Here is a 72,089-nt window from a genome sequence, read left to right on the forward strand (position 1 = left end):
TATGTTAAATTCTCATCATGTATTAGGCTTACCTAGTCTTAGAGACTAGGTACCATCACGATCCTAAAGGTGAGATTTTTGGGTCGTGACAAGTTGGTATTAGAGCTCTAGGTTCGTAGGTGCTACGAGTCATAAGCAAGTTTAGTAAAGTCTTACGGATCGGTACGAAAAGGTCTGTACTTATCTTCGAATGGCTACAGAACTATTAGGAAATTCCACTTCTTTAATTCCTTTTCGTGTGGATTTAGTTATTTCGGAATCTAAGCCTTTGTCTTTCTATTCTCTCACAGATGGTAAGGACACATACTACTGGATTAGCTGAGCAGACACCTGCGCCCCCTGCTAGAGCCACGAGAGGTCGGGGCCGAGGTAGAGGCCAATGAGGGGCACGTGCCACAGCTAGATCACCTACCAGAGCATCGACTGAGGAGCCACTAGTAGCTCTGGTTGGGGGGCAGGCACCTAAGGCACCTATTTCTACCTTGGACCCCATGAGACCTTGGCATATTTTATGAGCATGTTTGATACTTTAGCTCAGGCGAGATTGATCCCAGTTGCACCAGATACTTCTCAGGCCGGGGGAGGAGCTCAAACTCCCGTCGCCAGTACTCCAGAGCAGCGGGTCCATGTTGATTAGGTTCTGGGTGTTATGCCAGTACAACCTGTTATCCTGATTCAGCCTGAGGTTAGGCCAATGGCATTAGAGGAGGAGTAGAGGAGTCTTGAGAGGTTCAAGAAGTATGATCCTCCTACTTTTAGTGGCGTAGTTTCTGAGGCTGCACAGGGTTTTCTAGACCAGTGCCATTGTATTATCCGTACCATGGGCATTGTGGAGGTTAGCAGAGTCGACTTTACTACCTTTTAGCTTACGAGGTCAGCATATAGATGGTGACAGGCTTTTGAGGAGGGTAGGCCAGCCGATGTACCGCCACTTACTTAGACTCAGTTTGGGAGTTTGTTTCACAGACTCTCAAGGATGTGTGGCGCTCCGATTTCGAGCAGTTATGTCAAGGGACTATGACGGTATCATAGTATGCCATGAGGTTTAGTGATTTATCCCGCCATACACCTGCTTTGGTTTCTACAGTCAGAGAGCGAGTCTTCAAATTTATAGAGGGGCTCAGTTATGGTATTAGATTCGGTATGGCACTGGAGTTAGATGTTGATAATCCATTCCAGCAGGTTGTGGAGAACGCTCGGAGGTGGGAGCGTATGCGTGGTCAGGAGAGGGGGGATAGGGAGGCTGAGAGGCCTCGAGATTTTGGAGGATTTAGTGGTTCCCGCTCTACAGTTTCAGCTGTCATGGCAGCGGTTATATCATTTAATCAGTTCATTCGGCGCTTCAGGCTACTCGCAGTGCTCCAGTTATTCAGAGGCCTCAGAGCGCCCATTTTGCACAGTCACTTTCTAGTGTACCTTCTACACGGGGTGCCTACAACAGTCATTCTAGACGACCAAGTTAGACTCAGTTCTAGCGGCCACACCCGTAGAGAGGTTGTTTTGAGTGTGGTGATACTAGGCGTATGGTGAGAGACTATCCCAGACTTAGGAAGGGTGCACCTCAACAGGATCCATATGCTATGGTTAACTCTCCAGTTGCTACTCCATCTACACAACCAGCTAGGGGTGGAGGTCAGGCGGGTAGAGGTCGTCCTAAAGGGGAGGCGAAGCCCGTCGTTATGCTTTTCTGGGTAAGACTGAGGTTGTTGCATCAGATGTTGTCATCACATGTATATTTTCGGTCTATCATAGGGATGCATCAGTTTTATTTGATCCGGGTTCCACTTACTCGCATGTGTCATCTTAATTTGCTTCAAATTTGGATATATCTCATGATTCTTTGAGTGCCCTTGTTTATGTGTCTACGCCTGTTAGGGATTCTACTATGGTAGACCATGTTTATCGATCGTGTTTGATCACTATGGAGGTTTTTGAGACTAGGTGTGACCTTCTGCTACTCAGTATGATGGACTTTAATGTGATTTTGGGCATGAACTAGTTATTGCCATATCACATTATTCTGGATTATTACGCTAAGACTGTGACATTAACTATGCCAGGGTTGCCGCAATTGGAGTGGAGAGGTACTTTGGATCATGTTCGTAGTAGGGTGGTGTCCTTTCTGAAGGCACATCGGATGGTTGATAAAAAGTGCTTGACATATTTAGCCTTTGTGAGGGATGTCAATGCTGATACTTCTACCATTGAGTTTTTCGGTAGTGAGAGATTTTCCATATGTGTTTCTAGCAGACCTACTAGGCATTCCACCCGATAGGGGTATCAATTTTGGTATTGAATTGGTGTCGGGAACTCAGCCCATCTCTAATCCATCATATCGCATGGCACCAGTGGCGTTGAAGGAATTAAAGGAACAACTTCAGGAATTGCTTGATAAGGGTTTCATCAGGCCGAGTGTTTCACCTTGGGGTGCTCCAGTTCTATTTGTGAAGAAAAAAGACAGCTCTCTGAGGATGTGTATTAATTACCGGCAGCTAAATAAAGTTAAAGTCAAGAACAAGCACCAACTACCGCGTATTGATGATTTGTTTGATCAGCTTTAGGGTGCTCGAGTATTCTCAAAGTTTATTTGTGATTGGGGTACCATCAGTAGAAGATCCGAGATTCAGATATTCTAAAAACGTCTTTCAGGTCCCGCTATAGTCTCTATGAGTTTCTGGTGATGTTATTTGGGCTGACCAATGCCCCAACAACATTTATACACTTGATGAACAGTATATTATATAGGTATCTTGATTCATTCGTCATCGTGTTCATTGACGACATATTGATATATTCTTGCAGCCGGGAGGATCATAAGCAACATTTGAGGATCGTGCTCTAAACTTTAAGGAGAAGAAACTATATTCTAAATTTTCCAAGTGTAAGTTTTGACTTGATTCGATGGCATATTTGGGCCATGTAGTGTCTTGTGAGGGGATTAAGGTAGATATGAAGAAGGTGGAGGCAGTTTAGAGTTAGCCTAGACCATCTTCTACTACCGAGATTCAAAGTTTTCTAGGCTTGACTGGGTATTATCACCGTTTTGTGGAGGGTTATCATCCATCACAACTCCTTTGACTAGATTGGCTCAGAAGGGTGCCCCATTCAGGTGGTCTAATGAGTGTGAGGAGAGCTTTCAGAAGCTCAAGACTTCCTTGACTACAACTCTAGTTCTGGTTTTACCTTCAACATCGGGTTCTTATACCATTTATTGTGATGCTTCGTGGATTGGTATTGGGTGTGTATTGATGCAGAAGGGTAGAGTGATTGCTTATTATTCGCGTCAGTTGAAGCCCCATGAGAAGAACTTCCCAGTACATGATTTAGAGTTGGTAGCCATTGTACACACACTGAAGATTTAGAGGCACTATCTCTACGGCGTATATTGTGAGGTATTCACATATCATAGGAGTCTACAACACTTATTTAAGAAAATAGATCTGAACTTGAGGTAACGAAGGTGGTTAGAGCTACTAAAGGACTATGATATCACCATTCTTTATCATCCCGGGAAGGCCAATGTGGTGGCCGATGCTTTGAGTATGAAGGACGAGAGAATGGTTAGTCTCTCTTTTATTCCAGTTAGGGAGAGGCCGTTAGCTTTGGATGTTCAGGCTTTGGCCAATAGATTTGTGAAATTAGATATTTCATATCCTAGCCGGGTTCTTGCTTGTATTATTTCACGGTCTTCTTTGTTTGAGCGCATCAAGGCGCACCAGTATGATGACCCTCACTTGCTTGTCCTTAAGGACACGGTGCAACACTATGATGATGGGGTGTTGAAGATGCATGTCCAGATTTGTGTGGCCATTAATGATGGATTACGTGAGTTGATACTCGTGGAGGCCCATAGTTTGCAGTATTCCATTCATCCGGGTGTCGGGAAGATGCACCATAATTTGAGGCAGCACTACTAGTGGAGAATAATGAAGTAAGATATTGTTGGGTATGTTGCTTGGTGTTTAAACTATCAGCAGGTGAAGTATGAGCATCAGAGACCGGGTGATTTGCTTCAGAGGCTTGATATTCTGGAGTAGAAGTGGGAGCATATCACCATGGATTTTGTAGTTGGACTTCCACGGACCTTGAAAAGGTTCGACGCTGTGTGGATTATTATGGACAGGCTAACCAAGTATGCACTCTTCATTCCTGTCATGACTCCCTATTCTTCAGAGTAGCTGGCTCGGATTTACATTCATGGGATTGTTCTCCTTCATGGTGTGCTAGTGTCTATTATCTTGGATCGAGGCACGCAGTTCACATCGCATTTTTGGAGATCCGTGAAATGAGAGTTGGGCACACAGGTCGAGCTGAGTACGATATTTCATCCCAAGACGGACGGACAGTCCGAACACACTATTCAGATATTGGGGGACATGCTACGTGCATGTGTTATTGATTTCGGCGGTTTATGGGATCAATTTCTACCACTCATAGAGTTCACCTACAACAACAACTATCATTCGAGAATCCAGATGGCATCTTATGAGGCCTTATATGGGAGGAGATGTCGCTCTCTGGTTGGTTGGTTTAAGATTGAGGAGGCTAGGTTGTTGGGCACTGATCTGGTTTGAGATGCTTTCGAGAAGGTGAAGTTGATTTAGGAGCGGCTTCATACACCACAGTCCAGGCAAAAGAGTTATGCTGATAGGAGGGCTCGTGATGTGGCATTCATGATGGGTGAGAGGGTTCTACTCAGCGTTTCGCCCATGTAGGGTGTGATAAGGTTCGGGAAGAAGGGATCTTTGAGAGAGTAGGTGAGGTGGCCTACAGACTTGCATTGCCACCAAGCTTATCGGTAATTCACATGGTGTTCCATGTTTCCATGCTTCAAAAGTATTATGGAGATCCATCATATGTAATAGATTTTAGCTCAGTCCAGTTAGATAAGGATTTGACTTATGTTGAGGAGACGGTGGCTATCATGGACAGGCAGGTCCGAAAACTAAGGTCGAAGAATATTGCATCAGTGAAGGTTCAGTGGAGAGGTCAACCGACCAAGGAGGCGACTTGGGAGGGCGAGCATGATATGCGGAGCCGATATCCTCACCTTTTTGGCACTTTAGGTATGTCTCTTGTAACGACCCAACCGATTGTTTTGAGTATTTACACTTCGCTCGGTAGTTTGAGGGCAAGAGTAGCTCCGTATGATATATTATGACTTGTGTGAATCGTCGGTTTTGGTTTTCAGGTTATTCAGAATCGATTTGGAAGAATGAATTTCATGATTAAAGCTTTAAGTTAGAAGAGTTGACCAAGTGTGACTTTTCTAGTATTTAACCTTCGATTCGAGTTTTGATGGTCCAGTTAGGTCCGGATTGTAATTTTGGACTCGGGTGTATGCTCAGATTTGCATTTGGATGTTTCTTGCAGGTTTCGGCGCAAATTGGCGAAAGTTGGAAATTTGAAGGTTTGGAAAGTTCATAAGTTTGACCAAGAGTTGACTTTGATGATATCGGATTCGAATTGTGGTTCTGAGAATTGGAATAGCTTCGTTATGTCATTTGGGACTTTTATGAAAAATTTGGGTTCATTTCGGGTTGATTTGATATGTTTTGGTGCGAGTTTTGGAAGTTCAAAGTCCAAAGTTCAGTTAAGTTCGAATTCAGGTACGATTCGTCGTTTCGGTATTGTTATGTGTGATTTGAGACATCGAGTAAGTCCGTGTTATATTATGGGACTTATTGGTATGTTCGGACAGGGTCTTGAGGGGCTCGAGTGAGTTTAGGATAGGTTTGGGTTGGGTTGTGTTTCGCTCGTTTTTTATGTTTCGGCGTCGTTTCTTCAGCATAAATGATACCACATTAAGCAAATGAGCTCCAATTTTTATTTTGATTGAAACATTAGATCTGTATCATAATTTTAGAACTATAACAATTGGAATCATCAAGTTTCAACATCATATAAGGAGTTTATGGTCATTTTACTAAGAATTTGGTTGTCAGATTTTCAGATTAATTACTAAATTGCCACTGAATTCATATTTAAAAATCTGCACTATTTGCAAATATTGAAAACTAACATACCTCCTTCATTATAAGGTCAAATGGAGTGATTCAAACGCTTAACTTGACTGGAAATTCACAAGGAATCCATTGGAGCCATCAAAAGTGAGTTTCAGTATCGATTGGCATGAGAAACGAGATAGAACAGCTGGGCAGAAGCATATAAATCAAGAGTTTGTTCATTTGGTCATATTTGGAGTTAGGGAGCTCGGATTTGGATGATATTTGAAGTGATTTTCACCACATGGATTGGGATAAGTATTATATACTCAATCTGTATTATATTTCATGAGTCATCTTCGTTTTTGACAATTGGTTGACGATTTCAAAAGTACAATTTGGGGGGTTTTATCTAAAATTTCATAAAGTGATTTTTTGAGTTTTGAACATCGATTTGGAGTCGGATTTGAGTGAAACTAGTAAGGTTGGACTCGTAATTGAATGAGGTGTCGAATTTTATAAGTTTCGTCGAGTTCCGAGGTGCAGGCCCGAGTTGGAATTTTTAGTTGATTTTGGACTTTTGAGTAAAGATTCGACCTTTATCAATTGGAATTGTTTCCTTAGGCTTTATTTGACGTATTTGAGTTGATTTTGGCTAGTTTCGAGCCGTTCGGAAGTCGGTACATGCGGGATGGCATTTTTGGAGCATCGTTTGGCTTGCTCGGTATTGGATTTGACTTGTTCGAGGTAAGTAACACTTTTAAACTTGATACTGAGGGTATGAACCCCGAATATACGTGATATGTATTTGGTGTTGAGATGATGCACATGCTAGGTGACGGGCGTGTGGGCGTGCACCGTGTGAATTGTGACTCGGTTATTTCTTTGGTACTATGTAGTTACCTAATCTTATTTGTATCCATGAAATCTCTATGTGCTAGAGTAATTGAGTTGTGATCCATGTTAAAAATTATGTCTAGGCTATATGCTTATCCTGTTGGGACCCACTGGGGGTCATTTCTACTGTTGAGTTACCTGTTTTTATTGAAATTACATACTCAGTCATACGCATTCATCTACATATCATATCTCAGTCTCTGTTACCATTTATTGATACATAACATCATTATTTTTGGGCTGATCTTTCATGACATTGTGAGCCCGAGATATTGGAGAAATTGATGACTGAGTGAGGCCTAGGACCTGTTTGTGAGTGGCATTTATGGGAGCGGACTGCACACCGCAACATGTTATTTTGATTTATTCCATGATTGGCTTAGTATAGCGCTTGGGCTGAAGGAGCCCCTCCGGAGTCTGTACACACTCCCAGTGAGCGCAGGTACCTACTGAGTGCGAGTGTCAAGTGCGAGTGCCGAGTGATTGGGAGGACTGAGTGGTTGTGAGGACTGATTGACTATGAGGACTGAGTGACTGGGAGGACTGATTGACTGTGAGGACTGAGTGACTGGGAGGACTGAGTGAATTGATACTCTAAGAGTATGCATATGGTTTTATCACTAAGTTGCATCGCATTCGACATGCACACTTGACATACAGGCATAAAGATGCATCTTCCTCATGTTGTACGGTATCACGTCATTCATGACTTGTCATATATATTGACATGTAGGCATAGAGATGTATTTTTCTCATGCCATTTGAAAATGAAATATTTACCTATTGAAAGCTTTGAGAAAAATTACAGTTTTCAAACTTACTCATACTTTTGGTGTTTTCGGTGAAAGATTTGAGATTTACTGTTATACTTGAAAAGCATGCCTATTTTTTCATGATTGTGAATGAGTTGAGCATCATATCTCTGAGTTACTTCGTGTATCATATTTTACTATATTGTTATGCACTGTTGCTGGTTATTAGAGTTGGACTCTGACCCTTGTCCCAGCTCGTCACTACTTTCAACCTAAGGTTAGGTTTGTTACTTATTGAGTACATGGGGTCGGTTGTACTCATACTACACTTCTTCACCTTTCGTGCAGACTGGATGCTGACGTTGATGTGTATGACGGGAGCTAGCATTAAAGACGTACCTTCATTCCGGTAATAGCTGCCTCTTGTTCAAGGTAGCTCTTGTGAGCACCTAATTTTTGATCATATTTAGATTTTTTACCACTTTTTAGAATGTAAATAATTTAAAGTTTAATTTACATGTTTTAGCTTTTGTTTTACCCTTTTATAGGTTTTTCTGAAGAAAATTAAAAACTACAAAAAGAGTTACATGTTTTTTAGAGTATTAGTTTTATTTTTATTTACAAAGAAAGAATAGTTTCCAAAACAAATATAGTTTTATCTAGTTTAGTACAATTCTTTAAGTTAGAGGCTTTAAGAATTAAATATTGAGTATAGTAATTTTACCTTGCTTTTTATTTACTTATTTTAGTAGGAGTAGATTATTTTTCTTATTTATTATCAAGAAAAGAAAATATTACAAAAAAAAAAAGAACCAATCACAATTGGCCACTTGCAAAAGATTCTTCCTAACAAATTCCCTCTTTTCTTGGTAGCTTCTCACCTGCATACACTTTTGATGGCCTAACAATTCACTGATTTTTAACCAACTCTCACGTGGCCCTCTCCCTCATCTCTCTTACTTATAAACACACAAGGACATAAAAAAAAAGAGGATAGAAAAAAGGGGGATCGGGGAAACAAAAAACAGAGGAAAATACATAAAGAAAATTTGAGGAAAAACGCAGAGGAGGACCAGCTGAAAATTTGCCATTCTCTCTAGTCGGCCTCTCTTCCTCATAACAGCAGCTCAAAACCCTTCTTCCCCCCCGTAAAAACCAGCTCTAAAAGCTTCAGAACCCACCTGAAATCCAGCCTTAAAGCTTCAACGAAATAACCTTGAACCACCGAAAATATCACCCCAAACCAATGCGAAAAATTAGCTCGAAATCACCATCCAAATTTGGTCGGGTTGAGTCGTTCGGGGTTGCAATTCCGGTTCGAGTTTATGGTCCGTAGCTCACTTGAGGACTGCTGCTTTTGGATATTCCTTTGCACTGTACATGTTGGAAAATTTTCACAAATTAAGGTCCATTCTTTTCTCTATATACTATTTCTTTCCTCTTTTTTTTTGGAATTTTTCTTCCATGAACGTGATTATGAATATGATGCCATGGTTTTCTTGCGTAGCAGTGAACGTTTCATTTTCCATTTCTATTTTCAAATATTGAATCATGCTTTAAATGTTCATATGTGAATTCTTCCTGGTTGTCATGTTTTGGATAATATCTAGTAAGATAATTTTGGTATTGCTGCATCGATAATTTACTTGGGGGAAATCCAGCAGTTCAAAGTAGAAAAAATAATTCTTGGCCTTACAATAATCTCAAAGTAGGAAAAATAATTCATGAATACGTTAGTATGCTTTTAGACATGCTCTTAATTAATTAAATTATCGTGATTATGTATACGTTCGCGTAACATAATTACGATATTCAAAATTAAAATCAAGGTATGCGTCCGCGCAACTTTGGGCGCAACAATCTTAATAATAAAGTGTTACTAATTGTGTACACGTACGCGTGACATGATTTTTAGCACACTAAATAAAGACAGACTCACACACACTTGGTTCGTTTCAAGATAATTCCATAACACCATATATTAAAAGCGGTAAAAAAGGTAAATGTACATAGGTTCTAAAATGAGTAATTAAGCAATTTAATTAAGCCAAGTATGATTAAAGCAACCATGCTAAAATCACGAAATCCGGAAATGCCTAACACCTTCTCCCGGGTTAATAGAATTCCTAACCCGGTCTTATAGTTTCGCAGACTTTAAGACAGCGTCAAAATTTTTCTCGATTTGGGATTTAAAATAAACCGGTGACTTGGGACACCATAACAAATATTCCAAGTGGCGACTCTGAGATTAAATAAATAATTCCATTTAGAATAATGTCACTTTAATTGGAAAAACTCCCCTATCCTTATTGTGAAAAAGGAGGTGTAACAGCTCTGGCGACTCTGCTGGGGAACGAACCCAGAATCTCTGATTCAGGATTCAGAATTTGAGATTGTTAATGTGATTTATACTTGGCTTTATTGTTTGTTGATATTAATGTGTTTGTGGGCCTAATGTGCTAATTGCCGCTCATTTACTGCTTTGATATTATTTGAATTGTATTAAACTGTCTTCCTACGCCTCTCTTCTGAGTCTTCTCAAAATATGGTGCACACGTATGCGTGGCCCACTTTTCTATTAGAGGTCGTACCAAATAGAACGAGGCTGGATCAGCAACTAGGCCGGGTAGACTTTCGTGCTCCCAGTACATTGCCCCCACCTCGGCTCGAGCTGTCCGCTTGGGTAAGCCATATCTAAAATACACCCCCAGGTTTAAACCTAGAATAACATAGCCTCATGCCATATTCCTAGTAGGAAAGTTTGTTTGCATCATGTGCATTTGACTTTGGGGACTCAACACAAGGGTTGGGTCCGTCTAGGATAGGTGTACCCAGAAATAAAAGACTATCCTGATGCATTCTACGTGCTATTTGTGCATTTTATTTAATCTGGTTTGTATGTTGATTGACTTTTAGAATATGGAAACAAAATTAAAACACAAATAAGAAAAAGAAAATAAGAGAGTGAAATTCACCAAGTTCTCATCAAATCCCTATGTTCAAAAATCGAACTGTGTTTGATTTCACTCAAAAGGTGTTGAAAAATAGGCTAAGATTTTGAGATATTCCCCGTTTTTGCTGAACTACGCGGGTCTGATTCTCACCGGATGTGAGATACGTAGGAAACCCTCGTCGGTTCCGGCCCACAATTTAAAAAAAAATCAAAAATATTTTCCTTTACTTCCTTCTTTAGAAAGTCTTTCTTTTAGACCCCAATTTTTAAAGAAATATAAAAACATTTTCTTTTTAATTTCTTCTCAAAATTCAAAAATATTTTCATTCTTCTTTCAAAAATTGAAAAGAAATTCAAGATTCAAAAATATTTTCTTTTTTCTTTAGAAGTATTTCTTTCATAAATTCAAAATAAAAGTCCAAAAATCTAAAATATTTCCTTTCTTCTTTAGAAGTTTTTCTTTTGAAATTCCAAAAAAATACATTTTCTTTCTTCTTTAGAAGCCTTTATTTTCAAAATTCTTAAAAAAAAAAAAACAAATCAAAGTCCAAAAATATTTTCTTTCTTCTTTATAAGTCTTTCTTTCAGAAAGTTTAAAAAAAAAATCAAAATCCAAAAAAACAAAAAAAGAGTTAGTTTATTTTCTTTATTCCTGATCTTCTCGAACTACGCAAGATCTGATTCATGTTCCCACATGATACGTAGGCAATCCACATCAGGTTCGATTGAATGGTTTTAAAAAAGAAAAAAAAAGAGAAAAGAAAGAAAGGAAAGAAAAAAACAGAAAAAAGGAAAGAAAGAGAGTTGTTCGTTCTAAACATGTTTATTGTTTTAAAATTAAACCTGGTTAAAAGTGGTTGGTTTTTTGGTTTGCAATGGCGAGTGCTAGATCCCTCAGAAATAAAAGTATCTTCTCGACCGAAGGAACAAGAACCATTATTTTTAATCTAACTAAGGTCACAAAAAGGCAAGTAGACAAGGTGGTGATAAAAATGGAGGTAAATGTTGGCCGACTTCTACTTATTTTGAGCAACAGGACATGCTCTGCTTGGATGATCTTTCTTCCAAGTCCTTTGGAAAATCTGTTGCTTTGAAATTTCCCATGCCGTCAGTACTGAAATCCGACAGCCAATATTGGGAACGGTTTAGTCAAAAACTCAAAATTTGAGTGCTGAATCAAAAGCAATTAAAAGGATTGAATGTCGTAGTAGTTTTGATATGCAAATTTGTGGCTAAAATATCACTTAGCAACTGGAAAGTCACTCCTCTTTTAGACAGGGATGTCGCGACCCGAACTTTCCACCTTCGGACCGTGATGGCGCCTAACATTTCGCTTGTTATGCAAGCCAACGTTAGAATAATATTAGCCATTTCTAAATAAGCCAACGTTAGAATAATATTACCTATTTTAAAATAATTTTTAAATTTATTAATAACAAAGAATTAAATGCAGAAGTAAAGTCTGAAATGTAGTGAATAATCCATAAAAATAACGGTGTCTAAATACCATCCCAGAATTGGTGTCACAAGTGCACGAACTTCTAGAATAATACAAATAAAGGTCTGAATAAAATAAAGCTGTCTTGGAACAAACACACAGCTAAAGTAAAGTAGATGATGACTTTAGAACTGCGGACGTTATGCAGTTATACCTCAAGTCTCCTCTGAGTAACTGAAATTCGAGCAAGTCTATGGTACGCCGCTGGGATCAACTCTGAAATCTGCACAAGATGTACAGAGTGTAGTATCAGTACAACCGACCCCATGTACTGGTAAGTGCTGAGCCTAACCTCGACAAAGTAGTGACGAAGCTAAGGCAGGTCACTTACATTAACCTGTACGCAATATTAGTAAAAACAACAATAATAGAAATAAATCAGGTAACTCCTTTTTAATATTTCAGGCCAACTCAGCAGTCATAATCAATTATCATTTCATTCCAATTCCCCAATATAGACTTTTAAATAAGTCTGTTGCGGCGTGCAATCCGATCCCCCAATTTAGACTTTTAAATAAGTCTGTTGCGACGTGCAATCCGATCCCCCAATATAGACTTTTAAATAAGTCTGTTGCGGCGTACAATCCGATCCCCCAATATATATTTACTTTTATTTTCGTTGCGGCGTGCAACCTGCTCCTCCAATAATATGATTTACTAATTCTTATAAAAGAAATTATATATATACTTTTATTTCCGTTGCGGCGTGCAACCCGTTCTCCCCAATATATTTTAACAACTCATAAATGTAATAGAAATTACTCCAATAAATACCACGTCTAATGAGAAACTATTAAGCATCAAGGAAAAAAATAATTATAATTTATTTATGAACCAAATAATGACAAATAGCAATTTATTATGAAAATCAGAGAGAAAATAGACAGTTTAATATTTAATATGCTAAATGTCAAGTAGCATTTAATGTACATAAATAAAATAAATATGTAGCAATTATTGCAGGAATTCAAGATTTAATATTTGACAAAGATTAGGAGAGAAACAATTATTATAATAATTAATTCGTATATTAAAACAAATTTAGGATTTTCAAATAAATATGCACACAATTAATTTGACATCGTATAGATACTCGTCACCTCGCCTATACATCGTTCACTTGCATTTCACATAACAAATAATTTAAGGGTTCTATTCCCTCAAGTCAAGGTTAATCACGATACTTACCTTGCATTGCAAATTTCAATCAATTACTCGACCACAACTTTTTCTTTTAAATTTGTCTCCAAAATCTTCAAATCTATTCACAAACAATTCGATATACTCAATACGAATCATAGGAATTAATTCCATATGAATTTACTAATTTTCTGGATAAAAATCCGAAATTCATTTAAATATTCGACAATGGGACCCACGTCTTAAATCATGGAAAAACCTCACGAAATACGAACACCCATTCCACTACGAGTTCAACCATACAAAATTATCCTATTCCGATGTCAAATGGACCTTCAAATCTTAAATTGTTCATTTTTTTGGAAAGTTTACAAAAATTCCAATTTCTTGCATGTAAATCAGAAATAAGTGATGAATATAGACATGAATTTATGAAATATAAACACTTTTGGTTATAGAACACTTACCCAATTCAAAATCGTGAAGAACCCCTTTGGAAGCGCCAAAATCCAAGACTTAAAACTCAAAAATGAGTAAAAATGGCTAAGACCCGATTTTATGTATTCTGCCCAGCATTTTCGCTTCTGCGGGCTATATTTTCGCACCTGCGGCCTCGTATTTGCGAGAAAAATCTGGCATTTGCGAAGTGGGGCTGCCAGGCGAGGCCTCGTATCTGCGGAGGAAAATTGCGCACCTGCGCTGCCTTCCGCTCCTGCGATCGAAGAGTCCGCTTTTGCGGACGCGCGGGTGCGTGCAAGTTTCCACACCTGCGGAATTTTGCCGTGCTTTCTCAGCCCGCTTCTGCGATGGAATACTCGCTTCTGCGAGCTCGCACCTGTGGTCAAATATCCGCAGGTGCGATTACACCAGAAGGCCAAATTTCAATTTTTTCCTTAAGTCTAATTCTTGATCCGATTTTAATCCGTATCACTCTCAGGGTACTCGGGACCCATATGAATATACCAACAAGTCCCATAATATAATAAAGACTTACTCGGGGTCTCATATCATGTCAAACAACGCTGAAATCATAATTCACACCTCGATTCGAACTTCGAGTTTAAAACTTTTCAATTTGCAAATCTCATGCCAAAACATATTAAATGAATCCGGAATGACTTCAAACTTGGCATTAAATTCCTAAATGACATAATGGAGCTATTCAAATTTACAGAATCAGATTCCGGCTCCGACATCAAAAAGTCAACCCTGTGGTCAAACTTGGAAATCTTTAGCCTTTAAATTACTAATTTCTGTTAAATGGTCATAACTTGAGTTAGGGACCTCAAAATTAAATTTCGGGTATACGCCCAAGTCCCAAATCATGATACGGTCTTACTGTCAAAATACTGATCTGGGTCTGTTTGCTCAAAATGTTGACCAAAGTCAACTCAGTTGAGTTTTAAGGCTCTATTTCACATTTTAATTTATTTTTCACATAAAAACTTTTCGAAAACTTTTACGGATTGTGCGCGCAAGTTGAGGAGTGATAAATAGTGCTTTTCAAGGTCTTAGAACATAGAATTAATTACTCCCTCCATTTCAATTTATGTGAACCTATTTCCTTTTTAGTCCGTGCCAAAAAAATGACTTTTTTCCCTATTTGGAAATAATTTACCTTTATGCAATGATTTATAGCCACACAAAATATATGTGACTCATTTTTACACTACAAGTTTAAAAGTCTTCTCTCTTTTCTTAATATCTTTGCCCAGTCAAATGGGTTCACATAAATTGAAACGGAGGGAGTATTAAATTTAAAGATGACATTTTGGGTCATCACATTCTCCACCTCTAAAACAAACGTTCGTCCTCGAACGAAGTTAGAAAAAGTACCTAAGCTGGTGAATAAGTGTGGATGTTTACTCCGCATGTCTGACTCGGACTCCCAGGTAGATGCCTCTACCGGCTAACCTTCCATTGCACTCGAACTGAAGGATAACTCTTAGACCTCAACTGTCGGACCTGCCGGGCAAGAATAGCCACCGACTCCTCCTTGTAAGTCAAATCTTTGTCCAATTGAACTGAGCTGAAATCTAACACATGGGACGGATCACCATGATATTTTCGGAGCATAGACACATGGAACACCGGATGAACCGTTGATAAACTAGATGGTAATGCAAGCATGTAGGCTACTTCACCCACTCTTTCAAGAATTTCAAAAGGTCCAATATACCTAGGGTTCAAGTTGCCCTTCCTTCCGAACCTCATTACACCTTTCATAGGTGAAACTCGGAGTAATATTCTTTCTTCAACCATGAATGCAATATCACAAACTTTACTGTCGGCATAACTCTTTTGCCTAGACTGATCTGTGCGAAGTCGATCCTGAATAATCTTGACCTTATCCAAGGCATCCTGTACCAAATCGGTACCAAACAACCGAGCCTCTCCTGGTTCAAACCAACCAATTGGCGATCGGCATCGCCTTTCATATAATGCCTCATATGGAGCTATCTGAATGCTCGATTGGTAGCTATTATTATAAGTAAACTCCGCAAGTGGCAAGAACTGATCCCAAGAACCTCCAAAGTCTATAACACAAGCGCGAAGCATATCTTCCAATATTTGAATAATGCGCTCTGACTATCCGTCTGTCTGTGGATGAAATGTTGTACTAAACTCAACCCGCGTGCCTAATTCACGTTGTACAGCCCTCCAGAAGTGTGAGGTAAATTGCGTACCTCGATCTGAAATAATAGACACGGGCACACCGTGTAGGCGGACAATCTCACGAATGTAAATTTCAGCTAACATCTCTGAAGAATAGGTAACTGCCACTGGAATGAAATGTGCTGACTTGGTCAACCTGTCCACAATGACCCAAACTGCGTCAAATTTTCTCTGAGTCCGTGGGAGTCCAACAACAAAATCCATAGTGATATGCTCCCATTTCCACTTAGGAATTTCTAACTTCTGAAGCAAACCACCAGGTCTCTGATGCTCGTACTTAACTTGCTGACAATTCAGACACCGAGCTATATATGCAACTATATTCTTTTTCATTCTCCTCCACCAATAATGTTGCCACAAATCTTGATATATTTTGGCGGTACCTGGATGAATAGAATACCTGGAACTGTGTGCCTCTTCAAGAATTAATTCACGAAGCCCATCCATATTAGGCACACAAATACGACCCTGCATTCGCAGAACTCCATCTTCCCCAACAACAACTGTTTGGCATCACCGTACCGCACCGTGTCCTTAAGGATAAGTAAATGAGGATCATCATACTACCTCTCTCTGATGCGCTCATATAAAGAAGACCGAGCGACTGTGCAAGCTAGAACCCGACTAGTTTCTAAAACATCTAACCTCACGAACTGATTAGCCAAAGTCTGAACATCTGCAGCTAATGGCCTCTCACCAACCGAAATATACGCAAGTCTGCCCATACTCACAACCTTTTTACTCAAAGCATCGGCCACCACATTGGCCTTTCTGGGGTGATACAAAATGGTGATATCATAGTCTTTCAATAACTCCAACCATCTTCTCTACCTCAAATTAAGATCTTTTTATTTGAACAAATATTGAAGGCTATGATGATCAGTAAATACCTTACACGAGACACCGTAGAGGTAATGCCTCCAAATCTTCAGCGCATGAACAATGGCTGCCAGTTCTAAGTCATGATCAGGATAATTTTTCTCGTGAACTTTCAACTACCGTGATGCATAAGCAATCATCCTGCCATCTTGCATTAATACTGCACCAAGCCTAATGTGAGATACGTCACAATATACCGTATACGATCCTAAACCTGTGGGTAATACCAACACTGGCGCCGTAGTCAAAGAAGTTTTGAGCTTCTGAAAGCTCAACTCACACTCGTCTGACCATCTGAATGGGACACATTTATGGGTCAGTCTGGTCAATGGGCTTGCTATAGATGAAAACCCTTCCACGAACCGACGATAATAACCTACTAAACCCAGGAAACTCCGGATCACTGTAACTGAAGTAGGTCTAGGCCAATTCTGAACACCCTCAATCTTCTTAGGATCCACCTTTGTGCCTTCTACCGATACAACATGCCCCAAAAAGGCAACTGAGTCTAACCAAAATTCACATTTTGAAAATTTAGCATATAACTGATTATTCTTCAAAGTCTGAAGCACCCTCCAAATATGTTGCTCATGCTCCTCTTGACTGTTGGAGTAAATCAAGATATCATCAATGAATACAACCACAAAAAAATCTAAATAAGGATTGAATACCCGATTCATCAAATCCATAAATGTTGCTGGGGCATTTGTCAACCCAAATGGCATCACTAGGAATTCGTAATGCCCATACCGAGTCCGAAAAGCCATTTTAGGGACATCATATTCCCTAATCTTCAACTGATGGTAACCAGACCTCAAATTGATCTTCGAAAATACCTTGGCACCATGAAGCTGATCAAATAGGTCATCAATTCTTGGCAGCGGATATTTGTTTTTGATAGTGTCCTTATTCAACTGCCGATAATCTATACACATCCGCATAGAACCATCTTTATTCTTTACAAAAAATACTGGTGCATCCCAGGGCGAGATACTGGTTCTAATGAATCCCTGATCAAGCAAGTCTTGTAACTTCTCCTTTAATTCTTTCAACTCCGACGGGGCCATACGGTATGGTGGAATAGAAATGGGATAAGTGCCCGATACCAAATCAATACAGAAGTCAATATCCCTATCGAGTGGCATCCCCAGCAAATCTGCAGGAAATACTTCTAAAAATTCACAAACAACTGGTACTGAGTCCATAGAAGGAACATCCACACTGGGATCGCGAATATAAGCCAAATAGGCTAGACACTCTTTCTCTACCATACACCAAGCTTTCATATAAGAAATAACCATGTTGGCAGAATGACCAGGAGTTCCCTTCCACTCTAACTGAGGTAACCCCGGCATGGCTAGGGTCACTGTCTTGGCATAACAATCCAATATAGCATGATAGGGTGACAACAAATCCATACCCAAGATGACATCAAAATCTACCATATCAAGAAGTAGAAGATCCACACTAGTCTCAAGACTACCAATAGTAACCACACACGAACGATAGACATGATCTACTATAACAGAGTCTCCCACCGGTGTAGATACACACACAGAAGCACTTAGAGAATCACAAAGCACAACCAAATATGAAGCAAAATAGGAGGACACATAGGAATAAGTAGATCCTGGATCAAATAGATCTGAAGCATCTCTATGGCAAACTGGAATAATACCTGTGATCACAGCATCAGATGACTCGGCCTCAGGCAATGGCTGCTGAAGCTGATGTGACCAATGTTCCCACACTCATAACACCCATCCTGATGCAGTGGCTGCTGAAGCTGAAGCTGACCCAAATGGGCCGGATAACCGCTGTAGTAACTCTAGAGTGGTGGTGCACTGATAGGAGCTGAATGTGCACTAAATGCTGGCTGCCCAGAGTAATGCATAATAGGACCGTGACTCCCTGAAGCACCGGGAGATGCATGAAGTGCTGAATGAAACGGTCTGGGATGATGACCCCTACCAAAATTACCCCTGCCTCCAGATGAGGAACCGCCGAACTGACGAGGCCTCTTATTAGACCTCTGCCCTCTCTCCTGTGCAAGAACCATCTCGATCCTCCTCGCGACATTAGCAGCCGCTGAAAGGAATCTCACTTCCGGTCTCCTTGGCCATCTGCAGCCTGATAGGGTGAGTGAGTCCCTCAATAAACCTCCTCACTCTCTCTCCCTCAGAAGGTAGTAAAAGGATAGCATGACGGGCCAAATCCACAAAACGGGACTCATACTAAGTAACATTTATACTGCTCTGCTGTAGATGCTCAAATTACTTTCAGTAATCCTCCCTCAGTGTAATAGGAAGGAACTTCTCCAAAAATAGTTGAGAGAACTACTCCCAAGTAAGTGCAGGTAATCCAACTGGTCTAGTCAATGTATAATCTCTCTACCACCTCCTGGCAGAACCCGTCATCTGAAATATAGCAAAATTAATCCCATTGGTCTCAACTATACCCATGATCCGCAGTACCTCATGACAGCGTTCAAGATAATCCTGTGGGTCCTCAATCAGAAGGTGTACCACTGAAGTGAACTGGAAAGAGCTTGGTAAACTTATCCAGTCTCAATAAGGCCTCAAAGGACATGGCGAGCCTATCACTAGTTTGTGCCGTAACAACTAGCCGAACTACCCCAACTGGCGGGGCTACTGGAGCCTGATTCTGGGGAGCTATCTGCTCCGGAGCGGGAGTAGTTGGAGTTTGTGCTCCTCCCCCAGCCTGTGAGACGGCTGGCACCACTGAAAATATACCATTCTAGGCCACGCCCTCTATAAGACTCACCAACCAGACTAGAGCGTCCTGAAGCACTAGAGTGGATATGAATCCTTCCGGGACCTGAACTGGTTCAACTGTACATTATGAACTGGAACTTCCTCTTGAAGATCCACCTGAGGTTCTACAATAGGTGCAGCTGCTCGAGCTCTAGACGGAGCTCTACCTCTGCCTCTGTCTTGGCCTCTAGCATGACCTCGGCCTCGACCTCTACCCCTGGCCATAGTTGCCACCGGGGGGTTTGGTCCCTGTCCATCGGTAGAGGTATTACGTGTTCTCACCACCTGCGAGAGAATACGAGTAGAATGTTTTAATCTTCGATGATAGAATAAAACCGCATGACAGAATAAGAAAGAAGTGATATTGTTCCTAAACTTCATAGCCTCTGAGAGATAAGTACAGACGTCTCCGTACCGATCCTTCAGACTTTACTAAGCTTGCTCGTGACTCGTGAGACCTATGTAACCCAGCGCTCTGATACCAACTGCCACGACCCGAAATTCCTACCTTCGGACTGTGATGGCGCCTAACATTTCGCTTGCTAGGCAAGCCAACGTTAGAATAATATTAGCCATTTTTAAATAATTTTTAAATTTATTAATAACAGAGAAACAAATGTGGAAGTAAAGTCTGAAATGTAGTGAATAATCCATATATATATAAAAATAAAACGGAGTCTAAATACCATTCCAGAATTGGTGTCACAAGTGCACGAGCTTCTAGAATAATACAAATAAAGGTCTGAATAAAATAAAGCTGTCTGGAAACAAACACATAACTAAAGTAAAGTAGACGGGGACTTTAGAACTGCGGACGTTGTGCAGTTATACCTCAAGTCCCCTTTGAGTAACTGAAATCCGAGAAAGTCTATGGTACGCCGCTGTGATCAACTCTGAAATATGCACAAGAAGTGTAGAGTGTAGTATCAGTACAACCGACCCCATATACTGGTAAGTGCTGAGCCTAACCTCGACAAAGTAGTGACGAGGCTAAGGCAGGTCACTTACATTAACCTGTACGCAATATTAGTAAAAATAACAATAATAGAAATAAATCAGGTAACTCCTTTTTAATATTTGAGGCCAACTCAGCAGTCATAATCAATTATCATTTCAATCAATTTCCATTGCAGCGTGCAACCCGTTTTCACAATATATTCATTTTTTAACCCTCCAATATATTTAGTTTAATCAAGTATATATATAGACATTTAAATAAGTCTGTTGCGGCGTGCAATCTGATCCCCCAATATAGACTTTTAAATAAGTCTGTTGCGGCGTGCAATCCGATCCCACAATATAGACTTTTAAATAAATCTGTTGCGGCATGCAATCTGATCCCCCAATATATATATATTTACTTTTATTTCTGTAGCGGCGTGCAACCCGTTCCCCCAATATAGCTTTAAACAACTCACAAATGTAATAAAAATTACTCCAATAAATACCATGTCCAATGAGAAACTATTAAGCATCAAGGCACACAATAATTATAATTTATTTATGAACCAAACAATGACAAATAGCAATTTATTATGAAAATCAGAGAGAAAATAGGCAGTTTCATATTTGATATGCTAAATGTCAAGTAGCATTTAATGCACATAAATCAAATAAACATGTAGCAATTATTACAGGAAGAATAAGAGAGAAATAATTATTATAATAATTAATTCGTATATTAAAACAAATTTAGGATTTTCAACTAAATATGCACACAATTAATTTGACGATGTATAGACACTCGTCACCTCGCCTATACGTCGTCCACATGCATTTCACATAACAAATAATTTAAGGGTTCTATTCCCTCAAGTCAAGGTTAACCACGACACTTACCTTGCTTTTCAAATTCCAATCAATTACTCGACCAAAACTTTTACTTTTAAATTTGTCTCCAAAAGCTTCAAATCTATTCACAAACAATGCGATATACTCAATACGAATCATAGGAATTAATTTCATATGAATTTATTAATTTTTCGGATAAAAATTCAAAATTCATTTAAATATTCGACATTGGGACCCACGTCTCAAATTCTAGAAAAACTCGCAAAATCCGAACACCCGTTCCGCTGCGAGTTCAACCATACAAAAATTATCCAATTCCAATGTCAAATGGACCTTCAAATCTTAAAGTTTTTATTTTTTTGGAAAATTTACAAAAATTTCAATTTCTTGCATCTAAATCTAGAATAAGTGATGAATATAGACATGGATTTATGAAATATAAACACTTTTGGTTATAGAACACTTACCCAATTCAAAATCATGAAAAACTCCTTTGGAATCGCCAAAATCTGAGACTTAAAACTCAAAAATGAGTAAAAATGGCTAAGACGGATTTTATGTATTATGCCCAGCATTTTCGCATCTGCGGGCTATATTTTCACACTTGTGGCCTCGCATTTGAGAGAAAAATCTCGCATTTGCGAAGTGGGGATGCCAGGCGAGGCCTCGCATCTGCAGAGGAAAAATGCGCACCTGCGCTGCCTCCCGCTCCTGCGATCGAAGAGTCCGCTTCTGCGGACGCGCGGGTGCGTGCAAGTTTCCGCACCTGCGGAATTTTGCCCAGCTTGCCCAAGCCGCTTCTGCTATGGAATGTTCGCTTCAGCAAGCTTGCACCTGCAGTCAAAAATCCGCAGGTGCGATAACACACCAGGCGACCAAATTTCAGAATTTTCCTTAAGTCCAATTCTTGATCCGATTTCAATCCATATCACTCTCGGGGTACTCGAACTCCGTACGAATATACCAACACGTCCCACAACATAATACGGACTTACTCGGGGTATCATATCACGTCAAACAACGCTGGACTTACTCGGGGTCTCATATCACATCAAACAATGCTGAAATTACAATTCACACCTCGCTTCGAACTTTGAGTTTTACATTTTTCAATTAGCAAATCTCATGCCAAAACATATTAAATGAATCCAGAATGACTTCAAATTTGGCACACAATTCCTAAATGACATAATGGAGCTATTTAAATTTTCATAATCAGATTCTGGCTCCGATATCAAAAAGTCAACCCCCTGGTCAAACTTGGAAATCTTTAGCCTTTAAATTACTAATTTTCGTTAAATGGTCATAACTTGAGTTAGGGACCTCCAAATTAAATTTCGGGCATACGCCCAAGTCCCAAATCATTATACGGTCCTACCAAAACTGTCAAAATACTGATTCGGGTCTGTTTGCTCAAAATATTGACCAAAGTCAACTTAGTTGAGTTTTAAGGCTCTATTTCATATTTTAATCCATTTTTCACATAAAGACTTTTCGGAAATTTTTACGGACTGTGCACGCAAGTCGAGGAGTGATAAATAGTACTTTTTGAGGTCTTAGAATATAAAATTAATTATTAAATTTGATGATGATATTTTGGGTCATCATAAGAGAGGAGTCTTGGTAGCTTGTTTTGTCATCTTTTCTGTTATCTCGGTTATCCAGGGTTGTAACCCTGATTTTAGTTTGTGTTTCTTGTTGTTAAATCCTTCTATCCGTTATTCAATGAAATATAGTGTGTCCGTTTGTGTCATTTTGTGCTTAATTCTTTTTCCGTTAGTTCTAGTGACATGACATGCATGCAGACTTTTTGGCCAGTGCCTGATTTAATTTTGAACTGGATAACTGAGAACAAGACACTTTTGAGGATGAATAAAGAATCTAAACACTTTGGAATTAATCTCGAGCAAAATTCATGTGGAACTAGAATAGTCATACCCATGGAGGTTAATGATCTTTGCCTTCAAATCATTGTGAAGGTCGGGTTTGAGGAAGAATCAATTGAAGTTTGTCGGAAAGTATGACATTAATGGATGGAAAGTATCTTTCGACCACACACCAAGAAGATAGACATGTTCATCAATGCTATGATCGCTAAAAGATAATATGTTTGGCGTTCTCGAGGCTTGGAGGCTTTTTCTGCTATCCAAAAACTTTATATCATTCGCTACCCCTTTTGAGCCTGTGTTATTTTCTTTGACCACCTTCTTTTGGAATTAAGTTTAGAGTAAAAGTCAAAAAAATAAAATAAAATAAAAAGTCCATGCCCCAAGAGTAAAAACTGGGGTAACTCTTAGAAAGTTCAAGTGAAAAAAAAAAAAGAACAGTCAAAGTCCATGCCCCCAGAAAATAAAAGGTGGGGCAACTTGTTTTGAAAACAAAAATAAAATAAAAAAGAAGAAAGAAAGAAAAAAATAAAAAAAAGAGAAAAAAAAGAAAGACAGAGAAACAGAAAGAAAGATGAATAAAAATATTAGTTAGATCAGATGTTTGAACTACGTTTGACCTGATTCCTTTAAAAAACGATACGTAGGCAGCCTTACACGGTTCGGTCCAACCAAATAAGAAGAAGAAAAAGAAAAAAAATTCAAAAAAAATCCCGAGTATCTGAAACTAGGGCAAATATTTTATTTCACTTTTGAAAGAGTCGATTCCAAGAGTTGTAAGTATACAACCCTCTCATTTTGAGTATTTTGAGCTTTCATGTTGTCCTTTCTTTCTAACCATATCCAAAAGCCTTCCAAACAAGACCTCCTGATTAGTTTTGAGAATGCTAAGGAAAATCCGTAATAAACAATGGTTGTCATATGAGGGACATGATCATGGGTTCTCACTCAAGATATCAAGAAAAGGAAAAAAATATAAAAAAAATGAGAGAGTCTTACTAGTGAAAATTCTTACGGGCACTGTAAGGCGACAGTAAATATAGATAAATAAATAAGAGAGACTTGTTGATGAAAACCCCTTGGGGCACCACTAGTCGAAGGTGAGTTGTGAGCTGATGCAAAGAATTGGCACAAACAAGCCCGACTTCAAAGGTCATAAAAATGGTAAAGGGAAGATTGGATTAGTTTGATAGATCAGGCCGTTAAGTCCAAAATGCATATCATGATCATTAAGGCTAGTTACCGCAAAATAAAAAAAAACAAAAAAAAAAAATCTCTTCCTTCTTTCTTTCTTGACTAGGGCATCTCTTGTTAATATTGTTTCTTCGCATCATGATGTCCTTTGCTTTGAGTCAGTCCTTGTCAAAACAAGCAAGAAAAAATTTCAAAATATGCTACCAGCTTTTCAGTTGCACAAAATAAATTTGGTTAGCACACTCAGTTGTTACAGTCAACATGCCTTGAGAATTCATGCAAAGGTTCCCCCTCAAAAGATTCTTGCCAGCTTACTTGGCCAAAGCAAGCAAAGATAACTTCAAGGTTAATCAGGGATTCTCTGTAGTATCGAACAAGGACTATGAAGTGTGCACATCGTGCAAAAGGCACTTACTAGTTGTGATTCTCTCTGACAGACAAATTGCTCCAAAAGCAAAAGCCATTCAAGATATTAGAAAAGGTTATCTAAGAAAAGAAATCTCTTTTTGAGACAAAGCTGATTGAGCCACAAAACACCAATGGCATTGGGAGCGAAACAATCAGGGTTGATACAGAAAGTAAAAGTCTCTTGAAAGCAATAACAGAGTCTTCCAGCAGTGCAACCAACTACCAATGCAGTCGGTCTTCCAAAGGCTGGATGATCATAAAGCCAAGCTGCCCAAGACTCATGGCCACAAATCGACCATCACTTTTAAAACTGACAAAATTTCTTTGTTTGAAACAGGAACACAGCAACGTAAGGAAAATGGTTCCCAAAACAAAAGCCTAATCTGATAAATTTTCTCTTAGGATAGACGTCTTAGTCTAATGAATCTTTCTCCTAAGATAACCAAAACAAAAAGAGACCTAGTCTGATGAACTTTCTCCTAGGATCGAAGTCTTAGTCTGATGAATTTTCTCCTAAGATAAGAAAACCTAATCTGATGAATTTTCTCCTATGATAGAAATCTTAGTATGATGAATCTTTCTCCCAAGATAACAAAAAAAAAATCTAGTCTGATGAATCTTTCTCTTAGGATAAAAAACTTAGTCTGATGAATCTTTTTCCTAAAATAACAAAAAAAAAGACCTAGTCTGATGAACTTTCTCCTAGGATCGAAGTCTTAGTCTGATGAATTTTTCTCCTAAGATAAGAAGACCTAGTCTGATGAATCTTTCTCCTATGATAAATGTCTTAGTCTGATAAATCTTTCTCCCAAGATAAGAAAACCTAGTCTGATAAATTTTCTCCTAGGATAGAAATCTTAGTCTGATGAATCTTTCTCAAAAAAAAAAAACCTAGTCTGATGAATCTTTCTCCTAGGATAAATGTCTTAGTCTGATGAATCTTTCTCCTAAGATAAGAAAACCTAGTCTGATGAATTTTTTCCTAGGATAGAAATCTTAATCTGATGAATCTTTCTCCTAAGATAATAATAAATAAATAAAAACTAGTCTGATAAATATTTCTCCTAGGATAGAAATCTTAGTCTGATGAATCTTTCTCCTAAGATAACCAAAAAAAAAAAAAACTAGTCCGATGAATTTTCTCTTAGGATCGAAGTCTTAGTCTAATGAATTTTTCTCCTAAGATAAGAAAACCTAGTCTGATGAATTTTCTCCTAGGATAGAAATCTTAGTCTGATGAATCTTTCTCCTAAGATAATAAATTTAAAAACCTAGTCTGATTTAGGATAAATTTAAAAAAAAATCCTTCTTGGTTCGTTTTAGCATAGGATACACAATTTCCTAGTTTCGTTTTCCAACATAGGGTCTCCACTCCCTAGTTAATTTATTTTAGACATAAGGTCTCCAGTCCCTAGTCGCTTTTCCAACATTAGGTCTCCACTCCCTAGTTGATTTTATTTTAGACATAGGGTCTCCACTCCCTAGTTGATTTTTATTTTAGACATAGGGTCTCCACTCCCTAGTCTTCTTTTCTAACATAGGGTCTTCACTCCCTAGTTGATTTTATTTTAGACATATGGTCTCCACTCCCTAATCTCCTTTCCAACATAGGGTATCCACTCCCTAGTTGATTTGATCTTAAATGCAGGGTATACCACTCCCTGATATTTTTGCTAATATAGAGTATACTATTCTCTGGCCACATTTTCCCAACATAAGGTAAAATATTTTGAGCAGGTTTTACCTCGAGGCACAGGGTTCGATATGACCAAAAGAAGAAGTCTCAATCCAGGATAAAAGAAAAAAAATGAATCCAAAATGCAGAAACAGATGAAAGATGTGAACTGCTCAAGACATGGCTGAAGTCACGAGCACTGCATTCCCCGTTTTTATCAGAAAAAGCCGTAGAAGAATAAACTAGCACCTGCAGCTAGCAAGCATCAAGGTTCAAATCAAAAGTCTGCATGAAGAACCATCAAGACTCAAGATCAAGCTTCAGAAGACTTATAGATAGGAATCTTGTAACTCATAGCTGATAGGGTTGTTTAGTTCCTTTAGATTTTGATTTTGATGTAATCACAGGACCACGGACCGGAGCCTCGACGAAACCTTACTCGACTCCTCAACCCATCATTCTATCACTCTCCTTGAACTATACGCAACACGATTCCCTTATGACCCATGATATGTAGGTTGTCCAAAACCAGAACTCAGTTGTACCCTTTCCTTTGATTATTTTTCCTTTTGAATAAAGATTTGGTCAAAAATTAGTCACACGACTCACTTTGTCTTTGCCTGAAAACTCTTCATGTTTCCAAGCAAAGAGGGGCATGCTGTGAGCACCTAATTTTTGATCATATTTAAATTTTTTACCACTTTTTAGAATGTAAATAATTTAAAGTTTAATTTACATGTTTTAGCTTTTGTTTTACCCTTTTATAGGTTTTTCTAAAAAAAATTTAAAAACTACAAAAAGAGTTGCATTTTTTTAGAGTATTAGTTTTATTTTTATTTACAAAGAAAGATGAGTTTCCAAAAAAAATATAGTTTTATCTAGGCTTCGACCTCCTCCATTTAGAGGTACTGAGTCAGAGGACGCTCAGGATTTTCTGGATAAGTGTCAACGGATGCTTCGGACAGCGGGTATTCTAGAGACTAGTGGGGTCTCATTCACTACTTTTTAATTTTCCGGGTCTGCACTCAGATAGTGGGAGACTTACGAGAGACATAGGCCTGTTGGCGCAACACCCCTTACTTGGCATCAGTTCTCCATGGTCTTTTTGGAGAAGTTCGTACCTCAATCCCGCAGAGAAGAGCTGCGCAGACAGTTTGAGCAGCTTTGCCAGGGTGATATGTCTGTGACGCGGTACGAGATGAGATTTTTTGAGTTGGCTCGTCACACAGTCTGGTTGGTTCCCACTGATAGGGAGAGGATTAGGAGGTTCATTGATGGCCTCACATATCAGCTGCGGTTACTTATGACTAGGGAGCGAGTATCTGGTGCTACTTTTGATGAGGTAGTGGACATTGCTCGACAGATAGAGATGGTTCGTAGCCAGGAACGTGGAGAGAGAGAGAGAGAGGCTAAGAGGCCTCATGGTCCGGGTGATTACAACGGTGTTCCTTCAGGGGGTCAGTTTCACCGTGGTAGGGGTCATTCTTACAGACACGCTCTGACGGGTCGTCCAGCTCATCATGGTGCATCAACTAGCCATGGTTCTTACAGTGCTCACTCAGGCCAATCTTTATTCAGTGCACTACCAGCTCAAAGTTCTCATCATGGCTCATCCGCACAGGCTTCTGTAGGTCATTCCTCGGGTTTTCAGGAGCAGCAGTTCCGTCAGAGGAAGGGTTGTTTCGAGTGCGGAGAATTTGGTTATTTCAAGAGAGAGTGTCCTAGGCTGTTAAGTGGGGTTTCACAACGGAGTTCTCGACCGACAGCACCAGCACCAGTAGTTACATCACCCGCCCTGCCATCTCAGGGTGGGGGTCAGGCAGCTAGGTGTCGCCCAAGAGGGAAAGGCCGATTAGGAGGCGGGCAGGCTCGATTCTATGATTTTCGTGCCATGCCAGATGTTGTTGCCTCAGATGCAGTGATCACATGTATTGTTTCAGTGTGACACATGGAGGCTTCTATATTATTTGACCCTGGTTCCACTTACTCATATGTATCATCGTATTTTGCTCATTATATGGATATGCCCTGTGATTCCTTAGTTTCACCTGTCTGTGTATCTACACCGGTGGGCGATATTATTACTGTAGATCGTGTGTATCGGTCGTGTGTAGTAACTATTGGGGAACTGGAGACTAGAGTTGATCTCTTATTATTTGGTATGGTTGATTTCGATGTAATCCTAGGTATGGATTGGTTGTCTCCATGTCATGCTATTCTAGACTGTCACGCAAATATCATGACGTTGACGATGCCGGGGTTGCCAAAGGTTGAATAGAGGTTTCTCTAGATTTTATTCCTAGCAGGGTAATTTCTTATGTGAAGGCCCAACGTATGGTTGAAAAGGGATACTTGTCATATTTGGCCTTTGTGAGAGATGTTGATACAGATGCTCCTATTATTGATTCAGTACCTGTCGTGCGAGACTTTCCGGATGTATATCCTACAGACCTGCCAGGTATGCCACCCGACAGGGATATTGATTTCGGTATTGACTTGGTGCAGGGCAGTCAACCCATTTCTATTCCTCCGTATCGTATGGCACCAGCTGAATTAAAAGAATTGAAAGAGCAAATTCAGGAACTCATTGAGAAGGGGTTTATTAGGCCTAGTGTGTCACCTTGGGGTGCACTGGTTCTGTTTGTGAAAAAGAAAGATGGTACTATGCAGATGTGCATTGATTATAGGCAGTTGAACAAAGTTACAATCAAGAATAAATATCCATTGCCGTGTATTGATGATTTATTTGACCAGCTTCATGGAGCGAGGGTGTTCTCCAAAATTGATTTGAGGTCTGGGTATCACCAATTAAAAATTCGGGATTCGGATATTCTAAAGACAGAATTCAGGATTCGTTATGGCCACTACGAATTTCTTGTGATGTCTTTTGAGTTAACCAATGCCCCAACAGCATTTATACATTTGATGAATAGTGTATTTCAGCCATATCTTGATTTATTTTTCGTGGTATTCATTGATGATATTCTAGTGTACTCACGTAGCCAGGAGGAGCATGCACAACACCTGGGTATGGAAATACAAAGGCTGAGAGATGAGAAACTTTATGCCAAATTCTCTAAGTGTGATTTCTGGCTCAGTTCGGTGGCATTCTTGGGATATATAGTATTTAATGAAGGTATTAAGGCGGATCCGAAGAAAATAGAGGCAGTTCAGAATTGGCCCAGACCATCCTCAGTTATTAAAATTTGGAGTTTTCTCGGCTTGGCCAGTTATTATCGTCGTTTCGTGGAGGGTTTCTCATCTATTGCATCGCCTATGACTAAGTTGACCCAGAAAGGTGCTCCGTTCAGGTGGTCAGATGAATGTAAAGAGAGCTTTCAAAAGCTCAAGACAGCTTTGACTACAACTCCAATATTGGTGTTGCCTACAAGTTCAGAGTCTTATACTGTGTATTGTGACGCATCGCGGATTGGTCTCGGCACAGTACTTATGCAAGACGGTAAGGTGATTGCCTATGCGTCCAGATAGCTAAAGGTACATGAGAAGAATTATCCAATCCACGATCTTGAGTTAGCAGCTATTGTTCATGCCTTGAAAATTTGGCGGCATTACTTGTACGGTGTCCAGTGTGAGGTGTATACCGATCATCGGAGTCTACAACATTTGTTTAAACAAAAGGATCTTAACTTGCGGCAATGAAGGTGGTTGGAGTTGCTTAAGGATTATGATATCACCATTCTCTATCATCCCGGAAAGGCCAATGTGGTGGCCGATTCCTTGAGTTATAAGGCAGAGAGTTTGGGTAGCTTAGCATACTTACCGGTAGCAGAGAGGCCCTTATCCTTGGAGGTTCAGGCCTTGGCTAATCAGTTTGTTAGATTGAATATTTTCGAGCCGAATCGAGTTTTGGCCTATGTGGTTTCTCGGTCTTCTTTATATGATCGCATCAGAGAGCGTCAGTATAATAATCCATATCTGCTTATTCTTAATGACACGGTTTGGCACGGTGATGCCAAGGAGTATTACGGATGCAGGGCAGGCTATGTGTGCCTAATATAGGTGGTTTGCGTGAGCTGATCCTCCAGGAAGCTCACAGTTCGCGGTACTCTATTCATCCAGGCACTGCAAAAATGTATCAGGATTTGAGGCAGCACTATTAGTGGAGGCGAATGAAGAAAGATATAGTTGGGTTTGTATCTCGGTGTTTAAATTATCAACAGGTAAAGTACGAGCACCAGAGACCGGGTGGATTGCTACAGAGACTTGAAATTCCGGAGTGGAAGTGGGATCGTATTACCATGGACTTCGTAGTTGGACTCCCACAGACTTTGAGAATGTTTGATGCTGTTTGGGTGATAGTAGATCTGTTGACCAAATCTACGCATTTTATTCCAGTCGGTACTAATTATTCTTCGGAGCGGTTGGCTGGGATTTATATTCGTGAGATTGTTCGCCTACACGGTGTGCCGGTGTTTATTATTTTAGATCGGGGTACGCAGTTTACCTCACAGTTTTGGAGGGCAGTGCAGCGAGAATTGGGCACATAGGTTCAGTTGAGTACAACATTTCACCCTCAGACGGATGGACAGTCCGAGCGCACTATTCAGATATTGGAGGATATGCTACGCACTTGTGTCATTTATTTTGGGGGTTCTTGGGATCGATTTCTTCCACTGGCAGAGTTTGCTTACAATAATAGCTACCAGTCAAGCATGCAGATGGCTCTGTATGAAGCTTTATATGGGAGACGGTGTCGGTCTCCGGTGGGTTAGTTTGAGCCGGGTGAGGTTAGGCTATTGGGTACTGACTTAGTTCAGGATGCTTTAGAGAAGGTCAAAGTGATTTAGGAACGGTTTTGCACGGCACAGTCTAGATATAAGAGTTAGGCCGACAGGAAGATTCGTGATGTTGTTCACATAGTTGGGGAGAAGGTTCTGCTCAAGATTTTACCCATGAAGGGTGTGTTGAGGTTCGGTAAAAAGGGCAAGTTGAGCCCTCGGTATATTGGGCCTTTTGAGATACTTAAGAAAATTGGGGAGGTGGCTTATGAACTTGCTTTGCCACCTAGTCTATCAGGTGTTCATCCAGCGTTCCATGTATCCATGCTCCGAAAGTATGTCGCGGATCCATCTCACGTTCTGGATTTCAGTACAGTACAGCTGGACGGTAATTTGACTTATGATGTGGAGCCGATGGCTATTTTAGACCGACAGGTTCGAAAGCTAAGGTCAAAGAACATAACATCAGTGGGGGTGCAGTGGAGAGATCAGCCATTCGGAGAAGCTACCTGGGAGACTGAGCAAGAGATGCGGAACAAATATCCACACTTATTTGAGACTCCAGGTATTATTCTAAACCCGTTCGAGGACGAACGTTTGTTTAAGAGGGGGAGAATGTAACGACCCGGCCGGTCGTTTTGAATATTATAACCCCGTTCCCCCATTTACTGCTCAATTTATGTCTTGCAATTGATTTATGACTTATCGGGTTAGTAGGTTCGGGTCCGGAAGGAACTCGGAGTGAAATGAGACACTTAGTCTCATAATTGAAAATTTAAGTTAGAAAAGTGGATCGGATATGGACCTATGTGTAAACTACCTCGGATTTGAATTTTTATGATTCCAATAGCTCCGTATGGTGATTTTGGGCTTAGGAGCGTATCCAGAATATTATTTGGAAGTCCATAGAGGAATTAGGCTTGAAATGCCGAAAGTTTAATTTTTGAGAAGTTTGACGGGGGGGGGGGTGTGACTTTTTAATATCGGGATCGGAATCCGATTCTGAAGATTAGAATACCTCTGTTATGTCATTTATGACTTGTGTGAAAAATTTGAGGTCAATCAAACGTGATCTGATAGGTTCCGGAGTCGTTTGTAGAAATTAGAAATTTCAAAGTTCATTAGGCTTAAATTGGGGTGTAATTCATGATTTTAGCGTTGTTTGAGGTGATTTGAGGCTTCGACTAAGTCCGTATGATGTTTTAGGACTTGTTGGTATATTTGGTCGAGGTCTCGAGGGGCTTGGGTGAGTTTTGGATGGTTAACGGATCAAACATTTGGACTTGAATAGCTGCTGGAATTTTCTGATATCTGATAATGTTTTCCTTCTAAGTGATCGCGTGAATGCGTTTGCGATCGCATAGGCGTATTTGGTCGGGGGGGGGGGGGGTTATTCATCACGATAGCATGGGGATATCTGCGATCGCGTAGGGTTAATGTGAGGCAGTGGCATTTTGTGCTTCGCGATCGCGTGAAGCGGGATGCGATCGCATAGCTCTAGAGTTCTGTGACTCGCGAACGCGTGACGAAGGTCGCGTTCGCGTAGAGCAAGTGGAGCAGAGCAGAAGTCACGCATTTTGTGCTTTGCAGTCGTGTGGACTAGTCCGCGATCGCGTATGTCTGTAATGTTGTGCATCGCGATCGCGTGGAAAAGTCCGCGATCGCGTAGAATAAAATCTTGGCGATAGAAATTGTTCTTCACGATCGCGTGGGAATGTTCGCGATCGCGTAGAGCAAATGTCTGGGCAGAGAGTTTAAGTTCTGAAAATGGGAGTTTTTGACGATTTGGATCTAGGATTTGAGGTGATATTGGGTGATTTTCAGAGAAAACAATGGGGTAAGTGTTCGTAACTCAATATTGGTTAAATTACCCGAATCCATGGTTGTTTTTATCATTTAATTGGTGAATTGAGTTGGGAAAAATTGAAAACCCTCTTGGTTTAAATTGAAGATTTGAGGGTCGAGTTGGGGTCAGATTTTGGTAAAATTGGTATGGTTAGACTCGTGGTTGAATGGGTTTCCAGATTTTGTAAATTTTGTCGAGTTCCGAGACGTGGGCCCGCATGCGATTTTTGAGCTAATTTTTGGATTTTTATGGAAAATCATTATTTTCTTATGGAATTAATTCCAATGAATTTTATTGACTGAAACGAATTATTTATGACCAGATTCGAGGCGTTTGGAGACCAATTCAAGTGGAAAGGGCATTGCAGAATATGAATTTCACGGCTTGATGTAAGTAACAGTTTTAAATCTGGTCCTGAGGGTATTAAACCCCGGATTTTGGTATCATGTGATTATTTTGGAGGTGACGCACATGCTAGGTGACGGGCGTGTGGGCGTGCACCGAGGGGATTTTGACTTGGTCCGTCCCGGGAAACTGTAAAGTTGAATAATTTGTTGTTAGCTATATGCTCTCTATGTGTTGACAAAATTTGACTGTAAATCATGTTAGAAATCATGCTTAGGCTATGTGATAGTACTGTTGGAACCCACAGAAGTCACGTACTTGTTGAATTGCCTACTAAATGCAATATTTACTCAGTCTCAGTTTTTACTTGTATATTTTATCCCAGTCTCTGTTATTATTATTGATACATCATATCATTGTTGTTTGGGCTGATTTCATGATTATTGAGAGCCCGAGAGACTGGAGAGATTTATGACTGAGTGAGGCCGAGGGCCTGATTGTGAGATATTTATACTATAGCACGTGAGTTGGCCGTGCATAATTTTAGTTGGCCGTGCAGATCCTTATATTATACTATAGCACGTGAGTTGGCCGTGCAGATCCTTATATTATACTATAGCACGTGAGTTGGCCGTGCAGATCCTTATATTATACTATAGCACGTGAGTTGGCCGTGCGGATCCTTATATTATGCTATAGCACATGAGTTGGCCGTGCAATATGTGAATTGGCCGTGTGGATCCAGATATTTATATTATGGCACGTGAGTTATCCGTGCAGTACGTGAGTTATCCGTACAGATTATAGCACTTGGGCTGTAGGAGCCCCTTCGGAGTCTGTACACCCCAGTGAGCGCGGGTACCCATTGAGTGAGTGATGAGGGCTGGGAGCCCAGGGAGTGATGACGGCTGGGAGCCCAGTGAGTGATTGTTGTCCTGAGAGGTTGTACTTGATTTCCATTTGTTGTTGCACTTAGTTGCTATCTGTCATTGTTGTTAAATTTCTGAAAGATTGTTGATATACGGATTACATGAACAGGAACTGTATAAAAATTTATTTGACATTAAACTGCCAGATTTGATAGCATGTCTATTCTTTGTTGGGATTACTGGAAATGAACCATAACTGTGTAGCTCGTTACTATCTTCAGTTCCTTATTTATTATTGTTACTTGCTGAGTTGGTTGTACTCATACTACACCCTGCACTTCGTGTGCAGATCCAGGTATTCCCGGACATAGCGGGTGTTGATCCTTTCGCGCGGTTGATTTTAAGGAGATTTTGAGGTAGATGTCGTGTTCCGCTGACCTTGTCTCTCCTTCTCTATCTCTCTGTTCACTGTATTTGGTTTCAGACTATATTTTCCAGACTTGTATTCATATTAGATGCTCATGTACTCAGTGACACCAGGTTTTGGGGAGTGTTTGTATTGTATTTAAATATTATATTTTCAACCTTAAAGAGAAGTTTGGATTTTATTGAGATTATCGGCTTGCCTAGTATCGAGGTAGGCGCCATCACGACAGGTTGGGATTTTGGGTCGTGACATGTGCGTCACCTCCAAAATAATCACATGATACCAAAATCCGGGGTTTAATACCCCCAGGACCAGATTTAAAACTATTACTTATTGAGTTGGTTGTACTCATACTACACCCTACACTTCGTGTGCAGATCCATGTGTTCCCGGACATAGCGAGTTTTGATCCTTTCACGCGGTTGATTTTCAGGAGATTTTGAGGTAGCTTCCGTGTTCCGTAGACCTTGTCTCTCCTTCTCTATCTCTCTGTTCACTATAGTTGGTCTCAGACTATTATAGACTATATTTTCCAGACTTGTATTCATATTAGATGCTCATGTACTCAGTTACACCAGGTTTTGGGGAATGTTTGTATTGTATTTAAATATTATATTTTCAACCTTAAAGAGAAGTTTGGATTTTATTAAGATTATCGGCTTGCCTAGTATCGAGATAGGTGCCATCACGACAGGTTGGGATTTTGGGTCGTGACATGAATGAAACACCTTTCCGAGTTAATTTAGTCTCAGTGCAATTGGTGCACTTATATATCTTGCTAATGCTACAAGGCCTAACATAGCATTTTCTGTTAATTTACTAGCAAGATAGAGCTTTTCTCCTACACAGAGACATTGGAATGAGATTAAGTATATTTTGCGATATTTAAAGGAAACTCTTGATATGGGTTTGTTTTATGCTAACAAAGGTAGTGCAGATCTTGTTGGTTATGCACATACAAGTTATTTATCCGATCCCCATAAAGCTCGATCTCAAACCGAATATGTGTTTACATATGGAGGTACTGTCATATCATGGCGCTCCACAAAGCAATCTATTGTTGCTACCTCTTCAAATCATGTTGAGATAAAAGCTATTCATGAAGCAAGTAGGGAATGCATATGGTTGAGATCAGTGATTTATTTCATTCAAAAAAAATGTGGTTTGGAATGTGATAAAAGATTCACAATTTTATACGAAGACAATGCTGCATGTATAGCCCAATTAAAGGGAGGATTTATAAAAGGAGATAGAACGAAGCACATTTTACCAAATTTATTCTACACACATGATCTTCAGAAAAATGGTGACATCGATGTGCAACAAATCCGTTCAAGTGACAATCCAGTAGATTTGTTCACTAAATCTTTGCCAACTTCAACTTTTGAGAAGATGGTATACAAGATTGGAATACGGAGACTCAAATATTTGGAACAAGGTTTTCATCAGGGGGAGTGAAATACGTGATGTACTCTTTTCTATTTACTAAGACTTTCCCATGGGGTTTTTCTTGTAATGTTTTTAATGAGGCAGCTAGAATTGCGTATTACTAAATATGTGTACTCTTTTTCCTTTATTAGGATTTTTCTCATTGGGTTTTTCCTAGCAAGGTTTTAACAAGGCACAATATCTTTTAATGAACATCCAAGGGGGAGTGTTATGAAAATAATTATAATGTGGATGTCCATTTATTACTTCGCTATAGATAATCTTCCTGAAGAAGATTATCCGTTTGGTACTCTATTGAAGTTTATCTACAAGCAGCTGATGCAGGCAGGTTGCAAGCAAGTCAATGGAATGATTTGCAGCAACTTCTTATTAAACAGACAAGTTGCAAGTAGCTCATGCAGACAGCTTACAAGCAGCTCAAGAAAAGCCTCACAGTTGCTTCCTGAAAAGCCTCGCAGCTGCTTCCTTTCTTCTATAAATAGAGGAGTTTTCAGTTCATTATGTACATCAGTTTAAAGTTGAATAATATTTCTGTTTCTCTCTATATTTGTCTTTACTTTACAGTATTTAATTTATAACATATTAGAATTTCTCATTATTTGTATACGATATATCACCAAATACAAACATTCACCTAAAAGATCAAGTCTGTATTCCTTTTCAATTGGGCCTTCTCCGTGAAACGAGATTTGAAATGGGCCAAGACCTTTTCTCTTGGTATAATTTACATAACTACAACTTTATAGATAGTATATTTCATCATTTGCAACTAGCTATTGATTTACATATTATACAACATCATTATCTTTATTTTATATAATTAATATATATTCAAGTTAAAAGGATCTCTCTCTACGGACATTATTCAACCTATATTATATGAAGATTCCAAAATTTTAGCAAAATTTAATAGAATTCTTAACATTCCCTAAATTTAAGCTTAAGCAAACTAACTACAATTCAAATACAATTAAATTTTCCTAAAATATCTCTACATCTCTAAAATTAAGCCTAACCAAATAGACCCCAATTCAAATGCAGTCATTCAAATGAGTGAGAGATGTAATCTATATAATATGGGAGTCAAATATAATAAATGTATGAAATCTGTTATAGCATATTTATCTTATTATATTATATTTATATAATCTATACAATATACTATATAATGTAGTAAAAATGGCGTGTGGTAGCCACTAAATAATGTGGTATTTATTTTTTATCCACCAATTCTAATGTTGAGCAAAACTAGCCACTACTTTATTAAAATTAAAATGAAAAGATATTTTTACCCTTTCTTCTATTTCTTTTATTCCCAAACCCTTCCTTTATACGCACCTCTCTTTTAAGTTCAGAGCCAAAATTTCATAGGCAAAATTTCGCTCCCTCAATATCGTTCCTGCATACAACTCTCTTATCTCGATTGAAGTTCAGAGCCAAAATTTCATAAGCAAAATTTCGCTCCCTCAATATCGTTCCTGCCCAGCCCACAACAATTCTCTGCGTATACTTTGTCCAACTTAATCTCTTCTCCTTTGTCATCTTCTCTGTAGTGAACCAGCGTACTGGTATGTTTTCGATTTTGATTTTATGCATTTTTCTTTTTGTATATCTCTAATCGTGATCAATGCTGTGTTTGTCATCAGGTATGTGTGAAATATCCAAAATAATAATTATAACTTGATTCGCTGAGGAATAAGCTACATATTTTTGTGAGAAAGTTATTGAGAATCTTTTGGTATTGAAATGTGTTTGTGATTCAATCAATATATTGATTATGTAAGGACATTTCAGAAAAATAGTCCTAAGAATTTGTAAGCTAACTGTGTTTAGGAATTTTAATTAACTGTGCTTCTATTAAAGATGCATCTAATTAGGTCCTGGATTTTAGTTTTTTAGTTTAAATATTAAGGACATTTCAGAAAAATAGTCCTACGAATTTGTAAGTTAATTTTAGTTAATTATGCTTCTATTAAAGATGCATCTAATTAGGTCCTGGATTTTAGTTTTTTAGTTTAAATATTAAGGACATTTTAGAAAAATAGTCCTAAGAATTTGTAAGATAAATTTAGTTAATTGTGCTTCTATTAAAGATGCATCTAATTAGGTCCTGGATTTTAGTTTTTTAGTTTAAATATTAAGGACATTTCAGAAAAATAGTCCTAAGAATTTGTAAGCTAATTTTAGTTTATTGTTCTTCTATTAAAGATGCATCTACTTAGGTCCTGGATTTTAGTTTATTAAGGACATTTCAGAAAAATAGTCCTAAGAATTTGTAAGCTAATTTTAGTTTACTGTTCTTCTATTAAAGATGCATCTACTTAGGTCCTGGATTTTAGTTTTGTAGTTTAAATATTAAGGACATTTCAGAAAAATAGTCCTAATATTTACGTTCTATTTCCTTCTTTGTAGTGTGCTAATGGAAGGAGATCGTGTTTTCGAGTTTGATGATTGGTGTAATTCGATGAGCTATTGGAAAGGAGATTTTCAGTATAAGGAAATAATAAAAAGTTTCTTGTCGAACACGCAATGGAAGAAGTTGAGGGATGGTGTTTTCGGAAACTTTTTCCGATTATAAGGTATGAAGTTCTGTGGTAGACTTATTCATTGTGTGTTGCTTCAGAAATTGTAAGCAATGACTCGCATTCAATGACATTCAAGGTTTTTGATCATGAAGTGAAGTTTACACGTGAAGCATTCCAGATAATTACTGGGTTGAAATGTTCTTCTTCAGTGGACTTCAAAGTTTTACGTGAAAGAGAGAATAGGCTTTCGAAAGTCTACTTCCCTGGAAAGGATAGAATCGAGTTAGGCGATTTGTGAAATTTTATTACTAGTCACCCATATGGTACAACTGCATCATTTGTAGGCAGCCATGACGATGCGGTGAAGTTGGCAACAATTTATTTTGTTGAATCTGTGTTGATGGGGAAGCGCAAGAATCGGAATGTGTCTGAGCGGGTAATGAAAATCGTAGATGATGATGAACTCTGCTCTTCTTTCAATTGGGGCTCTCTTTGTTATGAAAAGTTACTAAAATCATTGAAGAGCTGCTTGAAGCCCAAACAAAATACTTCAGACAATGAGAATGAGAATGAGAAAGAGAAAGAGAAAGATAAAGATAAAGAGAAGGACAATTATACTATACTTGGCTTCCTTTTCGCCTTCTGTGTTTGGATTATGGAAGTATTCCTAATTTTTCAGGAAAAACAATTTGTGAACTTCAGAGAATGTGGGTTCCCTCGGATGCTATGTTATTCAGATATGAAATCTCCACCTTATGACACCTATGTAAAAAGTACTTCCATAATGAAAAAGTAATTTAACATGATTACTAGCTATTTTTTTAATTATGTGTTTTAGTTATGAATACTTACGTTTTTTTTTCTTATATAATAGTTGTATCTGTTGCTCGAGATGGTACCATTTCTTTCTTCTGAAGTAGATGCGGAGCCCACTAGTGTGCATGTGCCATTGTCTCAAGGTCAAAGTTCAATGCCTTCAACACAAGTTGATGAAGTCTTGCTTAAGGAAATTGTTAACGTAGGTTTTCTGTCTTTGAATACCATTAGTTTTTTATTTGCTTATTTTTGCTTAAGAGACTTTTTTGTTTTTATGATTTTTGATTCAGAGATTATCGGAGAAGTTCAAAAAGGATATGGAGGTAGAATGTACTAGAATACATCAAAAAATAGCTTTATCAGAAAAAGGATTCAAAATGACATCAAGGTAATATCCTTAATTTCTGTGCTTGTAACTCTAAGTTAAGGACACCATGTCCTTAATTTTTGAGCTTGTAACTCTCAGTTTAGGACTTCCTATTCTTAACTTTTGAACTTGTAACTCTAAGTTCAAGACTACATGTCCTTAATTTTTTAACTTGTAACTCTAAGTTCAGGACTACATGTCCTTATTTTTTGAACTTGAAACTCTAAGTTAAGGACTACATGTCCTTAATTTCTCTGCTTGTAACTCTAAGTTAAGGACCAAGTGTCCTTAATTTGTGAGCTTGTAACTTGAAGTTTAGGACTACCTGTCCTTAATTTTTTAACTTGTAACTCTAAGTTCAGGACTACATGTCCTTAACTTTTTAACTTGTAACTTTAAGTTCAGGACTACATGTCCTTATTTTTAGAACTTGGAACTCTAAGTTCAGGACTACCTGTCCTTAATTTCTGTGCTTGTAACTCTAAGTTAAAGACAAAGTGTCCTTAATTTATGAGCTTGTAACTTGAAGTTTAGGACTACCTGTCCTTAACGTTTTAACTTGTAACTCTAAGTTCAGGACTACATGTCCTTAACTTTTTAACTTGTAAATTGTAACGACCCGGCCCGTCGTTTCGAGAGTTATAACCCCGTTTTCCCCATTTCTACTTCTTTTTGTGTTATTCAGCTATATTATGCTATATCGGGTTAGTTGGTTCGACTCCAGAAGGAACTCGGAGTGAAATGAGACACTTAGTCTCATAATTGAAAATAAAAATATTTAGTTAGAAAAGTGGACCAGATATGGACCTATATGTAAACGACCTCGGATTTAAATTTTGATAATTCCAATAGCTCCGTATGGTGATTTTGGGCTTAGGAGCGTGTCCGGAATATTATTTGGAAGTCCGTAGAGAAATTAGGCTTGAAATGCCGAAAGTTTAATTTTTGAGAAGTTTGACGGGGGGTTGACTTTTTGATATTGGGGTCAGAATCCGATTCTGAAAATTGGAATACCTCTATTATGTCATTTAGGACTTGTGTGCAAAATTTAAGGTCAATCGGACGTGATTTGATAGGTTCCGGAGTTGTTTGTAGAAATTAGAAATTTCAAAGTTCATTAGGCTTGAATTGGGGTATAATTCATGGTTTTAGCGTTGTTTGGGGTGATTTGAGGATTCGATTAAGTTCGTATGATGTTATAGGACTTGTTGGTATATTTGGTTGAGGTCCCGAGGGCCTCGGGTGAGTTTTGGATGGTTAACGGATCAAAAATTAAACTAGAACAGCTGCTACAATTTCCTTCTGTTGGAAATTGCTTCTGCCCAGAAATCGAGCCCAGATGTGAGCCCAGATCGAGCTCAGGGTCGAGGGACACGATCGAAGCGCAGATCGAGCTCAGGGTCGAGGGCCACGATCGAAGCCATGATGGAGCCCAGAGTCGAGGGCCACGATCGAAGCCATGATCGAGCCTAGGGTCGAGGGTCACGGTCGAAGGCCGGGTCGAACAAATAATCGAGGGCCATGATTGAGAACCAGTATTGAGGGGCAGGACCGAGGACCAGGATCGAGGACCTCGATCGAAGGCCAAGATCGAGGCAGAACCGAGGATGTCTGGGTAGAATTATAAAAACAGGGACTTCGTCCCATTTGCCATTTTTGACAAATTGGAGCTTGAGGAGAGGCGATTTTTGATATATTTTCAAGGAAAGCTTAAGGTAAGTCTCTTGTGATCATTTCTACTCCATAATATTGAATTATCATCGAATAATCCGACTAGATAACATGATTTTGAGGTGTAAATCGGAGATTGGAAATTAGAAATTTGGAAATAAGATTTGTAGATTTGAGGGTCGAGTTGAGGTCGGATTTTGGTAAAGTTGGTATGGGTAGACTCGTGGTTGAATGGGATTTAGGATTTTGTAACTTTTGTCGGGTTCCGAGATGTGGGCCCCATAGGCGATTTTTGAGCCAATTTCGGATTTTAGTCTAATTTTGAAGCTTTTCTTGTGGAATTCATTCCATTAGCGTATATTGATGGTATTATACTGATTGTGAATAGATTTGGAGCATTTGGAGGCCGAGTCCAGAGGCAAGATCATTGCAGGATAGAGATTTGACCGGTTTGAGGTAAGTAACGATTGTAAATCTAGTCCTGAGGGTATGATACCCCGAATTTTGTATCATTCTACTATTTTGAAGTAACGCACATGCTAGGTGACGGGCGTGTGGGCGTGCACTGTTGGGGATTTGTGACTTGGTCCATCCCATAGCAACTGTAAAGTTGCATACTTTGTTGAAACCATTGATACTTATATGTTTTAGAAAGAATTTTTGTAAATTGGGCTGAATGCCATATTTGGGCCTTGCGCTAATGCTGTTTGGACCCTTAGGGGCTGTTTCTTACCATCCTCTCACTGTTTTCGATTGAAAATCTATACTCAGTCATGTTTATACTTGTTTACCACATAACTCAGTTTTATGACTCTATTTTGATGCATATAAATGTTTTGGGCCGAATGCCCTGTTTTACTGAAATGCCCGAGTGGCCTGATTTGTGAGAATGATTGTGGATTGGGGCTGCCCGCCTGCAACATACTTTATGACTGAGTGAGGCCGAGGGCCTGATTTGTGAGGATGGGTGTGGATCGGGGCTGCCCGCCTATAGCATACTTTATGACTGAGTGAGGCTGAGGGCCTGATTTGTGAGGATGAGTATGGATCGGGGCTGCCCTCCTGCAGCATACTTTATTATTATCGCATGTGAGTTGTCCGTGCAGATTATAGCGCTTGGGCTGAAGGAGCCCCTCCGGAGTCTGTACACACCCTCAGTGAGCGCAAATACCTACTGAGTGCGAGTGCCGAGTGCTGAGTGACTGGGAGGCAAGAGTGATTGTGAGGTATGCCCGAGTGGCAAGAGTGATTGTGAGGCATGCCCGAGTGGCACGAGTGACTGTGAGGTTTGCCCGAGGGGCTGTATATGAGTGATGTTTTGCCCGAGGGGCTGTTTATGATTTCATCATTTTTGCTCACCTTTGCATTGAGCCTTTATTTGAAAAACTGTTGGAAAAAAATGTTTTTAAATGATTTTTACTGGAACTAGGTTTAAACAAGATGTTTGATTCAAATCCTAATTTTTTTAAGAGCATGTGGTATTTTACTGAGGTTTCCTGATATGAACGTTATATGCTTTATTGATCGTCACTACTGCTCAGTCTTTATTTATTGTTATTACTTACTGAGTTGGCGTACTCACGTTACCCCTACACCTTGTGTGGAGATCCAGGTGTAGCTGGACGCGGTAGCGGTTATTGAGTGTTCTGGTTGCAGATTTTCTTGGAGATAGCAAGGTAGCTGTTTGGCAATCGCAGCCCCTGCTCTTCTCCCTTTTATCTTCCTCTCGTTGTATTTAGCTATTTTTCGGGCTGAGTTAGCCTTGATATTGTTAGACAGATTGTAGTATATGCTCATGACTAGTGACACCCCGATGTCGGGCTTTTCTTTTCCGCACTTCTGTTTTTCTTTGATTTGAACTCTTTAAATGGAGGTTTTATGTTAAGTAACCTTGAAATTATCTTTGAAATGAAATATCATTTTGTTTTGGAAATGAGTCAGCTTGCCTAGTTCTACGATAGGCGCCATCACGACATAGGTTAGTTTTGGGTCGTGACAGATTAGTATCAGAGCCTAGGTTACATAGGTCTCACGAGTCATGAGCGGGTTTAGTAGAGTCTTGCGGATCGGTACGGAGACGTCTGTACTTATCTTAAGCAGGCTGCAGAACCTTTAGGAAACTTCACATTCTTGAATTCTTGTCGTGCGAATTTGTTGATTCTAGTAACTAAACATCAGTTGTTTCATTCTCTCACAGATGGTGAGGACTCATGCTACCGGTCAGGAGGGCCAGATACCAGTACCACCAGCCAGGGCCGCGAAAGGCCGAGGCTGTGGTAGAGGCCGTGGTAAGGGCAGAGGTGCAGCCCATACAACAGTTGGGGTAGTACCTACAGATCCACCGGTTATCCCAGATCAGGACCAAGTTCCAGTTGTTGATGCACCAGATTATGCACCACCTGTGCCAATTGTGATTCCAGGCCTTCAGGAGGCCCTAGCTCAGATTCTGACTGCGTGTACTGGCCTTGCTTAGGCAGTCTCTATTTCGACGGCCGCAACCACTTCTCAGGCCAGGGGAGGCACTCAGACTCCCGTCGCTCGCACACCCGAGCAGGTTATTCAGGGACTTCAGACACCAGATGCACCACCAGGTGGTTCCTGCTATGCCTGAGGATTATCAGCGTAGGTTGGAGAGGTTTGGGAGACTTCAGCCACCACCTTTCAGTGGCACAGAGAGAGAGGATGCTCTGGACTTTTTGGACAGGTGTCAGAGGATACTCCGTACTGCTGGTATTTTGGAGACTTGTGGGGTCTCATTCACTACCTTTCAGTTTTCTGGGACTGCACTCAGATGGTGGGAGACTTACGAGAGGTGTAGGTCTGTTGGCGCAGCACCCCTTACTTGGCAGCAGTTCTCCGTGGTCTTTTTGGAGAAGTTCGTGCCTCGATCTCGCAGAGAGGAGCTGCGTAGACAGTTTGAGCGGCTCCGCCAGGGTGATATATCTGTGATGCAGTATGAGATGCGGTTCTTCGAGTTGGCCCGTCATGCTATCTGGTTGGTTCCCACGGACAGAGAGAGGATCATGAGGTTTATTGATGGCCTCACTTATCAGCTACAGTTGCTCATGACTAGGGAGCGAGTTTTGGGTGCTACCTTTGATGAGGTTGTCGACATTGCTCGGCAGATTGAGATGGTTCGCAGTCAGGAGAGGGTTGAGCGGGAGGCTAAGAGGCCTCGTGGTCAGGGTAGATCCAGCGGTGCTCCTTTTGGGGGTTAGTTCCAGCACGGTAGAGGTCGTCATTTCAGACAGGCTCAGTCAGCTCGGCTATTTCATCGGGGTGCATCATCTGTCCATGGTTCTCACAGTTCCTATCAGGGCCACTCATCACTTAGTGCCCTTCCAGTTCAAAGTTCGTCCTGTGCTCCACCTGTTCAGGGCTCTTCTATGCCAGGTTCTTCTACCAGTCATCCCGGTGCTAGGGGTTCCCTTCAGTTTCTGCCGCCAGCACCAGGGAGTTGTTTTGAGTGTGGGGAGCTTGGGCATATGTGGAGGCAGTGTCCTCGTCGTCATGGAGGTCTATCTCAGCAGAGGAGTCAGCCTCCGACTACAGCACCAGCTACCTCACCACCCGCCTAGTCAGCTCGGGGTGAAGGTTAGTCAGCTAGGGGTCGCCCTAGAGGGGGAGGCAGATCAGGGGGTGGTCAGGCCCGTTTCTATGCTCTCCCTACCAGACCAAATGTTATTGCTTCAGATGCTGTGATTACAGGTATTGTCTCAGTTTGCCACAGAGATGCCTCAGTATTATTTGACCTTGGTTCTACATATTCATATGTTTCCTCGTATTTCGCCTATTTTTTGGATATGCCCCGTGAGTCCTTAGTTTCATCTGTACATGTATCTACTTCTGTGGGCGATACTATTATTGTGGACCACGTATATCGGTCATGTGTAGTGACTATTGGGGGTCTAGAGACCCGAGTAGATCTATTGTTGCTTAGTATGGTTGACTTTGATGTGATATTGGGTATGGATTAGTTATCTCCATGTCATATTCGAAGCCATGATCGAGCCCAGAGTCGAGGGCCACGATTGAAGGCATGATCGAGCCCAGGGTCTAGGGTAACGGTCGAAGGCCGGGTCGAAGACATAATTGAGGGCCAGGATCAAGAACCAGGATCGAGGGGCAGGACCGAGGACCAGGATCGAGCACTTCGATCGAAGGCCAAGATCGAAGGCCAAAATCGAGGCAGAACCGAGGATGTCTGGGCAGAATTATAAAAACAGGGACTTCGTCCCATTTGCCATTTTTGACAAATTGGAGCTTGAGGAGAGGCGATTTTTGATATAATTTTAAGGAAAACTTGAGGTAAGTCCCTTGTGATCATTTCTACTCCAAAATATTGAATTATCATCGAATAATCCGACTAGATTACATGATTTTGAGGTGTAAATCGGAGATTGAAACTTAAAAATTTGGAAATAAGATTTGTAGATTTAAGGGTCGAGTTGAGGTCGGATTTTGGTAAAGTTGGTATGGGTAGACTCGTGGTTGAATGGGCTTTCAGATTTTATAACTTTTGTCGGATTCCGAGACATGGGCCCCACAAGCGATGTTTGAGCCAATTTTGGGTTTTGGTCTAATTTTGAAGCTTTTCTTGTGGAATTCATTCCATTAGCGTATATTGATGGTGTTATATTGATTGTGAATAGATTTGGAGCATTTGGAGGCCGAGTCCAGAGGCAATATCATTGCGGGATAGAGATTTGACCGGTTTGAGGTAAGTAACGATTGTAAATCTAGTCCTGAGGGTATGAAACCCCGAATTTCATATCATTCTACTATTTTGAAGTGACGCACATGCTAGGTGACGGGCGTGTGGGCGTGCACTGTTGGGGATTTATGACTTGGTCCGTCCTGTAGTAACTGTAAAGTTGCATAATTTGTTGAAACCATTGATACTTATATGTTTTAGAAAGATTTTCTATAAATTGGGCTGAATGCCATGTTTGGGCCTTGCGCCAATGCTGTTTGGACCCTTAAGGGCTATTTCTTACCATCCTCTCACTGTTTTCGATTTAAAATCTATACTCAGTCATGTTTATACTTGTTTACCGCATAACTTAGTTTTATGACTCTATTTTGATGCATATAAATGTTTTGGGCCGAATGCCCTGTTTTACTGAAATGCCCGAGTGGCCTGATTTGTGAGGATGAGTGTGGATCGGGGCTGCCCGCCTGCAGCATACTTTATGACTGAGTGAGGCCGAGGGCCTGATTTGTGAGGTTGAGTGTGGATCGGGGCTGCCCGCCTGTAGCATACTTTATTATTATCGCACGTGAGTTGTCCATGTAGATTATAGCGCTTGGGTTGAAGGAGCCCCTCCGGAGTCTGTACGCACCCCCAGTGAGCGCAGGTACCTACTGAGTGCGAGTGCCGAGTGCTGAGTGACTGGGAGGCAAGAGTGATTATGAGGTATGCCCGAGTGGCAAGAGTGATTGTGAGGTATGCCTGAGTGGCAAGAGTGATTATGAGGTATGCTCGAGTGGCACAAGTGACTGTGAGATCTTCCCGAGGGGCTGTATATGAGTGACGTTTTGCCTGAGGGGCTGTTTATGATTTCATCATTTTTGCTCACCTTTGCATTGAGCCTTTGTTTGAAAAACTATTGGAAAAAAATGTCTTTAAATGATTTTTACAGGAACTGGGTTTAAACAAGATGTTTGATTCAAATCCTGATTTTTTTAAGAGCATGTGTTATTTTACTGAGATTTCCTGATATGAACGTTATATGCTTTATTGATCGTCACTACTGCTCAGTCTTTATTTATTGTTGTTACTTACTGAGTTGGCGTACTCACGTTATCCCCTACACTTTGTGTGCAGATCCAGGTGTAGCTGGACACGGTAGTAGTTATTGAGTGTTCTGGTTGCAGATTTTCTTGGATGATCAATGTGACGATATAGATGTGCATGTAGAAGATAATTATGAAAGCGATTATAGAGATGCGCATCTAGAAGATGAAACTGATATTGGCATTGAAATTGGGAAAGGTTAGATACAGTTTTTGAATTTGTTATCATTGAAATTTATATTCAATAGCGTAATACATATAAACTTTTTTGTGATTACAAATATGTGTAGAATCTTTTGATGGAGTGCAAGATCAAGATGGAATGGAATGTCAAGACTAGGAAAATCCAAAAGAGACAAGTGTAACAGAAATAATTTGTAGATCTAGAGTATAATCTCAGGATTTAGAAAATCCATTGGGAACAAGTATAAGTGAGATTGTATGCAAATGTGTTGAAGAAATATATGATCTATCTACACCTCTCTCACTTAAAGAGAAATTTGGAAATCAAAATGATGCCAATCAAGGTTAGATGGAATTTTCATGACATGTTGAATGCTAGTTTTAGTAAACTATTAGCAACAAGTATTAATTGTAAATGTTACAGAATCTTTTGAAGCTGCAAGGAAAGAAGATGGAGTGGACTATCAAGATGATGAAATTTTAAAAGAGAGAAGTGGAGGACAATCTCAAGACATAGAAAATACCCAAGGAACAAGCAAAAGTGAGATTGTTTGAAAATGTATAGAAGGAACATATGATATCTCTACACCTCTCTCTCTTACATACAATATTGGAAGCCAAACAAATGCTAGTCAAGATAATGATTTAACTAGCATGATCTTGATAGTTGCAAAAGGTTAGACGGAGTTTTTTTTCATCTTATACATGTTTGTTTTAATCAAAGATTAGTAACAAGTACTAATTATGTTAGCTCTTGTAAGTATTTTGCAGAATCTTGTGAACTTGCAATCGAAGAACATAGAGAACAGTTGCAAGATAAAGAAAATGCAAGCAATATGTCAGCACCATTATCTGTTAAAGAAATACAAGAAGGCAACGTGGCCAACACATGTATTGATTGTGTCCTTAATATTGTATTCATAATTCAAATTGTCAGCACATTTCAAAAATTATGTCCTTAGTTTTTGTCTCTTCATTTGATAATTTGTCATAGAATTGACGACTTGCAGCAAACTAATGTATATGTAGTGTTGCTTGCAGAGCAAAATAAAAATGAAGCCGTTAACCAATATACTAGGAAAAGGAAGAGAGATAGTATTGGTTTTGATGGTCCATCATTTGTTATTCTTACTCCTACTCCTCCGACTACACAAGATGGAGTGGACTATCAAGATGATGAAATTTCAAAAGAGAGAAGTGGAGGACAATCTCAAGACATAGAAAATACCCAAGGAACAAGTATAAGTGAGACTGTTTGCAAATGTATAGAAGGAATGTATGATATCTCTACACCTCTCTCTCTTACAGACAATATTGGAAGCCAAAAAAATGCTTGTCAAGATAATGACTTAACTGGCATGATCTTGACAGTTGCAAAAGGTTAGACGGAGTTTTTTTTCAACTTATACATGTTTGTTTTAATCAAAGATTAGTAACAAGTACTAATTGTGTTAGCTCTTGTAAGTATTTTGCAGAATCTTATGAACTTGCAATCGAAGAACATGGAGAACAGTTGTAAGATAAAGAAAATGCAATCAATATGTCAGCACCTTGTCTGTTAAAGAAATACAAGAAGGCAGCGTGGCCAACACAGGTATTGATTGTGTCCTTAATATTGTATTCATAATTCAAATTGTCAGGACATTCAAAAATTATGTCCTTAGTTTTTGTCTCTTCATTTGACAATTTGTCATAGAATTGACGACTTGCAGCAAACTAATGTATATGTAGTGTTGTTTGCAGAACAAAATAAAAATAAAATCGTTAACCAATATACTAGGAAAAGGAAGAGAGATAGTATTGGTTTTGATGGTCCATCATTTGTTATTCTTACTCCTACTCCTCCGACTACACAAGATGGGGTAGACTATCAAGATGATGAAATTTCAAAAGAGAGAAGTGGAGGACAATCTCAAGACATAGAAAATATCCAAGGAACAAGCATAAGTGAGATTGTTTGCAAATGTATAGAAGGAACGTATGATATCTCTACACCCCTCTCTCTTACAGACAATATTGGAAGCCAAAAAATGCTAGTCAAGATAATGATTTAACTAGCATGATCTTGATAGTTGCAAAAGGTTAGACGGAGTTTTTTTTCATCTTATACATGTTTGTTTTAATCAAAGATTAGTAACAAGTACTAATTGTGTTAGCTCCTGTAAATATTTTGCAGAATTTTGTGAACTTGCAATCGAAGAACATGAAGAACAGTTGCAAGATAAAGAAAATGCAAGCAATATATCAGCACCATTGTCTGTTAAAGAAATACAAGAAGGTAGCGTGGCCAACACAAGTATTGATTGTGTCTTTAATATTATATTCATAATTCAAATTGTCAGGACATTCAAAAATTATGTCCTTAGTTTTTGTCTCTTCATTTGACAATTTGTCATAGAATTGACGACTTGCAGCAAACTAATGTATATGTAGTGTTGCTTGCAGAGCAAAATAAAAATGAAGCCGTTAACCAATATACTAGGAAAAGGAGGAGAGATAGTATTAGTTTTGATGGTCCATAATTCTTACTCCTACTCCTCCGACTACACAAGATGGAGTGGACTATCAAGATGATGAAATTTCAAAAGAGAGAAGTGGAGGACAATTTCAAGACAGAGAAAATACCCAAGGAACAAGCATAAGTGAGATTGTTTGCAAATGTATAGAAGGAACGTATGGTATCTCTACACCTCTCTCTATTACAGACAATATTGGAAGCTACAAAAATGATAGTCAAGATAATGATTTAACTGGCATGATCTTGACAGTTGCAAAAGGTTAGACGGAGTTTTTTTTCATCTTATATATGTTTGTTTTAATCAAAGATTAGTAACAAGTACTAATTGTGTTAGCTGCTGTAAATATTTTGCAGAATCTTGTGAACTTGCAATCGAAGAACATGGAGAAGAGTTGCAAGATAAAGAAAATGCAAGCAATATGTCAGCACCATTGTCTGTTAAAGAAATACAAGAAGGCAGCGTGGCTAACACAGGTATTGATTGTGTCCTTAAAATTGTATTCATAATTCAAATTGTCAGGACATTTCAAAAATTATGTCCTTAGTTTTTGTCTCTTCATTTGACAATTCATAGAATTGACGACTTGCAGCAAACTAATGTATATGTAGTGTTGCTTGCAGAACAAAAACAAAAATGAAGCCGTTAACCAATATACTAGGAAAAGGAAGAGAGATAGTATTGGTTTTGATGGTCCATCATTTGCTATTCTTACTCCTACTCTTCCGACTACACAAATGAGCATTGATGAGGGTTTGTCTATGGAGGTTGAAGGAAATATTGAAGAAGAGCTTGGTCGAGGGAAAAGGAATAAGAAGCTTAGTTGGCAATTGAAATCTCCTTTTGAACAGAAAAGAAAAAGAGGAACATCGATGGCGCCCAATGAAAATACTCCCAAGTATATAGGCTGGATAAAATCAAAATATACTCGTACATGTATTTTTCATTATGCCAAAGATGATGAAAACTTATTGAAGAAATTCATTGTGTGGTTGGGCAAGGAGAAAATGAAAGGTCGCAAAAAAGTGTAAGTCCCTAAATGTATTCATTATTTCTTAATTAGTTATATTTGTGTCTTGAACTTGTAATTTTAAATTCAGGACTAAGTGTATTGAGCTTCCAACTCTAACTTCATGACTAAATGTCCTAAATTTTTGAGCTTGTAACTCTAAGTTAAGGATTAAGTGTTCTTAACTTTTGAGATTATAAGTCTAAGTTTAGGACTAAGTGTACTTAACTTTTTAACTTGTAAATGTAAGTTAAGGATTACCTGTCCTTAATTTTTAAATTTGCAACTCTAACTTCAGGACCAAGTGTCCTTAATTTTTGAACTTCCACTCTAAGTTCAGAACCAATTGTCCTTAACTTATGAGCTTGTTACTCTAAGTTCAGGACTTTAATTTATGAGCTTGTAAGTCTAAGTTCAGGACCAAGTGTCCTTAACTTTTGAACTTGTAACTGTAAGTTAAGGACTACCTGTCCTTAATTTTTGAATTTGCAACTCTAACTTCAGGACCAAGTGTCCTTAATTTTTGAACTTCCACTCTAAGTTCAGGACCAATTGTCCTTAACTTATGAGCTTGTTACTCTAAGTTCATGACTAATTGTCCTTTAATTTATGAGCTAGTAAGTCTAAGTTCAGGACCAAGTGTCCTTAACTTTTGAACTTGTAACTGTAAGTTAAGGACATCCTGTCCTTAATTTTTGAATTTGCAACTCTAACTTCAGGACCAAGTGTCCTTAATTTTTGCACTTCCACTCTAAGTTTAGGATCAATTATCCTTAACTTATGAGCTTGTTACTCTAAGTTCAGGACTTTAATTTATGATCTTGTAAGTCTAAGTTCAGGACCAAGTGTCCTTAACTTTTGAACTTGTAACTGTAAGTTAAGGACTACCTGTCCTTAAATTTTGAATTTGCAACTCTAACTTCAGGACCAGGTGTCCTAAACTTATGACCTTGTTACTGTAAGTTTAGGACCAAGTGTCCTTAATTAGGAATTGTGGACTAACTTATAAACTTTCTAACTTTGATATTTTCAAAATTTTTACAGGACAAACTGATATATATGCTGAGGATAATGGTGTGAGAAAGAATCCATATAAATTGTACCATCAAAAAATCAGTAGCAAAATATTCTTCCTTGAGCTTGCAGATAGTAGCTTTGTACTTGGTGATAAGGTTTGATAATTCACAAGGCATTTGCTTTCTTTCTTCTTAATTTATTGTTTTTTAATTATTTATGACGGATGGATTTTTTTTCTTTTTTTGCCTTTTTATGAAGCATATTGACATTGCCCTGTATTATTTGAGAAAGAAGGAATTCTACCACCCTTGCGTCCATCCTTTTCGTTGCACAACTACATATATACTTTTTGATAACTATATGCTAATTGTGTATAAGGATTTCAATAAAGATGCTTCAGATTTATTTTGGTGTGATGATAATCAGTTGGTTCTCACACCATATGTGTGGGGTGATAATCGTAGATGTGGAATTGCTTGGACAGGTTGACAAAATCTTTTTCCATGTCGGCTTCCTTCAGAAGATAATGATGTTGTGACATATTTTCTTTTGGGGGTATTTGACTTGAATGAGAGAAAGATTGATGTGTACGATTCCATATATAGTGAGCTATATGAGAAAGGAATGAAACACATTGAAATGTATGCACGCATGATCCCCCACTTGCTAAAGTTCTCACAGTTTGAGAAAAATCACAAGTCTTTTGGAAATGCAATTAACAAATTTGATATTCAGTGGCAAAGATCACCACACCAAACTGGATCGTACGTGTTGTCATTTTCTATATAATTTATATGTACTTTAGATTTATTTTATTAAAGATATTATTTAATTGACTCCATATTTTTTTAGAACTGATTGTGGTGCATTCCTAATCAAGTATGTGTAGTTGTTGATGATGGGAAAGGATGTGGAGAAATTCCAACCTGAGGACATATCAAACTTCAGAAAAGAACTTGCAGCAAATCTTTGGGCACATGGAGAGTGAAAAAGAAATTCTGGTTATGATACACCACCAGAAAATGTCGGCGACGATTATGATAGTGAAAATGAAACTTCTTGCCCAAAGGAGCTGTAGTGTAGTTGTAAAGAAAGTCACCTGTAGTGGAATTGATATAAAATTGCTCTAAAGAATTCATATGAATTCTGAAATATCCTGTAAATTGTCACAAGGCACTTTAATTTGTTTGCATAGCATAAATTTTTGGTCACAACTATGCTAAATTACATTTTCAGCATTAATATGAAGGCATCGTGTTATTAATTTCTTTCTTTCTGTTAACTATTGATTTGTCCATTTTTTCACAGTTTTAAAGGGCCAATCTTTTATTAAATTGTCTTGAAGTTTTTAGAAATTCAAAGCAACACACATTGATTGTTGTAGAACTTCAGAATCTGTTAACTACATCCTTATTTGTTGATGGATGAAAATAATATTCAAGACATATTTTTTTAAATGTGCTAAACTTCTGGAATATAGACAATAAACTGAGATTTCCAGAAGTTAAGGATATTTTAGAAATTTATGTCCAATATATTAGATTCATACTTCAAATGTTCAGGACGTTTCAAAAAATTATGTCCTGAAGTCTACTTGTACCAATCTCATTTTAAAAATAAGATGTAGCAAGCTGTGTTTAGCAAGCTGTAGATGTCAAGTTTTATAACTACTGATTTGTCCATTTTAAATTGTCAGTTTTTTATTAAATCTGTAGAGATATAGCAAAAGATACATTGATTGTTGTAGAACTTCAGGACATTATGTTCATAAACGTCCTGATTTGTTGAAGGATGAAAATAATATTTAGGACATATTTTTCTGAAATGTCCTGAACTTCTGGAAATCTAGATAATAATCTGAGATTTTCAGAAGTTAAGGACATTTTAGAAATTTATGTCCTTAATATTAGATTCATACTTAAAATTTTCAGGACTTGTAAAAGATTATGTCCTTAAGTTTTACTTGTACCAATCTCATTTTAAAAATAAAGATGTAGCAAGCTGCAGGCGTCAAATTATATAAAAAAAATGACTTTCTTGTTTACTTAAGGCAAGAATAAAATCCCATAAACAATAATTAGTCCGACAAAGGTAAATTGAACTCCCAGAAAAAGAAAAAGAAACAAAGAGCACGTAAGCGCAAAGAAACTTTAAAAATTCAGGACATCTTTTATATAACCATCTGCTAATGTTTACTTGCTCAAATAAAAACAATCTAAATAAATCCAATTTATAGCAAAAACTTAAAAGAGTAGATAAACATAAGTGGATATATCTATTATTCTCTATGCTTCCTTGAAAATGGATGGACTGCCGGAGAATATATACAAGATGTTCTATTATGACCAATTCTTCTGCAACGACCACATTTGAATGTTATTTTTGATGATTCGATAGCTGGAATATGCCTTTTCTTCTGCCTTCTACCTGGCGGGACTTTGAAAACTGGAGGTTTAATAATTTGTGACTTAACACTCTCTGGTACAATCTAAGAATACGTATGTCCTACAGGATGTATTTGTCTTTCATATGTTTTCAGCCAAGATTCCTTTAAGTACCAGTCCGAGCAGAAATTGGACTTCTTGATGTTTCTCTTCTCGATAGCTGCAATTGCATGTATACATGGTAATTCATTAAATTGAAACTGAAAACAATCACATGTTCTTTTGTTTAAGTCCACCAAGAAAGTAATTCCTTCTTCCTCCACTCTAGAATGCCATGAATCAACAGGGAAGACCTTCAAAGTTGAAAAACTATAAGTTAGTACATTATGTTAAATTATTATTAAAATAATAAACTAAAGTAAGAACATAATACTTACATTTAAAGTAAAAGCTAAATCTATCTTTTTCTTCAATTCCTCTTCTACCCAACAAGAAACATCATAAAAAGTTCCTTCTGCTTTATTTCTTTTTTCATAAAACCAACGGTGTAGCTTCACTTGGATGAAATCCATCATTCTTAATATAGGCAACTCCCTTGCTTCTAATAGCACAGAATTCATTGACTCAACTATGTTTGTTGTGAGCATGTCATATCTTCGTCGTGGACTACAAGAACGTGCCCACCTTTCCAGTGGTTCTTCCATAAAATAGTCAAAAGTCTTCTTATCAACTTTTGCTATATCTGACATGTATAGATCAAATTCTTTGCGCGTGTATACTCTTGCAGTACTTTGAAAAAGTTTTATGACCTCACTTTTCACTTTCCTTTGCTTTAGGTTCTGCTCCAAATGATAGATACAAATCCCATGATAGCTTTCAGGATATACATGCCATGTGCAATAGATTGATGCCTGTCCGATAAAAAAATTAAATTATCACGGCTCCTAATTGCATTGCGAAGCTCACTAAAGTACCACTCATAGGAATTGTTATTTTCAGACTCTGCAATTCCAAAGGCTAATGGGAATATTTGGTTATTTGCATCCTTTGAAACTGAAATCATTAAAACACCACGATATTTTGACTTCAAAAAAGTTGCATCAACAGCAATCACTGGTATAAAATAATTCCAACCAGCTATTGATGATCCATATTCATAAAACATATAAAGAAACCTGAAAATATAGTTTAACAAAAGGTTAAAAATACAGGACACCAAATCTTTAACATTTATACTGCACACATCAAAGTTAAGGACATCTTGTCTTTAATATTTTCACTGCACACATCAAAGTTAAAGACAACTTGTCCTTAACTTTTACAATACACACATCAAAGTTAAGGACACCATGTCCTTAATATTTTCACTGCACATATCAAAGTTAAGGACACAATGTCCTTAACATTTTCACTGCACACATCAAAGTTATGGACACCATGTCCTTAATATTTTTACTGCACACATCAAAATTAAGGACACCATCTCGTTAACTTTTTCACTGCACACATCAAAGTTAAGGACATCATGTCGTTAACATTTTTACTGCACATAGCAAAGTTAAGGACACAATGTCCTTAACTTTTTCACTGTACACATCAAAGTTAAGGACACCATGTCCTTAACTTTTACAATGCACACATCAAAGTTAAGGACACCATGTCCTTAACTTTTTCATTGCACACATCCAAGCTAAGGACACCATGTCCTTAACATTTTCACTGCACACATCAAAGTTAAGGACAACTTATCCTTAACCTTTACAATACACGCATCAAAGTTAAGGACACCATGTCCTTAACTTTTTCACTGCAAACATCAAAGTTAAGGACATCATGTCCTTAAGTTTTTCAGTATACACATCCAAGTTAAGGACACAATGTCCTTAACATTTTCACTGCACGCATCAAAGTTAAGGACAACTTGTCCTTAACCTTTACAATACACACATCAAAGTTAAGGACATCATGTCCTTAACTTTTTCACTGCACACATCAAAATTAAGAACACCATGTCCTTAACTTTTACAATGCACGCATCAAAGTTAAGGACACCATGTCCTTAACTTTTATAATGCACACATCAAAGTTAAGGACACCATGTCCTTAACTTTTTCACTGCACACATCCAAGTTAAGGACACCATGTCCTTAACATTTTTACTACACACATCAAAGTTAAGGACACCATGTCCTTAATATTTTCACTGCACACATCAAAGTTAAGGACGCCATGTCCTGAATATTTTCACTATACACATCAAAGTTAAGGACACCATGTCCTTAACTTTTTCATTGCACACATCCAAGTTAAGGACACCATGTCCTTAGCTTTTTCACTGCACACATCGAAGTTAAGGACACCATGTTCTTAACATTTTCATTGCACACATCCAAGTAAAGGACACCATGTCCTAAAGTTTATAAAACAGACTAATAAACTCTTTTTGATTGTTTACCTGTTGTTGTCGTCTATCTTTATGTTAGTGTATGTTCCCGGATTTTTACTTTTCATCATATACAAGTATGAAGACAATAATTCATAATTCTCTTCAGGAGTTCCTCTTATTAAAGCTGAAGCACGTTGAATAGCACGCCACGCCTTGTGATAACCAATGTCTAGTCCATGCAATTTTTGCATTTCTACCATGACAAAGTCTGGTGTAACTTCAAACCTTGGGTCTCGAAGATTATCGATAATGTAACCACTAATCAACTTTGAAGTTTCATGCCTTTGATAAGCTTTCATAGTGTTAACTGAGCAGTCATGATTTTTCTCAATCTTTACTATCTTGAATAGTGTTGAATCTTTAACTCTGAAAGCACACACACACCACTCACACCTATTATCATTGCATTTCAACGAATATCTTGTTGAGTCTGATCTAACAACCTTAAATTCAAAATGTCCTTTAATTGCTATATTGGAAAAATAATTAATTATACTCTTCTTTTTGTCAAACGAAGAGCATTTTCTCTTAATATCGTAGTTGGGGATTCTTTTTGTTTCGAATTTGAGCTTCATCTAGTTAGTTGAGTAAAGGTTTTTTCAGCAACTTCTTCTATTACCGGTGCACTCTCTAAGACTTGAATACACAAAACTTGTCCATTGTCAATCTCTATAATGCTTTGTCCTTCCACTTGAATAGAATCAAATGTTTAAAGCACCTCTTCAGTTATTGGTTGAGCTTCAACCACATCTATTTCCATTATCTGTTGGCATTTGTCTTGATTGTATTGTTGAGTTTCTGTATTGACATGTTCAAAGGTGCTTGTAGAATCAAAAACTCTTTCCGAAATATCAGCAATGAAACGACAGCCCTTTAAGAGTGAATGACTTTTTAGTAACTCTATACATGTATGAAGATCTAAATCTTTGGATACAAGCATTCCCTTGCTTGTTCCCAGATTGATATCAAACCATATCATTGCTTCAAACTTGTCTCTATCCAATTCAATAACTTCAAAGACTTGGTTAATGAAATCTTCAAATCGAATTACCTCAGGTACTAGAACAAGCTCTGTTTGATAATCAAGATACTTATAGTCTGCAGTCCATCTACCATTAAAAGCAACTATAATATATATTGTATCCATCCTGCATGTCAAGAAAATGGGAAATTCAGGATATATTTATACAACAATCGTAAAGTTAAGGACAAGATGTCCTAAACTTTATCAATACAAGTTGCAAAACACAAGACACTATGTCCTTAATATTTAGAACAACAGTCATGAAGTTAAGGATATCATATCCTAAACTTTATCAATACAAGTTGCAAATATAGGACACTATGTCCTTAATATTTACACAGTAGTCATGAAGTTAAGGACATCATGTCCTAAACTTTATTAGTACAAGTTGCAAAAATAGGACACTATGTCCTTAATTTTTACACAGTAGTTATGAAGTTAAGGATATCATGTCCTAAACTTTATCAGTACAAGTTGCAAAAATAGGACACTATGTCCTTAACTTTGATGTGTGCAGTCAAAATGTTAAGGACATGTTGTCCTTAACTTGGATATGTCCATTGTAAAAGTTAAAGACTTGGTGTCCTTAACTTTGATGTGTGCATTGTAAAAGTTAAGGAGAAGTTGTCCTTAACTTTGATGTGTACACTGTAAAAGTTAAGGACAAGCTGTCCTTAACTTTGATGTGTGCAGTAAAAATTTTAAGGACAAGTTGTCCTTAACTTTGATGTGCGCAGTGTAAATGTTAAGAACAAGCTATCCTTAGCTTTGATGTGTGCAGTAAAAATATTAAGGACATAGTGTCCTTAATATTTAGAACAACAGTCATGAAGTTAAGGACATCGTGTCCTTAACTTTATTAATACAATTTACAAATACAGGACACTATGTCCTTAATATTTAGAACAACAATCATAAAAAGGACATCGTGTCCTTAACTTTATTAATACAAGTTGCAAAACACATGACACTTTATCCTTAATATTTTTTAGAATAACAGTCATATTAAGGATATCAAATCCTTAACATTATGTCCTCAATATTTACAAAATAATTACAGAGTTAAGGACGCGATGTCCTTAACGTTATTAATACATAAAAGAAAGAAAAATCAAATTCCTAGCATCTTATTCTTCAGTAACGAAATAAAAATCCACACAAACACACAAAAGCATATAGAGATATCTGAAACTTTAGAACTTACTGTAATTTTATGGTGAATTTTGGACGAGAAAGTTGAATTCTGAACTTAGACAAAAAGTTTGAAATCAGAAGAGAAGCTTCTGCAATTTTGGACGATCACAACAATTCTCTACACGTAAGTTTGCACGTAAGTTTGAGCTGCTGCTGATCGTAAATAAGGAGTATATGTATCAGCGAAATCCTATATAGCAGAAGGGTATTTTCGTCCGGGTGGGTAAAAGTTTATTAAAGCAGTGGCTAAAGACTAAATACATTTAAAACAATAGCTTAAAAGTAAATACATGTGTTATTACTGGCTATCTGTGCACATCGCCCTATAATGTAAGTATGAAATCTGTTATACTATATATACTATATAGTATATTCATTGTATACTAATATATGAGTATTTAAGTATATTAATTTATTATATTATTCGAGGTATATTTATTTCTTGTATAGATAAATTTAATGTATAGAAGAAATACAATATATATATATATATAAAAGTCAAATATTGATATACATAATAGAAAAGGAATAACAAAACACACACACAAAAAAAAAATATGTAATACTTAATATACCATTGATTATATAATGGAATATTAACATACTAGTATAATATATGGTTATTGATTTGAGTATACTAATATATTATATTTATTAAAAATATATGTAATATAGTTCTTTACATATAATAATGGTATATAAAATATAATATTGCGAAAATTAATAGTCTATACGGATTAGGTGAGAGAGAACTGTGAGATTATTTTGAATTTAAGGGATTATGTGTTAGTTGGCATATTTTCAAGTTCCATAATGAGATATTTTAGGCATATCAAAAGTTTTATCTAATTTAATTAAAAAGTTGTAATAAATTGTATATAAAGTAATTTTGTAAATGTGGTTGTATTTCTTATAAATAACTCTTTAGATTGTTGTATTTTGGGTAAGGCTGTTCATGGTTTGACAAAAAACCGATCCAAACCGAAAACCGAACCAAATCGATTAAGTAAACCAATATTATTCTTAATTTGGATTGGTTTTGATTTTAAATTTTAAAAATCGATAATATTTGGTTTGGTTTGGTTTTGGTTCTATTATAAAAAATCGAAAAATAAACCGAACCAAACCGATAAATTATATATAAAATTTAATAACTATTTATATAAAGTATCATATCTTTTTGTAAATAATTTTAAATATTTTCTGCATTTTAATTATTATATATAGATTTTGGTTTATACTACTTATATCTTAAAAGATTGCCTAAGCTCAAAGTAATAGGAATTGGCTAATTTCTTTTCTTTAAGAGACTCAAATTCTCTAATCCTACGTATCTACTTTTGCCTAATAGAAGAGTTACAAAAACATCTATCACAAAAGTCAAAAAAAAGTTACTCAAATTGCAAGACTACGGGCTAAAGTTTGAGAAAATTTTTATGAATGTAAGATTTTAATTTATTACAATGAATACTTTATCATTGATACAACAAAGTGATGTTAGGCATTACGTTTTAAATTAATTTTTCTTTGTTACTCACTTGATTTTTTATTGATTCAACAAAGTGATATTAATCAATATTTATTTTTGACATCTGATAAAATGGGTTCTAATTTATTTCAGATGAAAAGGACTGAGGTTGAAGATTTGGAGGTCACCTTAAAAAATACTATTCCAGCTACACCAACATCTGCGGCAACTCAAGCACATGGTAACACTCCTGATACTTTTATTATGCGCAATCCTCCTAAAAAACAAAAAAGAACAACTCCGTGTGGTCAAGACCCTAGCCCTGGGGGAATGGTCGGGAAAAATCTGAAATTTGGCCACACTTCACAAAGTTTACTGATAAAAAGGGTGATCTGATATTATTGCTATAATTTTAATACTTTGCTTTATATTATATGCTACAATTTCAAATGTAAATAGTTAAAAGAACTATCACTGTAGGTATTTTATACTCTAGTAGTACTAAAAATATTGTTGTATAGTATCGTTTTATTATTATCGACTTATCATTAAATTATTAAGAATCGAAAACCCGAACCAAACTGAACCAAACCAACAACAACCAAACCGATGGTTTGTATTTAATTTGGTTTGGTTTTGGTTTTAAAATTTTAAAAACCGAATAAATTAGTTTGGTTTTGGTTTTAATAAAAAACCGACCAAACCGAACCGTGAACACCCCTAATTCTGGGTAAAATTCTCTTTTCTTCTCTTTGAAACTTTTACCAAACTATACTATATTATAAACTTATTTACTTCTGCTAGAGAGATTTTAACTTAATTACAATCGATATACAATTTATCAATTATATACAAATTAGTATTAAATAAATATCCCTCGTAATAGTCTTTTCATTTGATAATTGAATCCCACACCTTCAGCTATCTCTCTCTTTGTATTCAATCCTCTTCCCTATTTTTCTTCCTTCGATCTTAAGAAAGAATGGGGCTGTCTAAATCTTTAAATATGTTCCACATGAGACCATGGGTTTGCGAGATCCGCTCATTCTGCTTCAAAGCGACTAGGAATTCTGGATCTGTCTTATAATACATGAGACAAAAGTGTAGAATAGGGGGTGTCAAACGAACGGATCGGATCAGATATGGACGAATTGAAAATGGGTAATGCAAAAACGGAGAAGATATTCGACTCGACCCATATTTAATATGGATAGAAAATGGGTTAACCGGCAGATAATATGAATATCCATATTATCCGTGGTTTTTTGAATATGATAACTTTTGAAAGAATTACTAGTCTTTCAAACTTGAAGAACCTCTAATTTAAATTTTTACAAATATAAAAATTAAACCCATCGATTATATCCACTTTAAAAAGTTTATTATCCAATTTTAATTTTTAGTGAATAATTATTTTTTCATTCATTTTACCACCACTAGCGTAGAAGATCACATCGACAGAGGACATTCTATGGCCGGTATATGTGGTACCGATGCATTCAAGTCATTGTCTAGAAAGAAAATATAAAGACGTTTGGTTAAATTTACAATTGCGGCATTCCAGGTTTGGATGATCTGTATAAACGTGCAGCAAATAACATTCCCTTCTAAGTTCTAACACAGGAGTTATGGTGGAGTGATAAATACTCATTCATCTTTAATTAGAGGTCTTGGATTTGAGCCCTGGGTATGAAGTCGCCTTTATTAGTGAGCGTTTTATCCCCCAATGTGGAACTTTCAGGCGCGAATCCGAATTTAATAGGGCCCCAATGCGGGTACCGGACACCGAATAGGAAACCAAAAAAAAAAAAAAACATTCCCTTCAAAATGTTATTTCAAGTGGAGAATCTTAATTTTTTTTAAAAAAATCATTACAAATATGCAATTTGTATTTAAGTTATAAATATATTTTTATAGAAAATTATATATATATATATATACACACACTCAAATTGTATTAAAATTATATGTATTAAAACTGTTGTAAAGTTGTGTTATAATAGTATAAAAATTATATTTAAGTTGTATGTTATTGTAGAAGAAGAGGAAGTTTCTAGTGACCGCATATGCTTGTGGCTTGATCAGAAGCTACATCCGTTAAAATCCACCTTTGATTAAAATCTCTGAGATAATAACAAAGAAAAATGAAATAATCACAAATATCAATAATTGAGAAGGAAGATGATGTAAGAAAACTAATTAATTTAGTTCGATTGAATATTCTATATGCATTTGGCTCTATTTGAATTCTTTACATTCTCATTATGTTTTTTTTAGATAAATTGGACTGAGATTTCAATTATTTTTTTTAAGTAGAGAAACAACCAAGATGGAATTATGAATTCGTTAGATAACATGATCGCTGAATTCACTTTGATGATGTTGTACTAAAATTTGGTTCACTCTAAGAGGAAAATGACAACACACAGAAGATGTAACGATCCGACCGGTTGTTTTGAGTATTTTAACCCCGATCCCCTAATTAATGCTTCCTTTATGTTTTATTGTGATTATGTGACTTGTCGAGGTGCTTGGGTATGATTCCAGGTGAGTTTTGAAGTGAAATGTTATACATAGTCCCTAAGTTGGAGGTTTAAGTTGAAAGAGTTGACATTAGTTTGACTTTTGTGTAGATGACACGGGAATGAAGCTTTGACGGTTCCAATAGCTCCATAGGGTGATTTTGGACTTAGGAGAATGTACGGATATTGATTTGGAGGTCCGTAGTTCGTTTCAGCGTGAATTGACGAAAGTTGAAAAGTTGAAGATTTGGAAGGTTGAAAAAGTTTGACCGGGGGTTGACTTTATTGATATCGGGGTCGGATCCAGATTTTGATAGTCGAAATAGGTCGGTCATGTCATTTATAACTTGTGTGCAAAGTTTGAAGTCAATCGGAGTTGTTTTAATATGAATCAGCATTAGTTTCGGAAGTTCATAGTTTCCTAGGCTTGAATTTGGGATGCGATTCGTAGAATCGATGTTGTTTGATGTGATTCTTGGCCTTGAGTAGGTCCGTTATGTGTTTTGGAACTTGTTGGTATATTCGGACGGGGTCCTGGGGGTCGCAGGTGTGAAATGGATTGCATCCGGATTAATTTTTGGACTTGTGCAATTCCTGAAGTTTCCAGCCATCTGGTGTCATCGCACCTGCAGAGGGATTGGCCGTAGGTGCGGACTCGCAAATGTGAGTGATGGAGCACAGAAGCGAAATGGGCTGCCTAGGCCTGGGATCACAGGTGCGAGGTGGTTTCCGCATCTGCGAGTCTGCATGTGCGGAGAAGTGGTCGTAGATGCGGAAGGGGACAAGCTTGGTCGGTCGTCGCAGAAGTGGAGAGTTTTTCGCAGGAGAGCATTCGCAGGTGCGCGAGTATGTTCGCAGAAGCGGAATCTCCTGAGCCTAAGTGGAACCCGCACCTGCGATGGTAATTCTGCAGGTGCGGCGTCGCAGATACAATGAAAGGCTCGCATAAGCAGATTTACTAGGCAGAAAATAGGAAATTTCGAGGGTTCAAATCATTTTTTATATTTTGGACCTAGAGAGCTCGGTGTGAGGCGATCTTTCGAGGGTTCTTCAAGGATATTATTGGGTAAGTGATTCTAACCCGGATTGAACTATATTTCATGAATCTATTACTATTTTCATCATCTAATTAGGGATTTGAGTTGGAATTTGGGGGAAAATGATAAAAACTTCCTAGACTAAATTTTTGAGTTTTGAAAGGCGATTTGAGGTCGAATTTTAGTAATTCTTGTATGGTTGGACTCATTATCGAATGGGTGTTCGGATTTTATAATTTTGGTCGGGCTCCGAGACGCAGACCCGGGTTGACTTTTTATTTCTTTGCAAAGATCGTAGCTTTATTGTTCGAAATAGTTTCCTATAATTGATATTTATAGTATGAAGTTGTTTTGACTTTAGATTCGAGCCATTCAGAGTTGGATAATTAAGGGAAAGGCCTACTAGTGGATTGAGTTAGCGTGATTTGAGGTCAGCGTCTTTTCTAACCTTGTGTGGGTAAATTTACCCCTTAGGATTGGTATTGTTTGTGATAACTGTGATGTGTAAAAGCCGTATACGTAAGGTGATGAGTGTTTGCACAGGATAAATGTGAAAATTTACCGATTTTACCTATGTAAATCCCTTTCATGCCTTAGTTGAGTTACATTAACATGTTATAGTCATCATTTCTAGTCTATTTTCTCATGTTCTACTTGTCTTATTCCTTACTTGCTAATTGCTCTATATGCTTAGTTGAAGTTCTTATTTCCTTTATTCCGTATTCATTATTTAACCGTTGAACTCTTTACTTAAAGTTGTTATTCTTGGAATATCTTGTTATTGAAATTGGTATTGAGTTATAAAGGCCATGATTTGCATTGAGGCAAAGTGTTAAGTTGTGAAATACTATTCTTGTTGAGTTATTCACTATCGGTTATTATTGTTGAGACTCTTGTGGACATTGTGGTTGAGCCATGGGTTCTTTATTGTGAGAATACTGTTATTGTTAATTTTTGTGGCAAGTTGTGATATTGGGCACTTGAGGTACGATTTGTGATACGTTGTGATATTGATACGCATGCGGTGGTATAAGGTTTTGGGGTTGAAACGCATGCGGTAAGATAAGGTGGGCTTGATACGCATGACTAGTAGGAGAACTACTAGATGTCATGCGGTGTGATAAGGTGGGTTAAAACGCAGGATGCTATTCCGAGAAAATAATTTTTAAAACTAAATGCAAGGTTCCCGCGGTGATATAAGGAACTATTGTGAATTATTCTTGTGATTTGAGACTACGAGGCGGTACCTCGGTAGTGACTCTTGTTGGTATTTCTCTATTGCTGCACTTGTCTTTGGTTGTTTGTTTCCTTAGCATATTATTTCTTATTTTTTCTCCGTGTTACATTATTTGCTTTAGTTCCGTGTAGCTGATCTTGATATACTATTTGTTGTTTCAATTTCATTACTATCATTACTACACTGCCATACACTTGTACAATCTTCTTATTTATTCCAGTAGGGCCTTGACCTGACCTTGTCACTATTCTACCGAGGTTAGGCTTGACACTTACTGGGTACCATTGTGGTGTACTCATGCTACGCTTCTGTACATCTTTTTGTGCAATTCTAGGTACCTCATACCAGCACAAGCATTAACGAGAGTTTAGCTGCCGAGACTTCAAGGTATACATGCCGGCGTCCGCATGCCTCGGAGTCCCCCTCTACCTTGACTATTCTATTTTTCTTATCCCTTTATAGATATTGATGTATAGGATTATGCAGTACTTCTACTTAGAGCTTGTGACTTGTATTCGCCGGGTCTTGGGAGTTGTATATGCTGAGTTGCAGATTTCATATTATATAGTTGCTAAGTCTTGAGACTTCATTTATTATTTCAGTAATTTCTGTATGAATGTTAGGCTTACCTAGTCTTAGAGACTAAGTGCCATCATGACATCCTATGGAGAAAAATTATGTCTGTGATAGAAGAAGAGAGGGGGAGGAGAGGAGAGAAAAAAAGAGGTGTAATTGAATTCCTTAATTGAAGGGGTTAATCATGGTTTGAGAGCCTTTTAAAGGGGAATGTATACAATTTGTGAAAAAAACTCAATTAGTTATGGCAAATAACAAACTTTAGTTAAAGCGAGTAAAAAAAAAGTGTAACTAAATTGCTTAATTAAAGGGGTTAATCATGATTTGTGAGCCTTTTTACTGTTGTTTTCTGTTTCTTTGTGCTTAGAGTTTCTTCTTCTTCTTCTTCTTAGTTACAAAATGAGTTTGTTAAATTTGTGGTTGTTTTGACAATTTGATAATTGAGATTTATTGTGTATGATATTTGAAAGTTATGCTTTCAATTTGAGCTCATTTGGAGTAGATTTGGACATTGAATCGTGTATTGAATTGTTGACATTTGAATAACATGTTTCAAAACTTAAGATTCAAAATATGAAGTTGCATTCAATAGATTGAACTACTTAAGATTTGAATTTCTGAAGTTGCATTTGAAAGATAGATGAGCTTCAGATTTGATTTCTGAAGTTGCATCGAAGATATTGAACTCAGATTCGAATTTCTGAAGTTATATTTGAAAGATAGATTATTTCATATTTGATTTCTGAAGTTGCATTAAAGAGATTGAAATACTTCGATCCGAGCGGGTACAGCTTGCAATAGTGGCCCCAAAAGTGGGTATATATATGATAATGTCCCTTTGTAAACGTCCAAAGACCCTAAGCTATATTTACATTCGGTGGCTACTTTTGTGACCTTGTATTTAGAAGTTGGCCATTTTTTTAAGTTAAAGATCCATGATTTGAAAATCAGATTTTAAATTTTGAACTATGGAACATGTGATCTCGTTCAAATTTTAGACAATTGGTCTAATTTTGTAAAAGTGGTCTACATCTATATACAAGGCGATAAAAGTGATTACTGATATGAGTCATCTGGTACGTCAGCAATACATAACAGGCCTTAGACTAACAATTAAAATATATCCATTTGGAGAAAGATACTACTTGCTCTCTTAATAATCTTTATTGAATTCGGAAAATATAATTCGTTAAATTTGAGTAGATTTAGATAAAGATATGAACTATAATTAAATTCCTTTAAATTCCTCCACCAAGTCCTATCAAACTCTCATTCCTCACTACAAGCAAAAAGCTTAAGTAATTATGCAAGAAGAAAGTTGTTCATGATAATGGTTGGCATCAAGAAAAAGAAAACCATTCTCATGATAGCATGGTTTTCTTTTTTCTTTTATTCTTTTAACTCAATTGAGTCAATGAATAATCATGACGATATATATTCTTATTTTATCCCCTCCCTCAAGAAAAACAGACAAATATATATTTATTTTCTTCATCTTATTCTTTTTGTATTATAAACTAAGATCTTCTTATTTTGTCCTCAGGATTTGGAGTTTTTTTAGTGTCTGCGAGGTAATTATCTATTCTAGTTGATTTGTATTGATCCAGGCAAATGTAAATATATCTACAAAATTTTTGTATTTTTCATTCTCTGTTTTGTTGTAATTGTTCTTTTGAAGTGGATATGTTTCACTTAACAAAGTAAATCTCATATTTCAGGTCTGAAAATATATAGCTAGGATAATATAATAAAGGCATCAAGCTCTATCCATATGGATCTGACCCAACGGATGAGAGATTATCCAACGTGATCTTTATAATCTTTTTCTTTCGGGATGATCCAAAAGAGGGAACTAAGAGCTGAGGCGGATAAATAGAGGTCAAATTAATCACATAGTTTGATTTCTAAAGACGTTTTGACCGATGATATTCACTTGAACCTCCGATGTTCTCTTATTAATTACATGTATTTAAAAAGAAAGACTAACAGATGCATTAGCAAAATGTACCTCTCTTCTATACAAGATTGCTATGAGAATCCTAGTAGTCCATGGAAGAAGCATATTTAGTAGTCCTGTCATAGGTACCCTTGAGCACCTTTATTAAACAATATGATGTTTAAAATTTTTTACGTGTCATTATAAATTAGAAGAAATATTTTTCTACCTTGTAATGTCGTGATGAAAATACAATTATTATAAATATACATGTCACTAGATGATATGACAATTCTTTGTTGGAAAAATAAATGTTGTTATCATATAAGGAGTTTCTTATGGCGATATTCTAAAAGCTCACATTTAAACAATTGCTTCCTAGAAGCACCTCTTTTATGCGGTGTCAAGCGCTTATTATAATTAGACGCTTCTATGTGGGTTGAGCACTTAAGGTCGCACTTGGACGAAGAATATTGCGAAAATATTCTCTTATTTTAATGACCAGCTAAGTGAAATGACAACCGACTAATTAAGCTATTCAGTTTTATTTTAAGTAAATTTCAGTTATTTTCTAAATCTTTAAGGGTTGGAAAATAATAACCTTCTTAAACAACATTTTCCGGTGAGGTAACAAGAATAAAACATTCTTGTCGTCTGTCCTAAAGGTTCTTCAATCAACAATGCATAAACCACGTGTTTATAGTTGCGGAAAAGATGTCTATGGACGACAAGTTAACATCGTCCAAGCATTCCAAGTTCATATGCCAACCAGCCACACATCAAAATGACTTAATATGCTTATATTTGCCCTTACATGAAGTAATCAATTTGGCAATGAAATACCCATAAAATCACTATAATCTTCAAATTTATGTATGTAAAAAAACAAGTCAAACATGTGCATACCAAAGTTTGAAGTAGGATAAGCACTTTAGTGTAATGGGATGAAGAAAATTAACATTTACATGGTTCAAACACCTCCTCTTATATAGATATGAGTTAGATGAAGTTTGCAAGTAGAAATGGGGAACTTTTCACGTCAGGAACTAAACACCTAGACTAAAAAAATTACAACGGTTTTAAAAACTAGTACATAATTGTCGCGCCCCATTTTCTCGCGAAAGCGGGTTTCGACATGCGATAACTTTTTTAAATGAGTATTAAAAGAGAAGAGTTGCCACCTAATGATTTAAGGTGCGTTAGGGCACCTTTTCCCCAAATAACTCCAATTAAACGAATCTATGTCACCAAAGAGCGGTTAAGGATTTAAATTAATTATTATCTCATGTTACTCGATTACTATCTTTAAGTTATTTACCTAAAGCACACTAATACATTGTAACTCGTGTCCTATGGGTGTCACCACCAGTCCCATACTAAAAGTCCTAAGATTGCTCAAAATTAAAACAAAGGCGTCAAATAAGAGGAGCACATAGGACTTAAATAGATAGCACATAATCACGCAGGGCTTAAATAGCCTCCAAAATAGACACTTCGTGCAAGCAGGTAAATTAACTAGCGGCAGTCTAAAAAATGTTGATGTAGATTAAGTTAAAGAACCAGTTTGAATATGTGAAAGCATCATCTAGAGAGTTATTAAGTTATCAAGTTATTTCAAGTTGTAAGTTTAAATAAACCTATAAGCATAATATCTAGATGATTAGAATAGAGGTTAACAAGCATTTAATGATTAACAGAACTTAAATATTCGAATTAATGATGTGATTCCTAAGACATGATTTCTAATTGAGCACCCGACAGTACGTCAAGGATCAGACTAAAGCAGTCCATGATGTGCAAAATCATATGCGTGAACGGGCGTGTGACTAAACGAAGAAACATGATGTAAACTTAGGCTGAATAGGTTGCGCATATTGTTAGTGGGGCATGGGATCCTATAGGCGGGATATCTAAACGCGCGCATACATATTAAAACCTAAAGACATGTTATCTACCCTCAATGTATAAATAGTCCTATAGGCCTGCTTTCGAAACAAAATAAAGTCCCAACCCCAAATGTTCGCTGTGGTCCCCATAGCTGTCTGTTTACGAATAAATTATTACATACCCAATCAAGGAGATGAGCAAAAAATAAATCAGAATATTACAGGCTCAAATAATTAAATGAACAAGCCTAAAGGCGAACCAGGTGTATTCTGGGCCTTCATGAACCTTTCAAATGCGCCAAAAGCCCAGTAGTCAGATGTGCATGTTCAAGCAACATAAGGCGACCAACCAAACCAGCCCCAAACTAGATTTTAACCCCCTCAAGATTCATGTTGACGTTCTTATTCAGTTCATCAACATATGAAGGTAATATGTAAGACTGGAGACAAGCATTGGCTTCTACGAACATGATTTCTAGATGCAATATCAAATGTCAATGTCATAGAACAAATATTTGTAAATAACAAACTGACACCAGGGGATTCCATGATTTCTAATATATATATATATATATATATATATATATATATGGATAAAAATAAATTTTATATATATATATATATATATTCATACAGGTATGCTCCCGTCTAGTTTATTCAGGAAGTGCAGGTTTAACACGGGAGGAGGGGGGGATTGATATGACACTAACATATACTGCTGCCCTACTAAAGGGATCATGCAAGTATCAGATATGCTCAACCGGTTACACAGAAAAAACCTAAGTACTAAAACCAGAAGCACTTCATTAATCCTAAAGGTGATGTCTCTAACTTTGGTGTTGTACTTCTTGAGTTGGTAACCGGTGAGAGGCCTACTTACGTGTCCAAAGCTCCTGAGAGTTTTAAGGGAAATTTGGTGGAGTGGATCACACATCTCTCGGGTGAATCTATGCTTCAAGATGCAATTGACCGTTCATTGCGTGCAAAAGGTGTCACGATCCCAAAATCTCACCTTTAGGATCGTGTTGTCACCTAATCTCTAAAATTAGGTAAGCCTAATACATGTTAAAAATTTTAACAGAAATAAATAACTTAGCTATTAACTTAAACTAATAAATGACATAATAAAAGCTGAAACTGATCATAGTCATACATCCCCAAAATCGATTCTCTACTGAATACACTAGAAATTTCTAAATACAACATTGTTCTAGAATGAAAATAAACAATAGTAAAGATAACATCAGAAGGTGATTTTGAGGTCTGCGAACGGGATGACAGGTATACCTTGAAGTCTCCTCAGCAGCTCAAAAGCAACTAGCTAGTGTCCGGCACGCTCTGAGATACCTAGATCTGCACAAAAATATGCAGAAGTGTGTATGAGTACACCACAACGGTACCCAGTAAGTATCAAGACTAACCTTGGTGGAGTAGTGACGAGGTATAAGTCAAGATACTCACTAGACATGACAACTTGTGCAGAATATTAATATAAAACTAACAACGGGAAGTAAAAGCAATAAATGACAAGAAGAGTAAACATGTGATGAACAACAAAATAATCAAACACAGTTAAAAGACAAGTGAAACAAATTAAGGAAAATAACAGCAGTTCAAATCATCAAGCCGTTCCAACACAAGATTTACAATAAGAATCACATCGAGGTACCACACCTCATAATCGCAATTCACAAGTCACAAATCACAAATCTTCCTTATGACACCGCGTGAGCCTTATATTTATTTTAAAAATATTTTTTTCGAAATAGCTTCATGCGCTTTAGCCCCCTTATCTCGTCGCGTATACTTTTAAAATGAAGTAATTCTCCTTACTAGCAACACGCACATAAATTCCCCTTATCTCGCCACATGCATATCAATATCACCACCCTTATGTCGCCGTATGCACATCTCATCACAACACAATAATCAACTCGCACCACACGTGCCGATTGCCAAAATAACAATATCAATATAATATATAGCCCATGGCTCAACAATAATGTGTACAAGAATTTCAACAACAATAAATAAAATGGAAAATAACTCAACAGTGAAAGATATTCCATATAACAACAACTTTAGTTAAAAGCATATTAATAGCCTAAATATCTAAACCGATCATAATTCAAATAATGTACACATCCTTCACATAATTCAAATAATGCAATTAGACCAAATTATACGGATTAGTTCCCCCACATAAAGTTAGAGAAGATACTTACCTCAAACAAGCTAAATCAATCCACTAGTAAGCCTTTCCCGTACAAATCCACATCAGGACAGTTCGAATCTAGCCAAAATAACTTAATATCATAAATAAAAACCATAAGAAA

At 37.6% G+C, this 72,089-nt stretch overlaps 1 protein-coding gene and 2 long non-coding RNA genes across 4 annotated transcripts in view; 1 reads left to right on the forward strand and 2 right to left on the reverse strand.

The window, feature by feature from the left end:
• The first annotated feature begins 8,587 nt into the window (after nucleotides 1-8,587).
• LOC107828883 (uncharacterized) lies at nucleotides 8,588-27,069 on the forward strand. Its single transcript, XR_001657802.2, has 2 exons — nucleotides 8,588-9,000; nucleotides 26,531-27,069. It is a non-coding gene; the product is annotated as an uncharacterized LOC107828883 (long non-coding RNA).
• A 27,462-nt stretch (nucleotides 27,070-54,531) lies between these two features.
• LOC107818072 (uncharacterized) lies at nucleotides 54,532-57,448 on the reverse strand. Its single transcript, XM_075239019.1, has 4 exons — nucleotides 56,883-57,448; nucleotides 55,402-55,602; nucleotides 54,865-55,300; nucleotides 54,532-54,780 (listed from the first exon to the last, which is right to left on the reverse strand). The coding sequence occupies exons 1-4, from the start codon at nucleotides 57,446-57,448 to the stop codon at nucleotides 54,532-54,534; spliced, it is 1,452 nt and encodes a 483-aa protein (XP_075095120.1).
• A 13,432-nt stretch (nucleotides 57,449-70,880) lies between these two features.
• The window catches only part of LOC107765799 (uncharacterized), a 5,180-nt gene continuing 3,971 nt past the window's right edge, over nucleotides 70,881-72,089 (reverse strand). The window contains exons 2-3 of one of the 2 annotated variants that reach the window (XR_001643512.2): nucleotides 71,979-72,046; nucleotides 70,881-71,106 (exon numbers count right to left, since the gene is read on the reverse strand). This is a non-coding gene — a long non-coding RNA (uncharacterized LOC107765799). Of the gene's footprint in view, nucleotides 71,107-71,978; nucleotides 72,060-72,089 lie in introns of both variants that reach the window. The other variant, XR_012703185.1, reaches the window with a different exon arrangement.

Source organism: Nicotiana tabacum, chromosome 19, assembly GCF_000715075.1.
Source record: "Nicotiana tabacum cultivar K326 chromosome 19, ASM71507v2, whole genome shotgun sequence".
Taxonomy (NCBI): Eukaryota; Viridiplantae; Streptophyta; class Magnoliopsida; order Solanales; family Solanaceae; genus Nicotiana; species Nicotiana tabacum.

What these genes read in the sequence shown, in the direction of transcription:
- LOC107818072 (XM_075239019.1), bottom strand. Translation starts at nt 57,448, where the DNA reads ATGAAGCTCAAATTCGAAACAAAAAGAATCCCCAACTACGATATTAAG. An exon ending in AATAACAATTCCTATGAGTG is followed by an intron (nt 55,301 to 55,401) that starts GTACTTTAGTGA and finishes ATATCCTGAAAG; the next exon opens with CTATCATGGGATTTGTATCT. An exon ending in ATTTAGCTTTTACTTTAAAT is followed by an intron (nt 54,781 to 54,864) that starts GTAAGTATTATG and finishes TCAACTTTGAAG; the next exon opens with GTCTTCCCTGTTGATTCATG.